We start from the raw sequence: 60,948 nt of genomic DNA, 5'->3' as shown, positions 1-60,948 counted from the left end.
CAATGACCTTGTGACCTTGATTGCGACCTTTATGCTAAAAATAGCTTTTTTTTTAACTTTCACCATAACTTTTGAATCATAGGAGATAGAGACTTTATATTTGGTTTGAATACTCCACTAATTAAGCTCTTTCAAGTGACACCAAGGTCAATGACCTTGTGACCTTTATTGTGACCTATATGCTAAAAATAGCTTTTTTGAACTTTAACCATTACTTTTGAACCCTGAGAGATACAGACTTCATATTTGGTATACAAACTTCACTAATCAAGGTCTTTCAAATGAAACTAAGGTCAATGACCTTGAGACATTGACTGTGACCTATATGCTAATAATAGCGTTTTTCGAACTTTGCTGCCGCCGGGCGCATAGTGTTTCACAAACACATCTTGTTTTTTCGGTATTTATCAATATATTTTAGAAGCTTGTAGCAGAAAGCTTGCACTTACTATCTCATTAATACAGAATTTGAAAAAAAAAATACTGAGGGTATATATATTATAATATTGCCTTTCTTCCTAAGTATACATGTACACGTACATCACATCAGCGTTACGTTCATTGACTCTTGGAACATATAAAAAAAATTTTCGATCGTTATTTGAAAAAATACCAAATTATCATATCTTTAGAAAATTAACCGTTTGTTACAAATCCGTAATTCAAATTAAAGAAACCTTAGGAAAAAAAAATGAAGTGTGAAGAGAAATTGAAGTGTGAGGCATTAGAAAGATGTATATATTGGATGAAACACACTGCACAAAATGCACCCCTACATGTAATTTAATAGAGGGAAAGACCAGGTTTTATCTGACGACACTACAAATGTTATAACCTTTTACATCGGCACAAAATCTAACAACAATGAAAGATTTAAATATAAATATTAGTATGTAACAAAAAATCGAATGAAAAAGGGCGTTTTTTTAAATGGGTTATCGTTCATCTCACTAGAGGACGAGAATTTTTTAAACAATGCAGTCTGGACTGTACAAAGTACACTTGTCTAACACTGATATGGTGTTTTATATCCAGCAGCGATAATATTGACGTTAAACTGACTTTCTACTTTTCTTCTTAAACTTTCTTGCGAATTTTTTTTTCATACACAGAGTGGGGTTTTATATCACAATTCAACCGTATTTGTTGTAGCACTAAATTTTGCATAATCATATATGCACATGATATGAAATAATCATTTACTTGAATGTAATAAGCTAATTATTTATAAGCTTTAATGGATTGATTATTATCTCTATAAAAATAAAGTTTTAAGAATGAAAAAGAGTGAATCCTTCATTACGTAGTATACGATCTATTCACAAATGCCATTGTGTGCGTTTATATATATTAAATAATTTGACGAATTTCTAATGAATAATTTCAAATATAACTCGAAAGTTAAGCAGAAAAAAAGGAATTAAACCTGACAAATTAAAAAAAAAATGCTTATATTTGTTCGGTCTCTTGCATTTAAAAGGGGGCTTTTAGGTGTCACTTCATCATAAAACGTAATATACTTCGAACACACGCTAATGTATTTATACAATTCGCACGCTTGATAGACGCCCCGCCTTCTCATTCAAATGCTATAGTACTACAATGGTCTATAATATAGCCGTAATGGCAGAGTTTTACAGTGTAATATGCGACTTTATTTAACCGATATCATGTATATATTGAAAGTCTCTTTCCTAAAAAAAATCCTTTATTAGTATCTATACAGACAAAACTTGAAGACTTTAGCTATAAAATGTCAATGTTCTTATTTAAAAGGGGTAAAATTCGGCATTTAAAAAGGGGCGAGATTGCAGTGTTACGAGGATTCATTCTGTGGGCATGCTCCAATGATATTTGACAGTTTCATGTATCCGCATTGAACCTGGAAGACATTTTAAATTCACATTTTCAAATCATTTCTCCGGCTACAAAGAAATTAACATTTTCTATTTAAGTTATATATGCACATTCTGTGTAAGACACTTGAAATTTTGGCCGCCTTTAATCATAATAATTTGTATCAAACAATGGGAAAAATACAATTTTCAGTAAGAAACGTCAAAAAGTACCAAAAAAAAAATTATGGGATACTTCTTCGTGGAAGGATACATGTTTCATGAATCCATACATTTGTTATCTTTGATATATTGAAATATAGATCCACATACTTTTGCTTAAAGAATATTATCCGTTATTATTCGTTCATTTTTTGTTCAAGGGGAATGACTTGCATTTGATCTTTTAACAAAAATGCATATAGTTTGACCTGTGAGTTTGAGCATAGAGTAAATGAAATGAAATTTAGAATATTTCCGAGCATATCTTTTTCTTATCGAAGTTTTTTTTTTTCAGTGAATATTTTTAATGTTTTAAAGCTGATTTGAGTAATTTTCAATTGTGTATAATTTGTATGTATATAAAGAAAACGAGATACCAATTCAAATATTTCTTGTACATTTATTTACACCAAATGAATACATATTATAGTTATTGCGGCCTTGGGCAACATTTCACCTTCAGGTCAAACAAATTACATGTCCCCCGAATTTCATTTCTATGACTGTATTGTTACACCATTCGCTAAAAATTTAATACACACTGTACCACCAATTACTTTATATGATAAATTTTGGCTTACATAATAAAAGTAACACAAAAGCTGAAAAAGAATAATCAATTATAAAATTATTATATACAAAAAGTACTTATTACAAAACATACTCTTCAAGTATCTCTGTCTTGCAAATACAAGTAGAAACAAAAAATCTTGAAGCTCTTCTATTGTAACTTGGGTTAATAATTAATTATTTGTGACTTTTGACGTTCAACACTGAAATTGTTCGACAAATCTGATAAACATTTTTGTTGGACTATTCATAAGCATATGTTAATATCCACCTTTCAGTATTATGCCAAAATAAAGTACGTAAATGTAAAAGGCATTGAAATGAATTTAGCGTCGTCCTTATTTTCTAATAATAGGCCAAGAAAGTGATTTATGTTTCACTTGTCTCATCTGGTTCAAATTTACATGAAGGTTCCGTTCTGTTCATAAACAATTTCTTTTGTAAGTAATATGCTCCTCCCATTGCAAAAACCTGAACATTTTTTGGTACTATTATTGTGATAGATTTGCCTTTAAACCACTCTTTTTCAGCTTCATCCCAAATCATTTCCAGGTTTGAGTAGGTACCAGTCATAACTACACAATTGACATCCTTGAATGATCCTTCTTCTAAGGTAATCCATTTTTTTATCTCATCTTTCATTTCCTTAAAACATTTTCGTAAGAATTCATGCGTGATGATTAGTTTATTGTTTTTAAGATCAATATCTTTTGTTTCCTTGATTGGCTTTGGCAAGTTTTTCGGCAAGTCTAAGGTATAGGCTGCATTGTCTTTGCTATACTTACTTCTACTTTTGAGGAGTTTGTCAAACTCATACAAGATCTTAATATATTCCCTTCTGTGATCTTGTTTCCAGTCAACTACTGCAGGATTTCCATATAAAGAAATAAGTAAATCTGTAAATCTTTCTTGTGGTGTTTTCTTCCATTCCTGGCGTTTATCTTTTACGTTTTTTTCTGATCCACTATACTTTTTAACTTTTCGAAACATTAACTCGCTGCATGCTATATTAAAAAAAACAAAAAGAATAAAAAATCGTTATACATGTGTAATTAATGATGAAGTTTTACATTTTTTCCCCTCCAGTATATCAAATAATTATCAATATCTATTAACTCTCAAGAAAAATAGCGTATCGAATGTATGAAACGAAAGATATTCACATTTATAATAATGTTTAATACCAGTCAATGTCTTATTTTTTACTTTGTGACAATAAAAACCCTGAACAAAATTCCCCAGAATTTATCCAACATTCTTATCCATCTAATCATTGATTATTAATGACAATAAACTATGGATGCATATACGAGGCATCATAAATGGTCTATTACATACCGGGTACCTGTAAATAATACACTTTTTTCAATAATAAAATACATTTCTCTCTAAAAATAACTTGATACAACAATTAAATGCATTGAGTATTTACGACATGTCAACAAGTGCAGTGGAATCAGTGACTGCTTTATATCTTGTTGTATGAGATCTTATTGCCGACATAAATGAATGCAGTCATAACTCTTGACGTAAATTAATATTATAATTTAAGTTTGAAATCGCAACCAAATAGCAGGGGGTATACATGTACCAACGAAAAAGACAGGTGTTTGATTCACTATTAGTTTACTCTATTATTTATTTTCTGGTATTATAATGAATTGTTATTTTTGCATTAGGCCATGGTGAACATTTCACCTAAAAGGTAAGGCAAAGCCTCTTTTATGAAGCTTTAACAATGCTGCAATTGCCCTCATTTTAATGTGTATCATACAGTACCTTAAAATTCAAGTGGATGCATTAGGGTAAGCTAACTTAAAGTAATTTCTTAAATAAAAACAGATATGTGAACAGGGCATGTAATATTAACACTTTGAATTTTCAGAGATGGGATGTGATTCCATAAGTTACGAACTTAAACACAATGTAAAGGTGATATCGGGAATAAGACATTTTCGGTTGGGTGAGCTTTACTATATAGTAACTTCTAAATTTCAGAAAGGAGCGCACTATTTATATATAATAAAAAAAATGTTAAGATTCATTTAGTGTATGCCCTTACGACAGAACGATTTAATGAGTCACCTTGATGTAAAATATACCTAGCCTGAACATAAAAACACAGATGAAATTATTTAAATACATTCTCGAGATAGTTTATGAATAATCGCACTATACAAAGGATACATGTCGTATTCATAGCCTGTACATAATATTCTGTTTTATAATAAAACGCATTTTTCATTGTACGAAAAAATCCTCAATCTGTCTCTCACAGCACATTAAATACGTCAATTTTACCAAAACGACGTCATGATTGACAAGCTCATTAAGATCAGTGATTTGTTTATAAACAGTTGTATGTGATTTAATTAGCATTTTTTTAAAATGCATCGATAAGTTTAATTGTTGTTTATTTTGTTTATACAGATTAAAGTTGCAAATTATTTCATTTTCTGGTATTAGGAGGAATACCGGTACATAAAATTGATATTTTGTGTGACGTCACAGTAAAATTTTCCCGTACTTTTTTTCCCTTTTTCAGCCTTAAATATGCTGCGTAGCAATGTTAGTTTGAGGTTGCGCAGCACTGTTAAGGCCTACTATGAGAAATCAATGGAAAATAGACATGCTTAAAAGGGGAACCTTTTTAAAACTGAATTTATTTTAATCAAGCTGTTTTATTATCACAGAACACAAATACTTATGGAAATAGCATAGTATAACCCACTCTGTACTGTATGAAGTTTGGTCCCACCGATGGACAGTCACGTGATGAATGCATATTTCGTGTACTGAATGTAGGCCAGGAACAAATTTCAATATTGCAAGGGCATACCATAGTTAAAATTAAAAATTCAAGTTATTTATTGTTTCTGCATACTTTGTAGTTTCTGAAAGTGCTGCTGCTTTGAACAGAATTCGCGTTAAATAGTTAAATTTTCAGGTAAATAAGTCAATGTCGAAATATGTTTGACTTTTACTAAATAGTGTGTGTACTTATAAAATCACGCCTTCGATTTAAAGAAAGCAGGAGCATTTTTCAAGTTAAGAAAAATATAATTTATCTATATTCAAAAATTGGTTAAGATCTATTAAGTGTATGCCCTTGCGAAAGTACGATTTTATGAGGCATCTCGATGTGAAATGTACGTAACATGTACACGACATAATTAACAAGAAAACATTGATGTAGCCATGTAATTGTCGCCGGGAAATATATATAGTAAACAATGAAAATGAGTCGTGATCAACAAACCGCTTCAATATGTGTAAAGAAGGCATGCGTCTAATTGATGGAGACGATTGTCGCAAATATTTTTTAAAAACTTGTAGTCGGATAAAAATCAATTAAAAACGATACCATTTTAAACTTGATCAATTCCTGAAGTAAATGTTGGCTGCATAAAGTATAAATTGAAGTTAGACACATGCATCATATTTGTATTTAAAATTGTATAAAATTTCAATTTTAGAATATAAATCACGAACTGTGCAGAGTACGTTTAATCCGAGAAGTAAAATTCGATGTTCTAAAAAAGGGACCTGTCGTTGTTTCGATAGTTAATGATAAGTAACTTTATATATCAAATATGAAAAACTATACACTTTTTGAAGTAAATAAATTACATGTATGTATCTCGTAATTTGTAAACGGGAAGAACATTCTGATTAACAATCTTTTCAATATTTAGAAATTCTTTAATTCTGCATAACTACTCCCACGCCAATCCACATACACCAACACTTAAACTTATATGTATAGAGCAGCCCGGTCCTCCGGGCTGCAATAAAATACATTCTCTTGATAAGTAATCTATAATCACACTAAACAAAGGATATTCATTGGTATTAATCGACAATTTAAAACCTATAAATAATATTCAGTTTAATAATAAAACGCATTTTTCATTGCTAAAAAAGTCCTCAATCTGTCTCTCAAAGCACATGAAATACGTCATTTTTACCAAAATGACGTCATGTTTACAAGTTCATCGCGATCAGTGCTTTGTCTATAACCAGCTACATGGGATTTATCTAGCAAGATTTTTAAATGCATTGATAAGTTTTATTGTTGTTTAATATGCTTATACATTTAAAAGTTGCAAACTATTTTATTTTCAGGTAAAATAAGAAATACATAACAGTAATATTTTTGTGTGACGTCACAGTAAACTTTTCCCGTAGTAATTAGGCCTGTGGTAATTAGGCCCCACCCCCTTATTCAAGCCTTAACAATGCTGCGTAGTTGGTCTAAAATAATGTTGTTTAATGTAAGTTATTGATGTTAATTATTGAGTTGGGTTATGGAAATCTAAAATGATCAAAGATTCTAGAAGTAGGCTAAGAAGTATTTCAGTTTAAGACCCCACCAAACGTACTAGGCAAACACCACCAAGTTTTAATAGGAAAAAACGGCATCGTTTTTAATGAAGGATGGATGGGGTTAGAGAAAAAAGCAATGGATGGGGTTAGAGAAAAAAGCAATTAGCCGAGAAAAAAAAAGACAAGCAAAATTAGTTTCAATTTCTTTGTTACTTAATTTAGTCAAAATTCATTACAAATACATGTAATTGATTAAACTTGTTCTGGCATTGTTCAGCCAACCTTTTCAACTGTTGTGTTTAGAAAAAAGTTGTAAAAGTACCCACGGTGCCACAGTGTACGTTTTTGTTCCTTCAAAAGCCAAAAGAACACTAGACTTTTTTATGGGTCGGGGCACAAATCCATAACATTGACTTAAATTTCTGTAGTTTATTAGATAGTGCCAAATTCAAAGGGGGTTCTACTACCCCGTTTTAGGTTCATACAATCATGAATTTATGCATCATTGTTAGTAACTCATTCCTAACATTCTTTACCCGAAACTGGTTCTATCTCTGACATTTAGCGGAATGCTCTCTAGTATCTTATTTTTCGGAGAACAGTTTACTTCAGCTTTAAGCTTTAGTTGCGTTTTTAACTTGCAAGTTTCAAAACCAAAATTTTGAGCATGTGCACTACTTCCAATGTCTTAGTCAGAATTTAAGGCCAAGTTTTATAACAATTAATTATATTGAACAATACTCTACTATTGTCTCTAAACTAGAGTTCAGCCTGGGGCCTGAGCCAATATTGATAATTTGGAAGATAAATCATATTATTTTCAAGGGGTCAGAAATAATTCATACAATACAGAACGTACATCGTTTAGTATTGTTACAGTATTGATGTTTGATATTTTGAGCAAATGTACCATGATGCATTATGGTATAAAGTATGGTAATGCAGTATCGAATGTATCCATTAACCATTTGGTTGATACTATTATAACATTTTATTGTATTATTTATTTTATTTTTGCACAATTTGGCTTTCACATTTCGTTGCCCATAGTCGCTGATATCTGTTCACCCAACCGTAAATGCAGATAACTGCGTGAATAGAGACATTTAACAATTGGAAAGATTAAGTGATCTCGGAGACACATAAATGAATCTTTTTAGTCTATAAAAATAACATATGATACAGATGAGGCAGTGTTGAAGATATGAATCAATGTTTCATAAGGGACATCCTACATGTACTTGTTCATTTTGGAGGACGTTTTCCATACAGAAAGAGTGAATGAATTGAACCTTTCAATCATGCCTAATTATTTATACGAATTGTGAGAAGCATAAACACTTACCTGAGCCAATTTGAAGAACAACATAAGTGTTTTTTCCTTGATTAAAGTTTAAGTTCTCTACGTTGAAATTAAGGCATAACACTCTTGCTTTAACTTCATATATGAATGGCAATAATGTAACTTCGCTAGGTTCAATGAACAAGCGTTGACTGTCAATGGTTTGTTGCTAAAGTAAAATAAAGAAAAGGTCAGCAATGTATGGAGAGAGAGAGAGAGAGAGAGAGAGAGAGAGAGTTTTATAAAAAAAGGTAAAAAAAAATATTAACATCATCAATTTCATTTTGAGAAAGAACGCTAATTCTACCCTTACTCTTACTTTATCGGTAGAGCATACAGTAAAATGGAAAGCTGTCACTGTACTATATCAAAACACTACTATTGCACTGCGTCAACCTTCCATTACATTATGTCAACACTTTGTGACATGTACTTACACTACTATAATTGCTTTGTGTTAATTTTTTCTTCACATATTGTCAACTGTTTACTATATTTGCACACACTACTACTGTACAAGGTATACAGGGAAGGAAAGAGGGCGTACAAGGCGTGGACAATCACCCACTTTGAGACAAGATTTTTCTCATGTAGTGGGTACATTATGTATAACAAGCTAGGCGGCTCTGTAAAATCGGCAAAAATTAAACGCACGAAAAAATATTTTGAACTGTGTCAATTTATTGCTACATGTTAGGTTCTCTTTTGTGAGAAATTGGTATCAATTTTCCTCCACTCACGTGCCCTATTGTGTATATAAAGTTCAAAACCGATTTAATATACCGGAATTCACCTATTTTGGACGTTTTCCTCCTCATCAAGTCTAAATATTGATGTGGCCGCAATCGAGTATGTATGCGAGACTTCGCAGAAAAAAACAAGTATGATTTGGTTTCTAATATGAAAGAGAACAGATTACTGTACAATAGTGCAGCCACGTCCGTTTTTACGAAAAATTACATTTAAAAATATTTCGTTTTTGGATAGGTGTGATTTTTCATCCATAATAAAATCTAAACACTTAAAGAAAATAATTGTTTAAGTTTGAATCTACAAGTTTTATTATCTACTTTAATCTGTACTTTTACAGAAATTGATTGTTTAAATTTGTATCTGAATGTTATGAAAACCACATAAACTTTTCTCCATAAAATTTATCAAGGGACATTACATGTAAATTTATGACGCAATACATTGAAAAACATGACGTCATAATGAGCCAACATATATTGAACATCCAAATTTTTCAGTCTTCCATAATATTTTAACTTATTAAATGAATCCTTTATTTTAAGAAATAAAAACACGCATACTCATGCATTAATTTGGACAAGATATTCCCCTTCTGCTTGATACATTCGATGTATTTAGCTCGATTAGGACTTTTTCAGAAATTAATTAAGACATTTATAAGACATTAAATTGTTTTCTAAAAATTATTTTTGTTAAAACGAATGTATCAGACAAAACATTGTTAAGCTCTAAAAGAACTTCCACCAAATTATCCATAAATAATACATTAAATATGTCATGGGAAATAAATTTTGATAAAATTTGACATTAATCAAGGCTGGGAAGGTGGGTGGGGTATCCAGTCCAATATCACCTCATTGAAAACGGTACACATCCGATCTGAATTCTAAAGATGTAAACGTCCGTCTACGATGATTATTTGTTCCAGAAAATTATTATTGTCACTAAAACTTATCAAAAATATCTAAACATTTATATTTAGGATGTATTGTAAGGCAAAATAATTTTCTTTGCTTTATCAGTTTTGGTCTAAGTAGAGATGTATAGTCAAGTAATGCATGCCATCTGTTACGTATATTTTTAAAGATTTTTTCATTAAAACAGCGCGGGTATGTTAATGCAGCACATGGACCAGAATTCGGCGAATTAAGACTTTTTTACAATTATGTAACACTAATAAATCGGAAAAGTCCAGCATAAAACTTTTGTTATAATTATGCATTCTATAGACTTCAATGAGACTTATACTACATGAAGCACTTCACCACGACGTCACCACGTGACGTCTATAATTAGAAAATATGCCTTAATGAAAAAGTGAAAAGTTCAACACTACCCCGGGGATAATTAATTTCAATTTGTAATAATAATTATGTAAAAACATCTCTGTACCATGAAAAGTGCTGCTAGAATCCTACTGTCCTATCACAGAAATAATTATTCAACACTTTCTGACGGAACCTTCCCAAAATTTTTACATTTTGTTCATAACATCGAAAAAAATGCATTAATTCCCGTAAACCATACGATTCTAGCAGCACTTTCCAAAAACAATAGAATAAGAACTTTAGATAGAAACAAAAATTAAGTTTCAAAGTATGCGGCGTAGTGTTGAACTTTTGCATCTTATTTGTTACGAACGACAGAGGAATGGCTAATCGGCAAGTATACACCTTCCCTGCTTTAATTTTACGAAGACATTGTTGAAGTATATTACCATACCTTATTCATAAGCTTTATTCCCACATAAAGCACACATGATATTAATTCTAAATGCTTTTAAACTCCGATTTCTTGTGTTTGTTTACATGAATTCTCGTTACGTTTCACTTTCACTCTGCTACTGCATGATCAACAGTTATGACGTCACGGGTTTGGTATTTAACCCCGGTGATAACTACAGAGACCCAGAAACGACAAAATTCTGTTTGTATTATGCCTCTGCATATTTTGATTAATTTTTACGACCTCAAATCAATCTTACTTATCGATTATAAGAAATTGTTATCTCTAAACTTCACGTCATATAGCTATGACGTCATATCATATAGGCAAGTAGAATATTTGGTTGTAACCTTAACCTACCTGCGAACTTTCTAAAAAAACTAATCTACTTATAAACACAATCTCGCCTTGAATACTAATCCGGGAATGGCAAACCTTAATCTGTGAAAAAAAAAGGCAGGCCGTAGTGACGGTGCCCACAAGTCACAAATAACATCATTTAAATGAAGACAAATTGCAAATAATCACCATGCAGAATAACAAAACTTTTTTTTTTTTGTTTTTGTTGAATAACTTTATAAACCTTTAATTATAAGCGACATATTGAGACACTTTCGCAGTTCTGGTATTAATAGAAAAAAATGATGTTATTTGTGACTTTTTCACTATGTAATCGATATAGCCCCGCCCTAGCTCAATAATTCTTGACCCTGGGGCCATGAACTTCAGAATCTTTGTAAAGGACTCAAATCTCATTACAATCATGCAATGCTTGATGTCCGGGAGTAAAGATTGCATTAATTTTAGTCGCTTTTGTAACGACAGTCCCACCTCATGGGGTCAAGAATCATGAAATTCACTATTTGTCCTCTTCTCCCATATATGCTTTATATCAATACTAGTTAAAATTGGTTGAACGGTTGCAGAGAGGATGCTGAAAACAATATATTCCCCATATGTATATAATCAAAAAAATAACAGAAATGCTTATTTTTTCATCCATTTCAAAGCTATTTACAACTGAAACATATATCTTATCAATGTAATTATTTATGTTTCATTTATTTGTCTGAAACATAAGAAAAGATATGAGACATTTGATCATATCGAACACTATTTCAAAATATGATGATACTTGGAAGTCCGATTTCAATGGAAAAAAAACATTGTCTAATCTCCTTCTTTTCAACAGCCTTGAGCTTTGACATTGAATCTTTTGTAGAGGTTAGAGAGCAATTTCATTTTAATGTCTATTTTTTTAATCAATTTTAAGCACCATCATCAATCTTTCAAAATAGTAGTTTGTTAAAAAGGAAAGTGTGACAAGAGTACAATAATTTACCCTAACCTTCCTAAGAAAGTGTAGTCTTAAAAACAAACACATTTTTCCAAAAAAGTATAGAGTTATCTTTATTAGTTATCCGATATACTTTATGTTTTGAAAAAAAAAATGTATATAAATCTGAAAAATAATTGAAATACGTTGCCTTCTAAAACATCACACCGTTTTTAATGTATTACAGATCATAAGGCACAGATCTAAGTGCTGTATTTAATATATGTTCATTTATTTTTTAAAGTTATATGTTGAATGCAAAATATATATTGAATAATAGTCAGTCCTTTTTCCATATTATTCATACTTTCAAAGTGTCATACTTACTTAATTGAAAAAAAAAAAAACAATGCTTTTGTAATGCTGAATAAACATAGGTAACAGACTTTGCTTATCCCTTTTCTGAACCCATACTTATTTCCTAACTATTTTTTGAACTATTTTGTTTGTAGAATCTCACCTTTTCCTCTTTTTCTCTGTTCAAGATTTCATCTCTTAAACGGGTCTTAGCTTCCTCACTCCAATACGTTGGAACAACAAACACAAAATGCAACCGGGATCGCATGTCACTTGAGAGCTTTTTGCAAGTATTTAATGCATTATGCAGTCGTTTGAGAATATGTCTAATGGCTTCTTTATAATTTTCTGAATCCGTATCTCCCTGTAGAAAAGATATATTTTAGTTTATTCATTTCTCGTTCCAATTTCTTTTCTCTTGTGTTCGAGATCTAGAGGGCAGGACAGCACTTACTTTTTTTTTATAAGTATCACATTAATTTTAATTTTTTTTATTTTAAATATCTTTTTTACTAGATATTAGCATCTTCAAGGAAATAAAATCAGTTATACCAGATTCCTTTCAGGTTCAGTGAAATAAGAAGACACGTTTTAATGCTTGAGTACAGAAATCATTCAAAGTGTAAGTATTTCTTATAAAAAAGATTATAATCAGAATGTATATACCGGTTCCATGCTCTTCAAATTCTCACACCTCTAACCATCCCTGAATTCAATCTTGAACACTCTAGTGATATCCCAGTTACGTGTGATTTTAAATAAATCAGGTAATGGCATTAAAGATAATAAGCATGAAAAATTTCAATGCTTTAATCGTAGGGATATGCACATTATACGTTAATTGTTAGATCATCACTTCGCGTAAGCGGGCCGGTAAAACAGATGTTTGCCACCGTTACATGTAAATCAGCATTAATGGTCGCAAATACCAGATTAGAAGATTAGCTATTCTCATTCTAATGTAATCCATGCATTTTGTTTGTTGTTAGTCTTACTTTATACTAATATAAGAGGGTTTAGCAGAAATATTTGGGGGGAAATCTTTATGGAATAAAAATTATGAAATAAAGGATGTTCTAACAAATGTATATTTTTCAAAAAAAAAAACAATGCTTCCCAGCCCGCAATTGCCGGTATAAAGAGTTAACTTGGTTGAATTATGAAGGAATATGAGCATGTTGATCCCAAATATGGTGACCAACGGCAAATAACTCTAACTTGTTAAGGTCTACTGAAAACTTTCTACTGAAGTACAAAACTTAAAAATTACAGCTGAATTTATTTGAAAAATACCTTATTCGGACGTTTTCTCTTTTACTGTAAGCAAGTTAAACACAAAGTAAAAATAGTACATCGGGTTCGTTGCCACGATGCTCTCAGCAAGGAAAATACAATTTTTACCGAAAACTCATTACAAAAACAAATGTTCTACATATGCATTGCAGTCTTTCGATATAAATAAAAGACTTTGTTCGGAGCTTATGCATCATTTCGGACGTCTCCGTAAGCGCAGAACTCGCCAAAATCCATATAAAGTACGCAGATGATTAAACTGCATTGAAAAAAGCACAAGCTGAGATCATCTACAAACAGCAGTTAATCAAGATGGACCTTGAACCTTTAACAGAAATAAGTGCAGTTAAAGAAATGTATGCTAAGGACAGCACTAGTTAAGAGGATTGAACAGATGTTAGTTCGTGGTGTTTGATTGAATACAAGCCGCCATCTGTAATGCTGAAAAGGAGAATATTCAGTCAGTTTATTTATCAGCTGAGACACCAGCATTCGTTCCTAGACACATGGAGCATTAGAGATGAACTAACTTATCACCCTGTAAAGCCATTGGTAGCTAACAGACCCATCTTCGAGAGAACTGTTTCCAGATCGACCAAAAGTTGCTTTGTCAAACTACATACCTTTACAAGCTAACGCACACGATAACAGACATATCGACAATCGGAAAGCACCTTGTCTACCAGAACAAGGATGGAAAGACACCGTTTATTCATGGGATTATTCTCCAGAACCTACGTCGGCATTTGATAGAAATCTGCTTCCTCCTGAAGTAGATCTAATGCCGCATATAGGAGCTCGTCCTGTAATTCAGGGTTCGGACTTTGTGAAATTCCTTCATAAAAATGATCTTGTTCTTACAAGACTCTCTAAATTTGATGACCGACCTGAAAACTACTTAGCCTGGAAACACAGTTTGAAATCAGTGATGAAGGAGCTCCACATTAGCGCATCAGAAGAACAGGACTTGCTTGTGAAATACTTGGGTCCTAGGTCAAGCGAAAAGCGTTAGATCATCGAATTCAACAGATCACCAGAGAAGATTTGTTCGAATATGGACTCGACTAAATGACCGGTTTGGCAGCCCACAAGTGATAGATGCTGCACTTAAGCGGAAACTTGAAAACTGTGCTAAAATCGGTGTAAGAGAAAAGGAGAAACTTTACGTTCTCTCGAATATTCTCTTTGAGATTGAGTCAGCATTGTAAGACCCACAGCTCAGAGACTTGTTATCATTCTTTAACACTTCCTCTGGTACATTAACGACTATTGTCGCAAAGTTACCGCCATCTTTGCAGTCCAAATGGAGAGACAGGGCCGTGAAATATAAAAACAGACACAAGGCGGCTTTTCTTCCCTTTAGAGAGTTCAGTGAATTCAGAAAACAGGGGACTCAGTGTAAATAATAGGAAAACAACTGTGAGAGACTCTATCCAGTCTGTGGAATCAAAGAACCCAATTCATAATGCAGACCATAGCTTACAGGACTGTAAAGGATTTCTAAAGCTCTCTATGGCAGAAAGAAAGAAGTTCTTGCGAGACCGCAATTTGTGTTTCAAGTGTTGTGAGTCTACAAATCACCGTGCAAGGGACTGTAATGTACCGGTTAAGTGTAGAGTATGCTCGAGTGATAAACATACCACAGCACTGCATGTTGGTGTTGCCCATAGAACTCAAGGCAATCCTGAACCTCAGGTCAGTGAAGCAGCCGAGATCCATGGCAGGGAGACACAAACCTCTTTGTGTACGGAAGGATTTTCTGGTAAATCCTGCGGGAAGGGGTTACTTGTGCATAAATACTCTTTTGACACCACTCAGAACTATTACCATACTTACGATCCTACCGATGATCAGAGCAATAGGACACTACCCGTTGGAAGCTTTTTGATGCTCTGTGTAAAACAAAGACAGAATCTGTACAATAAACCTGTCAACATGTGCTGGGTGCTCATCCGTGACAGGAAGACAAATATATGGACTCACTATAGAATCACTAGATGGGACATTTAGAATTGGTCTTCTACCGGTTATCGAATACAATAACATTCCAAATGATCGCCAAGAGATACCAACACCAGATGTGATCACACATTTTGAACACTTGAAAGGTATTCAGATCCCTCCACTTGATGAGAAGCCAAAGATTTTACTTCTTATTCGAAGAGACTTACCAGAAGAACACCGTATTTTGGAACAGAGGACAGGGCTAAGGACTTCTCCATTTGCCCAGCGGTTACCACTTGGTTGGATAGTGATTGGTAACGTTTGTCTAGGAGAAACGCATACACCATCGACTGTAGCTAGCGTCAACAAAACTGCAATCCTGAGTAGTGGACGACCATCTGCATTAGACCCATGTGATAATCACTTAGCTGTTTCAATAAATACTGGAAAAGGTGACAGAATTTGACAGGATGTATTTGTTCGGACAATTGATGATGAAAAACAGGGATACTCTGTCTCTGTCGAGGACTGACAGTTTATGGAAATCATGGATAAGGAGTTTAAGAAGACACCAGATGGTTATTTGGAAGCACCATTACCCTTTAAGGAGTCACTTTCCGCTTTACCGTATTATAGAGAGGAAGTGCTGAGACGTGCACGAATCTTACAGAAGAATCTCCAACGAGATCCCGTGAAACGGGACCATTTTTGCACTTTCATGACAAAGCTGCTACAGAATGGACATGCAGAAGTGGATGCAGAACACTGGATGCAGAATAGGAATGCTGGTATCTACCATTATTCGGAGTGTACCATCCATGGAAACGGTACCAAGTTGGAGTGGTTTTCGATTTCTCAGCTAACTACAAGGGAATCTCATTAACGCCGTTTTGATGTCAGGACCTCTGCTTATGAACAGTCTAGTTCGTGTCCTACAATGTACAGCACTTGATTTAAACACATTTTATTGAAACATAATTAATGGGATCAGACACAAGTTATTCCAACTTAGAATGTCCTCTCTAACATAAACAAAGAAAAAACAAATTTGTATACACGTAATGAACAACAAACAAATCTACAATGCAAAAAAAAACAAGAAAAGGGTGCAGAGAGATAAGAAAGGAAGGGTATAATGTACATCACTTCCGCTAGGATTCAGTTCCTGTAATGGCGGATATACAGCAGGACTCAAGGCAACACAGTTGCAGTTGTTGGGACACAAGATGACACATTGGTAGTAAAGAGGACACAATAGAACATAGTGGCAGCAGACAAGACACAAAAGAAAATAGTGGCAGTTGAGAGGACACAAGAGAAAATAGTGGCAGTAGAGAGTACACAAGAGAATACAGTGGCAGCAGACAAGACAAAATAGAACACAGTGGCAGCATACAAGACACAATAGAAAACAGTGGCAGCAGACAAGACACAAGAGAACATAGTGGCAGTAAAGAGGACACAAGAGAACATAGTGGCAGTAGATAAGACACAAGAGAACGCAGTGACAGTAGATAAGACACAAGATATTGCTTTAACAAAAGATGGTACTGTCTCTATAGAAAGCTTGAATACTTCGTTATCAGTCGATCAACTAGACCAAATACTTAGTGTCCTTGGTGACATTCCATGTGATGAAGTAATAGTAGAGCTCACATCTATCAATGCAGAAACCAATGAATTAGATTTGAGAAAATCTGATGACAGCAGCTCTGATAAACTCGATGAGTCATCTGATGAGTATGTCCCTCCAAAGAGAAGTAAAAGAAAATGAATTGATTCTGATTTGTCTTCTGACAGTTCTAGTTCTTCGACGGAAAGGAAGTGGAAACTTAAATCTAGAAAGAAGAAGAGCGGTATTGAGGCAGACAGAAATAAACTTGAAGACAACAACAATAACAGTATAAATAAAGCCTCCTCTAGTGTGTCGATTCAGATAAAATCAAGACAAAAAACAAAGAAACCCATCTGCATGGAAACGAAACAGATCCAAACATCTACGAAACAAAGGAAAAACATATAAAAACAATAGAGGCTTTGAAATTCCTGCGAGAAAATCAAGGGAATTAACGTGTAAATGCAAGTACAAATGCGTAAACAAAATAACAGCTAGATGCTGTCATGAGACAGTAATACCCGCACTAAGGTGTCTGCCTCTAAATACACACCTCTAACATATTGAGCTTTCCAAGGAAAAAGTCAAAATATTTCTATAATTTACACAGAAAATGTATTCATCAAATTGAGTATAAAAATGCCCAGATCCGGTGACCATGTAACCTATGACTTAGAGCCTCTTATATGTATTTTTTATGCTAAATTCATTACCAGTCTGAAAAAACAGAATTTAATTGAAGATGTAAATTAGATTTTGATAAATGTTTTGCTCATAATGGAGTTTTATGAAGAGACTTACTTTTACAATTGACGACTGACTTCTACAATTTATACAGATACAAACTCAAATTACTAAGATGTAAAAGTCAGCTGTCGAATGTAAAAGTAAGTCTATTCATAAAACTCCAATAGGAGCTTTTTAAATTTACTAATACCCCCCTCCCCGATACCACAAACACACGGCACGTACGTTTTTTTTTGAAATAGGCTAGGTGGAGAAGTAGTTAAAACATCGTTCATTATAAATTAATTTAAAATATGTTCTTGTACTATACTTGTTTACATGTAAACACCTTTTAGAAAACTTCTACATCACATTGGGTTGGGTCACCCATTATCAAGGTAGTATTTTTAGAATAAGCATCACTCGGCACACCTCGGCCGATTCCCACTTCATCTGATAAGGGATTATAAGCAAACGGTACAGTTTGGTGTGTATTGAAATAATTCATTTTGTGATTTAATTGGATTATATCTCATGAAGTTGACGACCTGTGACAGTTGGTAAGTACAAGTTTAAGTATAAATTGGAGTAAAATAAACCGCAAATGATTAGGTTAAAGTTCAAAAAGGGACAAAGATAATTGCATGCCACAGTAGTCGAATTTTACTTTGTGAAGTTATCTCCCGTTGTCGATGTGACATTTAGCTACTGGAATAAATCCAGATTTCTTTTAGGGAGGTACTCGTTCAAACCTCAGTCAAAAAAAAAAAATACAAGCGCCGGAATTTCCTGACAAGCAAAGAAAGAAAATGAACACATATCAACAAAATAAAAACAATGATAGTGGGGTCGTGGGGTCAATGTTTTCCAAAGTCATTTTATATTTGCTTCAGTATACAGTCTACTCTTATTCAAATAACAATGCAAATTCCATAGGTGTGTGTGTAGGGGGGGGGGGGGGTTACAATCTCCCTAGCCACTCCCTGTCTCTGAAATTACGATTAATCTTGTGACATAAAAATAGTAGATTTTTTTTGATTTGACTATATATACATATTTTATTTCTTGTATAAATATAATGTATGTCTGTTTGTCTGCAGAAATTTTAACCTTGCCCATAAGTTTTAAGTGGGATGGGCTAGACACATGGCTTCCACATTTCATAGGTTAATTCCTTGTGACAAGACCTTTTATTTGGGTACCACGAATTTTGACATCTTGATCTCTTGACTTTGGATTTTTACCCATTTTTACAAGAAAAATACCAAACTTTAAACTTGGCCTAAGTTTTGATCAATAGGTGCTAGAGCTTTCATGCTTTATATGTGTATTCTTTGTGAACTTTCAACATGTATAAATATATTTGACCTTGACCATAGAGTTTGACTCCTTTAAAAAAAAAATAACCTTGGCTATTAACTTTTGAACAGGAAGTACAAGGGATTTCTTATTTCACATGTGTATTCCCGAGAGAGATGTTTTAACAATAAACAAATTACTAAAAAATATAAAACATGAACATGTTGGTCATATCTCTTGTTCTGCCTTGAATCAGAAATGATGATATAAATATTCTAAAAATAATTATAATAAGAGTTGAAAAGGTTGTGCATCTTAAAATTGACTAAGATCTGTGGTTGGATGAGCTATAAAAGTTAACTAGCTTTATTTTGCTACTCATAACACGCTGATTAACTAAAGTGTATATTCAATCATACTGTTTTCTTGAATGTTCATTTTTTTTAACAATGGATACATGTCATACACTTTCAGCTTCTCAAAAAATTGCATAAAAAACTTTTTCAAATACTGTAACCATGGTAACCCTTTCAAAATACTCATTTGAGTTTTTCTTATTTCCTTATCACATCACGTCTTTTGTCCATCTGTTTCTCTGGAAAGTTTTTACATTTTTAACTTCTTCTCTAGAACCACTGGGCCAATTTTAACCAATTAATTCACATAGAAATATGTACATTTGTATGTTAGTAGTCTGTCCATCTGTCTCAATAAATTTAACCTTGGTCATCACGGTCATATCTATTGAATAAGAAGAGACAAGGCATTCATATTTAACATATGTGTTTGTATTTACCTGTGACAATGGCATGATTTTTTTTAACCTTAACCTTGAAGTTTGACCTACTTGCAAAAAAGTTGCATGTTTTTAATTCATCAAATTGAAAGAGAAAAGTTAGGGCATTCATTTTATACATGCATGTATATTATTACCTGTGATAAGACCTTTCCAAATAAATCATGACTTTTGACTCTGTGACCTTGACCTTGAAGCTTAACCTACTTTTCAAAAATGTAGCGTTTGCTTATAGCTTTTGATTAAGAAGAGATGTGACTTTCACATATGACATGTACATTAATTACTCTTAAAAATTCAAGATATTTCCCAGCATGCGATGATTTTTGATCCCTTGATTTTACCTAATTTTCAAAATATTTAATTCTCCTGAAAGACGATTAGGCTGATTTGTAAAATGTACATGTATGAGGAGTTCAGGGAAGACGGACCTTTTGGCATTAAAAACGTCATTTTTCGACCCCCATTTGACCCACCGGGGCAAAATCAAAATTCCGAAACCTTACTGCACATCTACATGACACCACCAATCATCTCCCAAAACATGATTAGGCTACTATGTAAAATGTAGGAGGAGTTCAGGGAAAACGGGGCTTTTTGCATAAAAATCGTCATTTTTCGACCCCCATTTGACCCCCCGAGGCAAAATCAAAATTCCGAAACCTTACTGCACATCTACATGACACCACCTACCATCTCCCTAAAGATGATTAGGCTACTCTGTAAAATGTAGGAGGAGTTCAAGGAAGACGGGGCTTTTTGCAAAAAAAAAAACGTCATTTTTCGACCCCCATTTGACCCCCCGAGGCAAAATCAAAATTCCGATACCTTACTGCACATCTACATGACACCATCAACCATCTCCCCAAAAATGATAAGGCTACTATATCAAATGTAGGAGGAGTTCAGGGAAGAAAAGTTTGACAGACGGACGGATGGACGGACGGACATGAGTAACAACAATATACCCGAACTTTCTTTAGAAAGTGCAGGTATAAATAGCAAAATGTCAGAAATATTTCAAAATTACTGGAGCCTATCATACGATCGCCAAAGAGATTTCATAAGATCCAATGCAATAATGATTGAAAAGTGAAGAAAGACAAAGAATCCAGAAGAAGATCGAGACAAGAAGAAAACACACAATTCACTACTATTTGCCTATTGATGAATGAAAGGTGGAGGTGTGCAAAAAGACATTTTTAGGAACACTAGATATTGGTGAAAAAACTGTAACCTACGCATTAATTTCAGATGAAAGAAACATTTTTTTTTCAATGAAAAAGATTTAATATCATGTCACAAGTTTAGAAAAATGGATGGTTCTAAGACTTTTTTTCCCGAAGAACCGGAAACTGAAATAGACTTCGAAAATATTAGAAATATTTCAATAAAAAAAACAAATATAGACAAATCACATTCAGTAAAGGTTAACAGGTGAAAATAAATTTCAGAATATGATATCCTGGCGCTAAAAGTGTAATATGAACTTTAGAAAAATATACCAAGCCAGGTGAATTTTAAAAGGAAGAACAAAATTACAAAATGTAGGCAATATCACATAGGCTGATGTTTACCATTTAGCTTTTCCTAATAAAATTCACCTGGTTTGGTATATTTTTCATAAGTTTAAGTTACACTTTTAGCACCTTGGTAACATATTCCGAAATTTTTTTCAGTTGTAAACCTTTACTGGATGTGATGATTTGTCTTTATTTGTATTTTCATTGAAATATTACTAAAGTTTTTTTTTTCTTATTCCAACGCTTTGGAGAAAAAATTCTAAGAAACATCCACTTTTCTTAACTTGTGACATGATACTAAATCTTTTCTAGAGAAAAAAATTGTTTGTATCATCTGTCCTTAAAGAACAAAGAGAACCCCTTCACTTCCGCAGACAACAGAGGGAAATTTTCCAAAAAATAAAATTTCAGATGAAGACAAACAGCTTATCATGGAGCATATTCGTTCATTTCCAAAAGCAGAATCGCACTTTTGTAGAAAATCAACTCAGCGAGAATATTTGGAGAGTTCTCTCTCCATTAGAAAAATGTATACGTCTGTACGTCGAAAAATGTGAAGCTGATCACAAGGAGGCACAATAGTTCTGTCTGTATGATAAAATTTTTGCTACCGAATTCAACTTAGGGTTCCACAAACCCTAAGTGGATATCTGTTCATTTTGTGATGCATATGGGAAAATGTCAGAAAAAGAAAAACAGGAAAATAAGCATGAATTTGAAAAGCATCAGCAACGAAAGCAGGAAGCAAGAATGAAAAAAAAGGAACAAGAAGATAAACAAAGAGCAACAGAGAGTGAAAAGATCAAAACAATAAACTTTGATTTGCAGAATTTACTTGTTACCCCCAAGGCTCAAATAAATGAACTGTAGTACAGCAGAAAACTTGCTACTTACAACTTCACTATATTTGATGTTGTTCCCAAAGAAACTGTTTGTAACACGTGGTGGGAAACCATAGCAAAGGGGGGAGTTGTGAAATAGCTTTCTGTCTGCTAGAGTACAATAGAAGTGTTGGATCAATTGAAAAACTATTGTACAATTCAGATAGTTGCACTGGCCAGCAAAGAAATTTACCATTTAGTGGAATGTGCCTCTTCTCTATTGTTAATTTTTCCATGCAAAAAAAAAAATAACACACAATTAATTTGAACGGGGATGCTCACAGATGGAGGGGGATTCTGTCCATGCCGTGATTGAAAGATCAAATAAACACTTTGAGATGTTTTCCCTCCAGTGACTGAATGCATAGTGTCCGCAATGCGAAAGTAAACCCACCTAAGTATGAAGTGAAAGAGTTCGAAAATGAGAAAGTTATGGATTTCAAAGAGCTTACGGATGATTGTATAGGCAATAGAAAGCAGGCTGAAGATGGATCGAGAGTAAAATGGAATAATATTCATTCATTCCAGTATCGAAAGGAAGATCCAACCAAGATATTTTTTAAATACGAAATCAGTCAACCAGATTACAAATCCATTGATATTCGAAGTGGACGAACCAGAGGGGCCAAATTTAAAAACATGAAAAAATATCATCTGAAACCATTCTACTCCTCATTAGTTCCAATCTCAGATGCCAAAGTCAAGGACTTAATGAGTCTGTGCAAGAAAAATGTCATAACACGAATCTGCCACAAGCTTTATTCCCAGCTCCCTCATAGGGGAAGTGTTTGCAACATGTTGGAGGAACCTGATGAAAATGACGATTCAGATTCACTCGTATTCCCATAAATATAACAGAGACACTAGTTTGCTGTTCAATTTGCTTACTTTTTGTTTTGTTTTGCCAAGTAGCAATTTAGATTCACCTCAAATGAAGCTTTTTTTTTAATTCGACACAATGTCATTGTTTAAATGTTTACCTACTTAATCTTGATGAACAATTTTCTTGTTCATTATCTCTCCAGATGTTGATGCTTCGAATTGCAGTCTAATGGTCAGCATAGCAAGTTACAATGTAACATTATGTAACAATTCTTAAGAGCAAAAAACCTCATATTTGTAATGTTTCCCTATATAAGCAATCTTTTTAAGTGATCTGATGTACGATAACTCAAATTGTTTTTGATATTATTATTTTTTTATTTTAATTTTTTTTAAGAAACTGCTGATTCAGTTTACAAAAATTAATAGGTTCCTTTACTGTGGAGATTGCTTAGATTAATAAATATAAATATTTCTTGTTTTGATCTAGTAGCAAATACATGAAAACACATTCATGTAATCAACCTTTGTCCAATAGTTGAGTACATGTAACATGATAAACATTGTAGTAAAAACACATTGTCACTTAACCATATAAATTAATGGTAGTGTTCTTATTACTTGTATGCAGAAAGGTAGTATGTTGTAGTTACGATCTTAATCCCCGTAAAAATAGTTTTATATTTCAAAGGCAAAAGGTCACAAGTGTATAAAATTAATAAAAATAATGGTATAAAACACATTTTAATACTTTTTCATCAATGTCTAAAGATATTTAGCTATTCTGCAGAATACTGAAAAGTTTTAACACATTTTGTTTTTCTACGAATGAAACAGTTTTTTTTTCATTTTCTCTCTTATTTGAAATAAAATGATGCACAGACTTACGACGTTTTGCTTCTATGGTGACAATTTTATATACTAGTCACTATTAGTGATGTTGATTGAATTTGCAATGTATGTTGTGATATAAACATATCAGGCTTGGATTGTAATATTATGGTGAATATTTTTTAACGATATATATACAGAATATATTAGGTACGACCTAATAGTTCATGGTAGGAACTAATTTATGATTCTTTTCTGTTTTTTTTTTTTTTTTTTTTGTTGTTTTAACTTTTTATATATGTGTATAGATGTATATACTGTGCATGACGCACTTGAATGCAGCATTTTCAACACAATTGTACTTACTCGGGCTTTACACAACATAAGGACACTTCTTTTATTACATGTAATCATATCTTTTTTTCTTTTGACACTGACTTATTACCAAATTATAAAATATTTTCAAGTTCTCAGACTAGAAAATATCCTCTTGAAACGTAAAATGACGAGCACGAAAGAAAATTTTAAGAAAAAAATTTTTTTTTAATCAATGCATTTGAATGTGTCAAATCATTTCATTTTGGGCTTATTTAATAAATGGAATAAAATAATATTGTGCGACTTCCTTTGTGAAATATATGATTCCTTTCAAATTACCTTTGACAGTCACCTAGGATAGTCAAAATCACAATAACAATAACAACATAAGTAATAATATAAATAGACTTTCTTGGAAGAAAAAATGGTAAAGTATTCCTTACCTTACTTAATTTCAATCTATCCTCATATCTCCAATTTTCTTTTTCTTCTTTCATGTATAGATCATATGCTTCATTGCCAAAAAAAGTATTTTTGCCAGTGAACAATAAAGACATTCTTTCAGATGCACCAAGAATTTTTATATTCTCAGGACGGTCTTCTTTTGACAAAGCCATTGTTAAAACTGTCTCCCCGATGTAAACACATGTTACATTAACACCAGTATGGCGGACTATAAATTAAAGAAAAATAAAAAAAAAATAAAACTATCATTAGTACATCTGATCACTTTTTTTTCCTTTTTTGAGGCTAGGATGTAGGAATTCTTAGTTATAGAAGTTAAATACATTTATGTTTAAAAGCTACGTTCTTTTTTTCATATAAAAATACTCTGTAAAGGTTTCTTATTTTAAATTAATAATATGTGAAAAAACGTCATGGATGTATGGATAATGGATGGATGGTTCGTTTTAAAAGAAATTCTACATTTCAAAAAGGGGGAAACTAGTAAAAAAAACCAAGACAATATTAATTTAATGCAGAGTCTATGAAGACTTTCAACATCACTCTATAACGTTTTATAACCCCAATATCGTTATCTTGCACACAAAGGACATTGCCATTGATTTTGGAAGAAAAAAAATCCGCCCACTCTTTATGCTCAAAGGTTTTTCCCACACATTAAAGTCGCAGGCATTACAATAATACTTCATATTATGAAAGAAAAGTACGACAAATAAATCTTGAAATGAATTTGATATCTCAAATACCGGTAGCCTAGTAGAAGAGTGTTCACTTCGTGTTACTTCGTGTTCGGGAGGTCCAGGTTCGATTCTCATTCGCAGCGCCGCGTCATACCTAAGACATTAACATAGGTAGTGACTGTTCCTTGGCCAAGCGCTCGGCGATAGAAAAAAAAAGCCACGGGTCTTTCGGATTTGACCTTAAAAACGTAGGTCCCGTGTCACGGTAGGCGTTGGCACGATGAAGAACCCTCACTGCTCATTAACCCTAATTGCCGAGTATAGGTCTAAATTGAAGCCCTTCAGAGGCATACAGTGACGTCTCCATATGAGTAAATAATTCTCGAGAAGTACTTTAAACAATATACAATCAATCAATCAATCGATATCTCGTGTGAGGTGTACATGTCTTTAATTTTTTTAAGATTATGTAGTACGAAGTCTCTGCCTCAGGATTTCACATAAGGAATTAATTAATTAATCACATTCCTCTTGATTTTACCCATAACACTACATGTATAATACGCTGGTAATATTGCTACACATGTACTTTAACTTTTTTCTGGAAGAAATTAAATCTATTAAATGAAGGATTTTTTACCTTCGTTTTTGCCTGCTCCAGTGTTACCATTATTAAGGAGGGTTTCTTCCTCTGTACACAAAAAAATTGCTTTATATGTTTTCAAGAAAAGGTATTAAATTGCATAACTCATGATGTTTTCAAGTTTATAATTAAAATAAAAATATTTATTTTAACAAATACAGTTGTATATGTTTAATCCCATAAATACTTGCAAATACATATTGTGTTTGAATTGAAAGGATGTCCGATTACGCAATGAAAAAAAACAACAGCATTGAAATAGGTACGAATTCATAGTGAACCGGAATTCCACATAATTCACTATATTTTCAAAATTAATATTACCTTTGATATTGGAAACAAAATCTGAAAAAAAAAAAATGATTTATCTATTTAAAATCTTAAAAAAAGGCTTATATAAGAATCAGTTTTCTCTTGAGTTATGCTGGAGAAAAGTTTGAAACAGTATGCAATTTTGTCAGCCTAGAGGAGTGTCCGTCTCTTTCTATTAATCTTTAAACTTTTTGTACTTGCTGAAAGTTTGTTAACATTTTTTTTTTTATTTTCAAAACACGAACAATTAAAAGAAAACCAAACCCATATGTTTTCCTTTCTTCTTTCTTATTTTTGAAAGATCATATGTATAAATTATCCAGGCAATTAAAAAAACATTGATTAATATCAAAACAATTGTAGAGATCATCCATTTCTTCTCTGAAGTTTCACTCGAATTTTCCTGGGTACAACTGAAAAGAGAGAGGGAAAGACTTGTTAGGCACAATGGTCACCTGAGTAAATCTCGTCCTTCTTTTCGTAATCGGATTTGAAAAATATATAAATATATATATATATATAGATACAATAAAAATGACTTCATATTAAAGACGAACTTTAACTCTAAAGGGTTCTTGATTCGCACAACATATACAGATGCCTCATTTTCATAATGACTCTCGATTACCTTCGCAGCTAGGATAAGGCTGTCCGTAAAATATCAAACTGTTCAAACTAGTAACTTCTCTGAACTACCTACATATGACGTCATAATAGAATATGACGTCAAGCCACTGCATACTTCAGCTGACGTGACGGGGAAAGTGTCATAATTTTTACATGGCATGTAGATTTATTTTGGGGACTTGTTGTTTAATTCAAGTGTTAGGATTGTTTTTTTTTAGCTCGAGTGTGCAGTTATGGTGTTGAACATTTGAAATTTAAATATACTTATTCTTTTTGCTTGTCCGATATGCACATACTCAAACAATAGCCAAAAAATATGTGTGAAACGCTCCCCTTACACGTCCGTAGACAGAGTTAGAATTTATGAATCGTGTTTATATTGGACTGGCACAAGTGATAAACAAGGACAAATTGAACATATTCTGTGTGAATCTACAAGAGATGTATGTCCTCTAACTGAATATTGCTGTGGGATTGTGTGTAGTTTATCCGTTTTTGTATGAATCGCGATGAAGAGTGGAAAATACCCCCTCTTCTGTTGGTAAGTTTAATTTCTCGTAAAATATTTTCTAAACGAGTATAAATTAAGGACAGATGATACAAACAAATTTTTTCTTTGAAAAAGATTAAATATCATGTCACAAGTTTAGAAAAGTGGATGGTTCTTAGAATTTTTTTGCCGAAGAACTGGAATATGAAAAAGTCTTGGAAAATATTAGTAATATTTCAATGAAAACACAAATATAGACAAATCACATTCAGTAAAGGTTTACAGGTGAAAATAAATTTCAGAATATGTCATCCTGGCGCTAAAAGTGTAATATAAACCTTAGAAAAATATACCAAGCCAGGTGAATTTTAAAAGGAAGATCGAAATGACCAAAAATTGGCAATATCACATAGGCTTATTTTTACCATTTAGCTTTTCCTAATAAAATTCACCTGGCTAGGTATATTTTTCTTAAGTTTATATTACACTTTTAGCGCCAAGATAACATATTCTGAAATTTATTTTCACCTGTAAACCTTTACTGAATGTGATTTGTCTCTATTTGTGTTTTCATTGAAATATTACTAATATTTTCCAAGTCTTTTTCATATTCCAGTTCTTCGGAGAAAAAATTCTAAGAACCATCCACTTTTCTAAACTTGTGACATGATATCTAATCTTTTTCAAAGAAAAAAAAATTGTTTGTATCATCTGTCCTTAAACCTGCCCCCAGCACGTTCTATTTACTAGTAAACACGATGAATTGATTTATGTAACAAACTTTGCACAATATTTTTGTTTTGTACGGCGCCGCTGAAGGGCCAGGTAAAAAAAATATTTTTATTTGTTCGGACAAATTAGAAATTCGTTCGGACGAATTAGTTATTTGTTCGGACGAATTAGATATTCGTTCGGACAAATTAGAAATTCGTTCGGACGAATTAGATATTCGTTCGGACAAATAAGTTATTTGTTCGGACAAATTAGAAATTCGTACGGACGAATTCGTTATTTGTTCGGACAAATTAAATATTCGTTCGGACAAATTAGAAATTTGTTCGGACAAATTAGAAATTCGTTCGGACAAATAAGTTATTTGTTCGGACAAATCAGATATTTGTTCGGACAAATTAAAAATTCGTTCGAACAAATTAGTTATTTGTTCGGACAAATTAGAGAAAATGTGAACAACTGTCAGGACACCGCGATAAATGTGCGATTTGCACCAAGATCAAGACGGTTCATTTTATTTTGATTCTTTGCAAAATAACTTTAATGAACAACATTATCAATAAATATTTTGAAGATAAGTCGTTTTAATTTTGATCTCTTTCTTATAATTTTATGTACATATTCACTACCCTGCAATTTAGTAATCATGACATGTAAATGATTTTTGAAATACATTTCTGATACATATATCGCCGATATGTGGCTGAAATATTGCCGATTCGGCGTAAAACATTCAATCAATCAATCTGGTACATATGCGGTGTATAAAATGAAAAAAGGTCCTCATTGAGTTTTTAATTAAATATTCCTGTTTGTGAATTAAGAAAACTTCACAAAAATGAACCTGTTCGTATTGATCTCAGGTTGTTCCTATGACTCGCGAGCCCGTGTCCATTGATTTACAGAGCATAATTATAGCCCCCTCCCCTTATTGGAGAGGTACATGTAGTCGAACAAACTATTTAATCTCACTTTCAGCATTTCTTAATTTGTTTATACGCTTTTACAGTTGAATACCAGTTCGAAGGTTTGATAGGCCAATGACTCAATAGAAAGAGGAATTATGAAACCAACCCCTTTTATGGGGAAAATAAATCATGAATGAATGAATGTCAAAATATTTTCAAGTAACACCCCCCCTCCTCTATTTAAAAACGATCAATTGTCTTAATCATTGAGAAGCTTAACTTGCATTAAATTATGATGTGTTTTTAATTTTTACTACACTTTCTAGGAACGTAAATGTATTCATAAATTTTTTTTTATCCTTTTCCCGGAAAGGGGCGTGTGTTTAATTTGGTCAATATTATACCTGCATGTTTTAATTCATGCGCTTTTCTGATACTTAAATATAAAATAAAATTTGTATAGATACTTAATGATAGTTTTTAACGATCTTCGAAAGAATCCATTGGAGATGGACTTATGAGATTCCCTCTTTTTGTTCCTTTATCTCAAAATACTTAAATGTGGGAACAGCGGTATAGAAGCCAAACCACAAATGTTCTAGCTAGTAAGCCCCGCCTTAAAAAATTAAGACCCATCGAATGAGAGGCTTCATATTTTGAGTCCGAAGTTTATTTAATATAATACAATACAGCCACGTAGCAGTGGGGGGGGGGGGAGGCTGAAAAAAAAATACTTACCTGAAAAGTTGACTAGCAAAAAAAAAGGGGGGGGGGACACGGGAAAAGTTGCCTAAAGTTGACAGTCCTATTTCGTGGTGGTGGGGGGGGGGGGGGGCTTACTTGTTCAATGCCAATTTTTTCCCGTACCAATTGCATGCGGTATGAATAAAACCTTAAGGAGTGGATCTCATCTTTTCAAAGAAGCGGTAATTGACCACTGTCACCCCTGTGTTACGAATTTAACACCACCAGCAAAAGTTGGTCTGGTAGAACCAGATGATGTTTATTTATGACAAATCTTATAAGTGTGTCAGGGATGGGAGTGAAAAGATGTTTGATAAGAAGTAACTGACCCTTTGAATTTACTAGTGGGCTCTCAGATAATATACTTTCAGAATGGCAGACTTTAGGCCTATAATATACACCGGTATAGAACCATTATTTCAGAATATTTACAATCAACATACCCGACTTTAATAGCACATGCCTAGTTGCAACGTGTGTATGTCATGGTCCAAAGAGCTATTTATGTATTAAAAAGGGATGGACAAATTGTATATCTCTCTTTACAAGATAATTTGTGCAAACATCTAATTTGTCCGAACAAATATTTAATCTGTCCGAACAAATAACTAATTCGTCCGAACAAATAACTAATTCGTCCGAACGATTTTCTAATTTGTCCGAACAAATATCTAATTTGTCCGAACAAATAACTTATTTGTCCGAACGAATTTCTAATTTGTCCGAACAAATATCTAATTTGTCCGAACGAATATCTAATTCGTCCGAACAAATAATTAATTCGTCCGAACGAATTTCTAATTTGTCCGAACGAATTTCTAATTCGTCCGAACAAATAACTAATTCGTCCGAACGAATTTCTAATTTGTCCGAACGAATTTCTAATTCGTCCGAACAAATAACTAATTCGTCCGAACGAATATCTAATTCGTCCGAACGAATATCTAATTCGTCCGAACAAATAACTAATTCGTCCGAACGAATTTCTAATTTGTCCGAACGAATATCTAATTCGTCCGAACGAATTTCTAATTTGTCCGAACAAATAAAAATATTTTTTTGCCTGGCCCTCCAGCGGCGCCGTAGTTTTGCACTTGTGCCGAAGCGATTTTTATGCAACAATAAGGAATATCGTAAATATCTGTCACGTGATCAACACAGTCATTTGACATCACATAAATGCTTTAAATAAAACCTGATTAAATTATCTTCTCAAGTTGTCTGCTATTTCAAACAAGGAATACATATTAAAATTTAAATCTAGCTCAGAATAAGATGTATATTTTCAAGGCATTTTAAGCATTCGGACAGCCGTATCATTACTACATTGTGATAATTGAGAAGCAAATTCTTCTCCTTCATACTTGAATTATGTGTTATCTGATCCCAGTTTTAGCAAACTCTTATCCACTGTGCATTATTTAAAAAAGCATTGAATTCACGAAAGGAACTGGGTTCGTTATGTTTAACAAGGCGGCCCTGACTCTGATTTGATTTTAGAATTTTTTTTTTACAAAATTGTGTAAGATGTGTCCTTTCAAAATTTTTTTTTTGATTATCTCAAATCTTTTTTTTTTCGTCAAAGGTCTCGGAAAATGGTGCAGTCTCTTTAAAATTGTATCTTTTGACGTAATAATGTTATTGCGGCGTTACTGATTTCATATTACGTTAAAAGAAATTTGTAAGTCATTTCAACCTTAAACTTTTCGCAGCACAGTTAAGGTTAAAGTAAGGAGGTGGGACCCAATTTGTACAGGAAATGTTTACTATGGCGTCACACATAATATAAGGTCTTCAAAATACCACAAAATTAAAATTATTTGCTATTTCAAACAGACCCTTCCCTCTTTATCCATAATGTGTATAATTTAGAGTTAATAGTACCCAACGAAGCTGTTGTACTTGCTTTATATCTTCCAGACAGGTCACTGGTTCTTTCAATGATTTTTAAAGATAAAAAAAAAACAACATACATGTATGTCATTAAAACCCCGTTGAATAGGACTTGACCTTTTATTGGACGATTTATATTCCCTCTTACATGTATAAAAGGCTGTTTTCTGATATCTTTGGTTAAACTTAGACCAGTGGTTTTCGAGAAATAAAAATGTTTTATTTTGTATTTCTTTTGTCCAGCTTGTTGAAGTGGTGAATTAAGTTACAAGTTAACCAATTTAGAAGTACAAAATAAGGAGTTGATCCTTACTTCACGGATTTGATTCCCGGTTTGGGACATATAGAATGGTCCTTCGGATGAGACTGTATAAAATGAAGTCCCGTGTCGCAGTATATATAAACACGTCAGAAATACATTTGACGTCATAGCTCAGATGAGATAAACATAATTATATTAATTCGTTTTACTTCTGCCGAAGTTAAAAATAATACAAAGATTTTTTTTCAAACCAAATGCTAGATGGGCTGAAATTTAACATGTAAGTAATCTTACAAAAAAGATATGGTGCATTGTGGATGTTGAAATCCCCTTTTCTGAATATGGAATTGTTTTTAGAGGACTCTTTTTGCTGCAGGGGTTGTAATATCTACATTTTCTTCATTCATGATATCGTACAAAAGGTTGGAAACCACCTCCTATTCAGAAGAATTATGAAATAATTTAAATACCTGGAAATGTTTGAGTTGATGTCGTCCCTTCCTTTTACTGGCATTGTGTCAGTCCTGTTTTTACTGGCAATTTTTCTAAAACAATTTTGGTCTGTTGTAATAAAAGAAAAAAATGATAATAGAATAAAAAAAAATTAACTCATTATAGAATATATTTATTCACTTTATATATATTTATGACCCTGTAAACGAAGTTTCGGGGGTATATAGTTTTCGTCGTGTCCGTCCGTCCGTCTGTCTGTCTCTCTGTCTGCCCGTCCGTTTGTTTGTCGGCAAAAACTTTAACCTTACACCTAACTTTTGATTACGTGGAGCCATGACTTTTATATTTAATATGTGTTTTCCTTGTGACAAGACAATTCTTTGGGTACCTCAAAATTTGACCTTTTAACATTGACCTTGGAGTTTGACCCACTTTTGCATGAAAATTTTAAACTTTTACTTTGGCCATATCTTTTGAACAGTATATACCAGGTCTTTTATACTTCACATATGTATTATTTGTTAAAAGACCATTCAGTGGTTACCAATATTAACCTTGATTATTTTACCTTTATCTTGTAGATTTCCTTACTTGTGGAAAAACTCTAACCTTGGCCATATTTTTTCAACGGTTAGAGATAGGGCTTTCATACTTCATATATGTTATCTTGTGAAAAGACTTTTTATGGGATAGAACATTGACCTTTATCCTTTGAGTTTGACCTACTTTAAAAAAGCTAAGCTTTACCATAGTTTTTAAAGGGTTAAGGCTAGAGCTTTCTTACTTTACATATTTAATCCTTCCATAAGACCTTTTATTTGATAAAAAGAACTTTAACCCTTTGAACTTGACGTTGGAGTTTGACCTACTTTAAAAAAAAATTAACCTTGGTCATCATTTCTGAACGGTTAGGGCTAAGACTTCCATAATTAGCAGCATTTTTAAGGTTGAAATAAGGAGGCGGGGACTTATTTATACGGAAAAAATTTACTATGACGTCATAATAAAATATTACTATTATGTATTCCTAATAATACCAGAATTTAAAATAATTAGCAACTTTAAACTGCATCAGCATAATAATCAACAAAAAATCTAATCAACGCATTAAAAAAAAGTTGCTTATGAAGCCCCATTCAGCTGGTTATAAACAGATCACTGATTTAGATGATCTTGTCAATGATGACGTCATTTTTGTGAAAATAATGTATTTCATGAGCTGTGAGAGGCAGATTGAGGAAATTTTCTTAACAATGAAAAATACGTTTTTTTATTAAACGGAATGTTATTTACAGATGTTAAATATGCTATTAATACTAATGTATATCCTTTGTTTAGTGCAATAATTTATTAACTATTGAGAGAGTGTATTTAAATAATTTTGTCGTGTTTTTATGTTCAGGTTAGGTATATATTACATCGAGGTGCCTTATTAAATCGTTATTTCGGAAGGACATGCACTAAATTAATCTTAACCACTTTTTGTATATAAATAAAGGTTGTGTTTCATAACTTGAAAAGTGCTGCTGCTTTCTTTAAATCGAGAGGGTGACTTTATAAGTACACAAAATGTCTGGTAAAAATCAAACATATTTCGACATGGGTCCTTTACTTGAAATTTTAAGTATTAAAAGGCAAATTCTAATCAAAGCAGCAGCACTTTCCATATAGTACATAGTAAGTGAAACAATTAATATCTTTCATTTTTAATTTCAAAGGTATGCCCTTGCGATATTGAAATTGTTTAATGACCTACATTCAGTAAACGTACTATGCATTCATCACGTGACTGTGCATCGATTTGGACAAACTTCATACAGTACAGAGTAGGTTATAATATGCTATTTCCATAAGTATTTAAGTTCTGTGATAATAAAACGGCTGAATAAAAATGAATTCAGATTTAAAAACAATACCCGCTTTTGCATTTCTTTTTTCTGTCGATTTCTCATAGTAAGCCTTAACAGTGCTGCGTTGGCCTACTTTCAAATTTCACAATTGTTTTCCAGTGAGAATACATATACCCTACTTTTGGTACCAATTTATTAAATTTGCTTTTAAAAAAAGTTTAGAATTTGCTATGTTGCCATACGGTTAAGTGTTTCACAAACACATTTTTTTTAATTTGAATTTTTAATAAGGAAAAGTCAATCTTTCTTGCTTTTTCGTCGATTGGCATTGTATGAAAAGTGCCAAGTGTTTTTAGAGATATCTGTATCTTCAGTAGGTTAACTGTGTCTTTTTAAACCATGACAATTAAAAATATTTGCAAAGAAACAGATAAGTGACAGATTCATATATATGAAGATCCCTCGATATTATAGCTAAAATAATTACGAGAGTGATAGCATTAGATAAAAAAAAATAGACAAATAAACGTACTGTGAGCACTTAGCTCTGATTAATTCATATTCCTGCTCCTTTATGATTATAATGACGAAGCCCATACAATAAGCAATAAAAGAAAAAAGGGCTATCCTTAGGTAATATCTATCATCTGTATGTCATGCAATTTATTTAATAATTAATAATTGCATGTTTATGTTAAATTAAATCTTCTTTAAGTAGCATAGTGCTGAGATAATGTGTGCGTTTTTTTCCTAGTAGTGTGCTAGTCTGTAATGTTTTAATATGTGAATCATGACATTCTGTGATATTTTTACCTGAATAAAATGAAATGAATAAAAAAGAAAAACAAAGACATTATGTAGTAAAGTATCTGTGAAGGTATCAATCATTTTTATTCAATTGTAATGTGAGGGGTCCTTTTAAAAATGAAAAAGAATGGCAGTCTCCTTAATTTTTCTGCCAATATATATCCAAATTATGTGTCCGACCAGAAACTCAAATAAGGGGTGCACAGTGACACTACATTATAACGATTCTGTAATAGTCTCATTTAATTTCATACAGTTGTATAAGAGGAGGTGTTGATAAGAGATTGGTACCCAGAAGCGTAAAAGACCGACAGACATACAGATGGGCGAACACAATTACATCACTGTGTCTCTCTGCATAAAAATTTATCTAGCTAGTATATTTTTACAGTAGGTACAGAGAGTATGCTTCAGGGTATGTTTCTTTGGACAACAAGTAGTTCAATCCTGATTCAAAAAAAAAAAAAAAAAAAAAAAAAGATATTGACTTGATTGGAGTGTTTGGCGAAAAATAATTCAATTACCTTACATGTATTTTTTTTTTCAAAACCTCTATTTCAGTATGTGATAATAATATTTCGTCTCTCTCTCCCTCACACATACATAGTGTCACCCTTACATTTATAAACATCTGTGGATGTGTATGCAAATGGGCATGTATCTTCACACTTTGCATATTGGCTTTCTTGTATGATAGCTCCCAGCACGTTGTACTCAGCACATACCTGTCCTGTAAAACCCCATGGTCAGACAAATGGAAATTAACTTTAAGAACACTGGTTGAAAATTTATAAGTCTGGACATCAGAACCAGATGGGTTTCTGTTTTAATGATTAACAATAACATTTATTATCTATCCATGTTATATTGCAAGCAAGTTAAATTAATCTGCCGTCTAGAAAATGCTTTATAGCTAAGGATAATTTATTCGAATACATTTGATGTTTACCTCAAGTTTATCCACAAATAAAAATCAATGTCATTATTTTTTCATATCGCCAAGTAGTGTTTTCTTTAAATTTTATCAAGTTTTACTGTTATGCAGACAACTGTTTTCACTAAATCTAAATATTATATTAGCAAATAATCTTAAAAAATTAGATTTAAAAAAAATCGTATACAATATACATTATATTTTAAGTTACCTAATATTCGAGCTCTTGGGGCGCATACTTCTAATGTATCGTTAGCAAAACTATTCAATACACAGTGGTAAACGGATTCCTCATTATCTCCGCACTGTTTTGATACAAGCGAGCATCCCTTTGCAGCAGCTCTTAGATCCCACTCTTCCTTACTTTTAGGACACGATTTGGTACTTGTCACTGTTATTCTTGATTGTGTACACGACGCACTCTCTAAGAATCTCACACACACCTATGAAAGAAATATACACTGATGTTTTTTTTTTCTTGCTTGAAACCTCCTTATATTCAATAATCGATAATATTAAGATATACTATAATGCTATTACAAACGTACCACAGATAAAACAAAGACCATCTCCACTAAACTTTGTTGAATCATTTCTGTAAAAGATTTTACACACCTGTAAAACACAGTTGAAATGTTTTTAATTTGACAACAAAAGTAACGTATCTATTTCGACAAGATAGGAATATGAATAAAATTTGCGATAAAAGGAAATGTATAATAAGTAGTTAGTTTCGTTTTCATACAATGATAAATCTGAGAGGAATGAGGCAAACAGGTGCCTACAGACACGAATTATTTTAAACACAAATTTCTATGGCACTCATTTAAACATCTAGATAAATTAGGTCATGATTGCATTTTTCTTCTTCACCTGTTCAGGTTTTATTTTTTTTTTAAAGTTAAGCAATCATAATACAGGTACATGTACTATGTTTTCCAGTAAAGGAAAACCAGATATTCCGTGATATTGTGTCAGAATGATTTGTTTGACACAATATTACCCTGCATTCTCATTTTGATTCTAGGGTGTTTCCAATATTAATCTATCTGTTTTGATTCTTTTGTCCATACACAAAAAACTGTCATTTTCTTGTGGAATAATGGTTTAAATATGGAGTACCATGTAAGAAGAATAACCAATTTAGCAAAGACCTACCTTGAAGTAATTAACTTTACGTTTTTAGAATCTCCGTTGAAAATTTAGAACAATATACTCAGTTTTCTACCATTATGTACTTGTTCACCTGGGCATTTAAATGGATGGAAAACCCTGAAAACTACGTTGTTTTTTTATCTACTAAAATACCTGTGCATAACAAAAGCATAAAACCTATCGATAGAAGGTTATTGAGATAACGAACAGTATCTCTTATGTTCTTTAATTTTAAATAAAATATATAAGGCCAAACCAATACAATTTTTTGTTCGTCGGACACGCGCGCTCGTATTTTAACAAAACTTAAAAAATAATATTAATTTAAAATCCCCGCATCACGGGAATTCTGTGCTGTTTTCTGTACCATTTCCGCTCTATTTATCGTACTTTTAATCTACTTACTCTGCAAATTAGAAAAACATAATTCTCCGCTGAATTTTTTTTCACGCCCCACCTTAGAATTTTGCCTTCAATAAAGTAATAATATTATTATTTAACCGCTAGCCCGCTCGTACTTTTTTCATCAAATGTCCGACGAACAGGAATTTAAATTAGTGTGGCCTTAAAGGACAATTGTCTATAGCAAATATATTGAAACTGAACAATTTCTTGTCAATTAACGTTGTCAGATGCAGTTAAGGAAAAGATTGCAAGACTCCGTGAAAAATATCCGCTCAATAAATTTTTCTCATTTTTACTTATAAAGGTTATGGTTGCCATGGTAACCACCATTTTTTTTTAAATTTATTAGATGAATTTATTATTATGCAATAAACACAACAAAATTGAAATAAATTAAATAATTTCCTGTAGATATTTAAAAATAAGCTTTATATTTATTGAAAATAAAAATTGTTTCGGAAACTATAGATAGATATAGTAATGCCGATGTTTTTGGGGAAGTATTAATTTGAATTTTACGGTAATATTTTCACCACAATAGCAGTTTTAAATGTCTAGACAAAAAATATCTGATCAATTTTCCCAAAATTATTATGTGCTGTACTACATGTAGTCATTATAAGTGACTTATGATTAAAATATGAAGTAAGGTAATCTGATTCATTTTAAAGCTACAGGCATTTCAGTAACCCCCCCCCCCCTAGAATATTAAAAGATTTCACAGATTTTCATATGATGGTTTGTTGTTGGTCTTTATGTATACATTATCTGTTTGATATGGTGGCATATTTCTGCCCCTTGTGTGCAAGTTATTTTTCTATCAAATATGTCGACATGCAAGATAAATATGTTGACATGCAAGATAGTTATGTCAACATGCAATATAAATATGCTGACATGCAAGAAAATTGCAATCAAATAAAAATTATAAAAAATCTTCAAAAATCTCAAATATCGCCCACTTGTGACATCCAACATGCTAGATGCTACTAATTTATGTTAACAAGCAACTTATTTATGTTAACATGCAAGATAAATATGTTGACATGCAACTTATTTTTGTTGACATGCGAGATAAATATGTTGACATGCAACTTAGTTATGTTGACATGCAACTTATTTATGTCGACATGCAACTTATTTATGTCGACATGCAACTTATTTATGTTGACATGCAACTTAGGTATGTTGACATGCGAGATAAATATGTTGACATGCAACTTATTTATGCTGACATGCAACTTATCTATGTTGACATGCAACTTATTTATGTTGACATGCAACTTATTTATGTTGACATGCAAGATTAATATGTTGACATGCAACTTATTTATATAAACATGCAACATATTTATGTCGACAAGCAACGTATTACTTTTTTCCATTTTATTGAAAGTGAATACATGTATTATTAATAAATTCATTTTCCCCCATATATAATATCTTCATTGAAACCTGGTGAGTTCAATGTAAAAAGGGTTTTAAAACACAACTTGCTTTATCAGAGAAAAATAACATGGTGTTTTAATGAACCAAATGATTCACTTGAAAAATATTATTATACACACAAGTTGAGAGGGTTTTTTTTTTGTTTTTTATTTCAGTAAGTCTTTGATTTATGAAAGTTAAGCAACATTTAATTTTCTTTTAAGAAATCTTAACAACCCTCCTTTGGATTTTTTTTTTAGTTTTTCAATTTTGCTTCCAAACCATCAAAATGTTGTCAACCGCATTGAAGCAGTAATATCCAAAAATGAAATCATGCACAAATCGATGTAAGTGCCTGAAGACCCAGGAATGGCGACAAAGTTTTCAGTGAATATGATCGATTTGTCATTTCATTTGGGATATATACTTTTTTAAATATGATCGATTTTCAAAATGATAAGATTTTGAATTAAATGATTAAATTTAAATGCAAAAGAAATTATGTGATACATAACTATGAACATTTGTGCATGCGTGCAGATTCGTTACTAGTACTACCCAAGACATGTGCAATGAGGCACGGTTCTGGGTTTTTTTTTCTGTCGGTAAAATTGAAGTTGATTTTAAGGATCGAAAATTTATTCAAGCAGATATTGCAGTTTAAGTTATTTTCTATAATATGAGGTGGACAACAAAGCACAAATTGTATTTCGTTTAATAAATTGTCCTTGCGATTCAGAAACGTGACCGTAGACTACAAAATTTTTAAGGGCCCCTCTCTGCGGCGACCTATAGAAATAAGTGTGTCCGTCCGAAATCTCTTTTAAAGGATGTGCAATGACCTTGAACTATGTTTCAAGGTCTAAGGTTAAGGTCATAGCAGAATTGTATATTAAAATCTTTGTCTGCAGCACATCTTTTCTCCCCTTGGTCTAGTCTGGTTCATACTTCCACAGAGTGTATGTTGTCATACGGTGTGCAGTGACCTTGAAATTTTTTCATTTGCTTAATCTTGTTCAGAACAAAAAATAAATGGCTTTAGGTAAGGGGTGATGAGACTGAAATAAAAGTTTTATGCCAAGTGGACAATTTATAAATTATAGGTCAAGGTCAAAGCAAAATTTTCTGAAATGCTTTTCATCCTATTGTCCATTACTTGAGTGGGGCCCTATGTGATGGTAGACATCTGAATGATTCATGAATTCAGTGAAGTTCTACATGCAACAGTTTAAGAATAAAAGGTATGAAGTGCAGTTAACTAATTTAATATTTTAAACAATAAAAATTGGAATATAAGGTGTGTGAAAAATCGTAAGAATGAGTTTTTTAATGTCAAGTAGGTATGCTCTGAATGAGGGAGAAGACATCTAGAGCTTTTATTTACAGGTGCATTACCTATGACAACTTCATTAAGGAGGCTGGGGAGTCAACAAATTAACCATCAGATATAACTTATTTTTTTAGATACGATATCTTTAGCTTTCAACTATCATTTGGCAATCAAAAATTTCATACATTTTAGTTTAAAAATTTAAACATTTTTGTATATATTGAGCTCTTCTTCTAAAGAAGATCAATATAGTCCGGAAATGGCCACAACCACCCAGCCCTCTTAAAAAGGAACAATTCATTTTTACCATGAATTAAAACTTTGGCCTAGTTATAAAAAAACAAAAAACATGCTGACAAACTGCATTCTTTATTCCATAGGAAAATAAACTTTTGTACTCTCAGTTCAACACTCAACAGTAATCAAAACAATTTTCTGAATTTATTATGATTTTTGACCTTTTGACAGTTAAAGCAGATAAAAAAAAAACAATTACATATATTATGTACTATTTATATATATACTCTACTAGTAATATACATTTGCAATTAAATACACAAAGCTTTGCCGGAACATAGAGAAAAATGTACCTCCTTAAAACGATAAGAGTCAAATAAATGTATGTAGATACATGTAATTTATAAGCAATCTACATAGTCTGTTATTTGGATAAAGAGTTCTGTTGCTTCTTCTACTGTGTTTGGTGGGTAATTCAACCCGTTTTCCATTCTTATTTGAGTACCGATAACTTCAAATTCCATTGAAACACCATTTGCAGGAGGGTAGGCACAATATTCTTGTTCTATGCCATTCAGATTATCAGGTACAGGCATTTTGAAATCTCTTGTTTGGAAAATTTCGGGCTGAAAATACATTACATCTGGTTTTCCAGACGGACAATCTGCATTGCGGTTTCTTCTAATTGTGTGTTCATTTCAATGCTCTATAACTCTGTTCAGTTCTCTGGTGATAATTGGTAAGAAACAATACCTAGCACACTCCAGGTGGACTATGTCGGAGGTGTCAAAAACACCTAAATTATCCATATCCTTAAAGTAATTTATCCAAAAAATGCCACACATTTCTCGTAAACACCGCCAAAATCGCTCTATTCTTGTATTTATATATGATGATCCATACCTAAAACTTGATAGTCCTTGTAAGGGATCCTGGTGATTCCATCGCAAAGCATATTGCAAATCTCGAACTATGGAGTTCTCAGTACCCCTGTCTGCGTATACGACTACAGGAACCCCGTTTATTTCTTTGATATAATCTATAAAAATCTGGATATATACTCAGGGTTTTTGTTAGAATTGCAAGCTCTGAGCCAGAGAATACGTCTTGAAAAGCCATCTTCACAGCAATGAATGGAAATTCCGAATGGTTTTAACTTGTCCCAGCCATCTAGATGAACACAAAAATTCGGCCCTTCGTTAATGTACCTTCTACGCTGAAGACGACGTTGTCTACGCCTTATTACACCTTCTGCGTCCAAAACAGTTAATGCAAGGCGCACCAATTCACAAGACACATTGAGGTTATGGTCGATTAGCAGACGCATCCTCATTCCTCTATAGCCTATGTCACCGCCCGAGCCTGAAAGTTCATGTAGAATAGCCGTTACAATGTCCTCCAAACGTGGCTGGTTGTTTCGTCTCTTCAGATCCATTTCCCTTAAAACTTGATGAATTCGTCTCACATTAAGAGTAATGTTATGTCTGGTTGCAAGAAATCCAATGATTTCCTGAATGGTATAACCAGAGTGGTAATAAACAGCAATCATTTCCTTCCTGCTGAGAGGTAGTCCGTCCACAACCAAACGTTGAGCCAGAGCAGGTGTATAGATATTTTCAACCATTGTATTTTTGTCGCTGAAAAAAATGGGGAAAATATTTTATACACAATGAATTTTTGTTTTGCTTTCTACGTTTGTAAATTTACATCAAACTAAATCAATCTATAAATACACCACGATTTGGCTTGTAAGAGTTTATCATATAAAAAAAAATGCAGTTCATTTAAACTTATGTTAGATAGCACTGAGGGGTTTAGAGGGAGCAGGGGGCCCGGGCTCCCCCTTTTGTGTCCGAAATACACATAAGATTTAATAAATCAATTTTTTTGGTGTGGTCGTGGACCCATACCCCGACCAAAACTGGTTGGGGCCCCCTTTTTACAAGATTCCTGGATTCACCACTGAAGATAGTGAAAAACTAAAAGTATTATGTTTGATCAAATAATAGCAACATAAAGTACACATATTATTTAAGAAATGGGCTCTCTGACCAAAAGAGATATTGATATCAAGAATTACTATCAGTAAGGATTATACAAATTACCAGATTATTCAACCAAAAGATCTTCATTACATCCAATATCAGTTTTATATCAGATTTAAAACAAAGTTTTACCTTGTCAGTTGTGAAGAGACCAGATGAACGTTCAGAGGTTAGCTTCTCATTCACTGCAACCACAGATTTTGATTAAACTGCACCCTCTTTCAAACAAACAGCATGCCATCATAAATAAGTTGCATGTCGACATAAATATGTTGCATGTTTACATGAATATGTTGCATGTCAACATAAATAAGTTGCATGTCAACATAGATAAGTTGCATGTCAGCATTAATAAGTTGCATGTCAACATATTTATCTCGCATGTCAACATACCTAAGTTGCATGTCAACATAAATAAGTTACATGTCAACATAAATAAATTGCATGTCGACATAAATAAGTTGCATGTCAACATATTTATCTCGCATGTCAACATAACTAAGTTGCATGTCAATTTAACCACGTTGCATGTCGACATAAATAAGTTGCATGTCAAAATATTTATCTCGCATGTCAACAAAAATAAGTTGCATGTCAACATATTTATCTCGCATGTCAACATAACCAAGTTGCATGTCGACATAAATAAGTTGCATGTCAACATATTTATCTTGCATGTTTACATAAATAAGTTGCATGTTAACATAAATAAGTAGCATCTAGCATGTTGGATGTCACAAGTAGCCGATATTTGAGAATTTTGAAGATTTTTTATAATTTTTATTTGATTGCAATTTTCTTGCATGTCATCATATTTATATTGCATGTTGACATAACTATCTTGCATGTCAACATATTTATCTTGCATGTCGACATATTTGATAGAAAAATAACTTGCACACAAGGGGCAGAAATATGCCACCATAGTTTAAGGACAATAAAGGCAATATGTTTAGATACATAAATACTCTTTCTCTGAACTTCTTGCAGCTGATGCTCATTTCATATGTGAAGCATGATTTAAATATCACCAACAGTGGTCACGAAAATAACTTTCATTTTTTTTTTCAAACTCCGTTTCTTATCTCCAAAATATTTATTTTGTTACAATAATATCAGTAAAAATACTTTCTATAAATCAGTGCACAGTCCTCAAAGGCTTAATCCCTCATAATTTGAACACTCAGAGATGTATCTCCCTAGTCACCTAAATCGGAGGGGGGGGGGGGGGGGGGAGTCAGACATTTGAACTCGTTGAATAGAAAGAAGTTATTTCACAGAACTTGTATCTGTATTATATATTTTTTTTAGATTAATACCTTCATCCATGAATAATAAGATTTGGCATATTAGAGTAATTAATTTTAAATATTTACATTTACAATTGTTTTTCCTTCCGATTCTTGGCAAGTGCAGAAAAAAAAACACTTCATTTTCTCCTGTACACGGATGAGCGCTTTCTCCATTGTGATGTCATAATGATACACTTGACGTCAAGACAATAGATTCAAAAATAATCCTTGATTGAAATAGCTTTTGCGTCGCTTCATAACATAAGCTGGAGTTAAACATATATGTTCATGTACTTGTGATTTTTCAAAAATTAAGTTCAAATATATTCAAATTAGCATGATGAGATCAAATGTTTTTTTGTTTTTTTTTTATCTGCATATCACCCCTCTGTGGAAATGTGTTGTGTTTCAATACGACGCATAAAACATTTTACAACAATCTTTACGCTACATATGCGACGATGATTTATTATGATTACATGGCTGTGTAACTGCTGAAAATGCTTAAGATCTTACAGGACAAAACAAAAACCTTTGAAAAAATGTGTCTACTAGGCATAAGTGGTCTTCACCTTAATACGTATATCAAAATCGCTTCCGTCCATCAATACCAAGTATTTATACATCTATCTAGTAAATCACGCTGTCTGAATCTCTTAATGGAAATTATCTATGCATTTACATAGAAGTAGATCCTATTATAAAAACAATCTTAAATAAAATTCTAATTTTAAAATGAGGGCATAAACCTCAAGATATAAATTAAATTTATTTTTAACATTCTTTGTGCTGCGGGCCTATTTTGGGCCTACCGTTTCCTCATTTACGTCACTAGTAAAACTTATTATGACGTTACGCCATTTTGACCTCTTGCTACAGGAAAATTTTATTTTGCCTTTTGCCTTTCTTCTACGAAAACTTTATGTTGGAAGGAATGTTAACTAGATATATTTGTGTTGGTCATAAGAAAATGAAAATAGTACATTCTTATCTAAATAATACAACTTTGTCAGTATTTTCAATCTTCGTTTAAACGATTCAAGCAATCAAAATTCATTGGGAGAAAAAAAAATATTCAGCGTATCTTAAAAAAAATGGGAATAATTTACCATTACTAATAAAAACGTAATGTTTTGATCGTGAAAATAGTAGTTATGCTATATCATTTGTAATTTCTCAAAAAAAAAAAAAGAATGACGTCGTATGTAGGTTACATTTCAAAAAAAAAAAAGACAAAAAAAAGCCTTAACTACGAAAGACGAATAGGGCCACATAAAAAAATATTTTTATCTCGTAATTACGAGATAATTATCTCGTTATTACGAGAAAAGATCTCGTAATTACGAGAAAGGATCTCTTAGTTACGAGTTAATTATCTCGTTATTACGAGAAAAGATCTCGTTATTACGAGATAATTATCTCGTTATTACGAGAAAAGATCTCGTAATTACGAGAAAAGATCTCGTTATTACGAGATAATTATCTTGTTATTACGAGAAAAGATCTCGTAATAACGAGAAAAGATCTCGTTAAAACGAGTTAATTATCTCGTTATTACGAGAAAAGATCTCGTAATAACGAGAAAAGATCTCGTTATAGCGAGTTATTTATCTCGTAATTACGAGAAAAGATCTCGTTATTACGAGTTAATCATCTCGTTATTACGAGAAAAGATCTCGTTATAACATATATTTTCATATGATTTTCCATTTTCTCTGAAAATATACTTTTGTAAAGTAATTGAAAGCATGTATCCGCTTTTGAACACTAAAATGTTAATACTATAACAACTCATGAAGCAAAAATGTGGTGTCGCATACCTTCTCAATCTTAATACATTGGTAACTTTTTCGTTTACAAAGTTCTTTTGAAAAAACACAGTCCAAAGTCGTGCAAATATTACGAATGTTCTACACACTTTTAATTTGACGTCTAACAAACAAAGATCTGATTGATGTTTTTAATATTTACTCGAAATAAATCATTTACTGATATAAAGCATGCACTGTAAACAATGTAATAAGCAAAACAAGTAGCTTATCAACAATAATAAACGAAACAAAATAAGGTCAGGTGTTAACAATAGAAATGTGCGTGCATTATTGTAACATCCTCCTCCCTAAGGATACGATAAAGAAAAAAAAACAAGAATGAAAATAACAAATCATAGGCCATGCATAATGATTATTATATCTCCGACTACATTTACTCAAAAAACGACACCACATAGATTGTTGCAGCAGGGAAAAAAAACAAGCAAGCTAACAAACAAAAAGGTGATAAGGTCATGGTGATATCGCACTATGTATTTAAATCATCCGTTCGATTTAGATAAAATCCATCTCCCAATAGTCTGATTCCAAGAAAGCGTTAAATTCCGATAAAGATCTCGTTATTACGAGAAAATTAACCAGATCTTTTCTCGTAATTACGAGATAATTAACTCGTAATAACGAGATCTTTTCTCGTAATAACGAGATTATTAACTCGTAATAACGAGATCTTTTCTCGTAATTACGAGATCTTTTCTCGTAATTACGAGATAACTAACTCGTAATAACGAGGTCTTTTCTCGTAATTACGAGATCTTTTCTCGTAATAACGAGATCATTAACTCGTAATAACGAGATCTTTTCTCGTAATTACGAGATAATTAACCCGTAAAAACGAGATCTTTTCTCGTTTTTTCCTAGATCTTTTCTGGTAATAACGAGATAATTAACTTGTAATAACGAGATAATTAACTTGTAATAACGAGATCTTTTCTCGTAAATACGAGATAAAAATATTTTTAGGTGGCCCTATTCGTCTTTCGTACTGAACAGTGCCGAAAGTAAATGAAGAACTTTTTGCTTACTATTTATCTTCAATGTGTATCCATTAAATCAGATCATGTCTACTTTTAGTTGAACTTTTGCTGCTATTCTCGCGAGAACGTAGTTTTAACAAGTGATGCATTGTGGTCCAAATTACTGCATCAAAAAAATTCTATCGAATGAATATGCAGCAGTCCGAATTTCCTCTTCGCAAAGGCGTTGCTTTAAGAGCTGAAAGTTGCGCTAGCTATAAAGTTTAATATTGTTACAAAATTCATTGAACGGTTTTTTAACGGACTAAAACAATGTTTGAAAGTTTCATCCTCAGGAGCACAACAAAGTAAAAGGGTTTATTTTATACGTGTCACATAATTTAAAAAAAAGTCCACGAGACAAGGAACTTTACAGAGAAACCTTCAATTTTGGAATACATGTAGTCATGCAGTACACGATATCGCCAATTGCCGTAAAAGATCGCTTATGTATGTCCTGTCCATTGAACAATTATGGCTCTTTTTTCTGCAAGAAACGACTACGACATAAAACCTCTGCATGCATGTTTATACGTATGTTCCCATCGAATTCTTTCCATTCTGTTTAAATTGTTTAAAAGACCAACAGAGATTTAATTTCTTTTCGGTGCGAATTATCAATTTTAATTGCCAGCAGGGGGGGGGGGGTAGCCGGGGGTCAGATTTTTTTCGCTGGCTTCTCCTGTTAGATCATATCTCACTATTAAATTAATGAAAGAATTATGGTAGGTATTTACAATCAAAGGGCAGGAAAGATATTATGTCTGTCGAAATTTGGACAAGTACCCCTACCCACTACCCCCGGGCAAATACCTCTGAAATCTTGATTTTCGCGAGATCTCAGCTTTACTAAAACTTGTAGTAGTATATTATTTATTTTCTAACAGCTATGCGAGCGATTTTTTTAGTGATGTATTTTTTAAAATCAATATTTAAAAAAAAATCATTACTATACTATGGGATAAAATTATTACATAAGCAAATGACCATGATTTAATTAATTAATTCTGTAGATAAATGCTGAAATAAGTTTTTTTTTTAAATGCACCTAAACGTTTATACCTCTTTATTTGATTGAATCAAATAATCTACAGATTAACAGATTTACAGATAATCTACAGACTACCGAGTTTCTGGTCAAGGGTGAAAAGACGACGAAAATATACGAAGTAACTTACATATTAGTCTTAATGTATTCCAGGTTATATTTTTAGGAACACGATTAGAAAAAGTGACAGTATTAAAAGTTCAACGTAAACGTGTGAACAAATTAAAAAAAAACATAATTTATAACAATATAAGTGGTTTAGGGAAAAGAAGAGTGAGTCTGCAAAAGAAGGTGCACTTTTTCTGAGTTTAGTTTGTTTACAGAAAATTTTATATTTTGATACCGGTTGCCCCCACCCCCTACACACCCATAAACACTTCTGCAATGTTCTAGGTTTTTTTTATCGGAAAAGTAAACCAAGTTACTCCACCCCAATCACACATATACGCACGAAATTAGATTTTTGAGAACTATTTAGGGTGTTTTTTTAAAGAGGGTTGGGTCCGATCGACCTGTAAACCATTTCTACAGGGCGCGTTAGTTGCAGAACTGTAGCTCTCAGAAACAAGATGTGTTTGTGAAACATTGATGTCCCCGTATGGCAACATAGCAAGGATTAATCTTTTCTTAAATGCAAATTAAATAATTGGTACCAAAAGTAGGGTATCCTCACTTGAAAACTATTGTGAAATTTGAAAGTAAGCCAATGTTTAGGTTTTTTTTTAATAAGTACAAAAATCTCCAAAGTAAAGGTCAAAATGTCAATGTAATTAGTATCAAATGAAAGGTATTGTCACATAGAATACTTATGTAGAGCATGAAAGCCCTAGCTCTAACCATTCCGAAGTTAAGGCCAACGATCATTTTTTTTTAAAGTAGGTCAAACTTCAAGGTCAAGGTCAAAGGGTCAAAGTTCTTGTTATCAAATGGAAGGTCTTGTCTTAAGAATCAAATATGTGAAGATTGAAAGCACTAGCCCTAACTCTATTAAAGTTACGGTCAAGGTTTGCTTTTTTAAAGTAGGTCAATCTCAGAGGTCAAGGTCATAGGGTCAAGTTCTTGATGTCCAATGAAGGGACTTTTCACAAGAATTACATATATGAAGTATGAAATCAATATCACTTACCGTTCAAAAGTTTTGGCCAAGGTTAAAGTTTTTTTGCACAAGTACCGAAATCTACAAGGTAAAGGTCAAAGGGTCTAGGTTGTTGGTATCCAATAAAAGGACTTTTAACAAACATTACATATGTGAAGTATAAATGTCCTGGTATCTACTGTTCAAAAGATATGGCCAAAGTAAAAGTTTAAAATTTTCATGGAAAAGTGGGTCAAACTCCAAGGTCAAGGTCAAAAGGTAAAATTTGGTGGTACCCAAAGAAAGGTCTTATCACAAGAAATATACATATGAAATATGAAAGTCATAGCTCCACTAAATCAAAAGTTATGGGCAAGGTTAAAGTTTTTGCGGACAAACAGAGAGACAGAGAAACAGAGAGACAGACAGACAGACAGACACAACAAAAACTATATACTCCCTAAACTTCGTTTACGGGGGCATAAAAAATGTGTTGAGAGACTGGTATATCAATATATGTATTTTCGGAGAGCTACATGCAGTTCTGCATATACGGGATGGGTACATTTGACAATTGTATTAATTATGTAAGGTCTTTATGTAAGGTCTACGATAAAAAAAAATAAATAGAAATGAACGAATGAAGAAGTACGATAGAATTTACAGCGGTAAATCAGGAAAACTTATGAATAGTTAATTACATGTATTAATAACAGTGTTTCAATTACACTGCATTTGTATATATTATATTTTACTCGTCTTCTGTTCATTATTTTGCAATCTATATATATTTGACCCACACCATTTTAATTTGGGGCATTCTGCAATTTATAATACCTGCGATGTTTAAAGTAGCTGTGACAGTGCCTCTGGTGAGATTTAGCAAGACAACGGGTTAAGGTTGATTATTCACGAAAATGTGGCTAGGAAGTGACTAGCACGTGGAGACATATTTTAAAAAAATGTTTTGCTGCGCTTCAGTTTTCATTACCCCATATATTATCTTTAGAAATATACTTCAATCTCCCCTATATTCATTTAAACTTTGATAATTTCTGTATGGCATTATTTTCTGCAGTCAGAAAATCTATACTAATGTTACCAGGGTTATGCATTATTTAAGACTGTGTGTAAGACTTTGTGTGAATGAGGTAGTTGTTATTTTTAGACACAGGACAGACGGTCACATGACTTTATCCTATTCACCAAATTCCCGCTTGCACGAACTAACATCGAGCACTGAGCATAGCCGTTGAATTGGTTACAGAAGTGTAGATGCGTACTCTATAACTCCATTTATTCTATATAGTAATATTTGTGAATTTCTGTGTGTGTCACGATAAGAAATCTATTCTAAAGTAGAGTCTATTATGTTTTAATTATCTGTCTAAATGTCTGTCTATGTGTCGTCTATATGTTGTGTGTGTTTGTAATATTTCAGGTTTTTTTGAGATTTTATGTCTACATTTAATAAAATATTAACCCTGTACCATGAGTTATAATTTTCTGATATTCTACCACTAGCTACACTAAAAAATAAATAAATTTGCAAAGAAAGTCCTAAACGCCAAAAAATAAGAAAAGTGTACATATGTAGTCTTTAACAAATAGTTCTAAAAATATAATCACACCAATTTAGTAGCTAACTCGAAGTTTCCAAGATTTATACAAATTTGTTTTTCTCATCCTTACATGTAAGATGGTTGTCTCATAAAATCGTGGACAAGTTGTCTAGTGTGAAATATAAACATTACTGCATTCTGAAATTTTCACTATTATTTAGTATATATTTTAGTAATATACAAAGCAAATTTCAGATAAATATATGCATGAATAAACAAATTAGGAGATTTTATGTCATGTATTGTATCACCTTACGGCGCATGGATTATAACATCAAAGTGTCTAAAATAGCGTCACGTTTTATCTTTGCTGAAAATGAAGTTGGATGAGTCCGACTTAAATTTAGGAATTTCATTGATACACATTCTTTAGTCGCCATAAATAGTCGAAGAACCAATTGGCACCCTCATGCGATCTTCTGTACATTTATTAGTACGTTACGGACAAAATACTCATCATTATTCAACTAATAGAAAATCTCATATCGGCGGTCAACTGTGACATTAGGAAGCGTATTAGTGCCACTTGGACACTTCACTTTTTTTTATTTCTACACTTTAAAGTGTAAATTTTACACTTTAAAGTGTAAATTTTACACATTAATCTGTAAATTTTACACTTTAAAGTGTAAATTTTACACTTTAATCTGTAAATTTTACACATTAATCTGTCAATTTTACACTTTAAAGTGTAAATTTTACACTTTAATCTGTAAATTTTACACTTTAATCTGTAAATTTTACACATTAATCTGTAAATTTTGTCTTTAAAAAGTGAATTTTACACTTTAATCTGTAAGTTTTACACTTTAATCTGTAAATTTTATACTTTAATCTGTAAAATTTACACTTTAATCCGTAAATTTTAAACTTTATTTGTTTATTCACATAGTCAATTTAGCAACTTCACACATTCCCAGTAACGCATTTTAAAGCCAACAGAACGTTTATCATGCAAGATAATTACGGAAGCGTAATATCAATCTGAACTGCAAATAAAAAAATCTTTGATGTATATATTTTTACTTTTCGTTACACTATAGTAAAACTAAAGAAACACATGTATATATACTGAAACAAAAGCAGATCCCTGATTTCTTATGCTGGGGAAAATTACGAGACCCATGAGGAAATACTCCATCCTTGTTTATGATATACGAATAAACAAGTACGAGTACATGTAAAATAAAAATATACAAATAATTGTAAATATCTCAATTTAATACCTTTTCTCAAGTTTCAGAGGTAAAACAGCACAAATCGACCGTTCGATCATAACCTATTGCAGTTTAAGTTGTTCAAAATAAAGTGTAAAATTTACACTTTAAAGTGTAAAATTTACACTTTAAAGTGTAAAATTTACAGATTATTGTGTAAAATTTACAGTTTAAAGTGTAAAATTTACAGAGTAATGTGTAAAATTTACAGTTTAAAGTGTAAAATTTACATATTTAAGTGTAGAATTTACAGATTAAAGTGTAAAATTTACAGATTAATGTGTAAATTTTACAGATTAAAGTGTAAAATTTACAGATTAAAGTGTAAATTTTACGGATTAAAGTGTAAAATTTACACTTTAAAGTGTAAATTTTACAGATTAATGTGTAAAATTTACAGATTAAAGTGTAAAATTTACAGATTAATGTGTAAAATTTACAGATTAAAGTGTAAAATTTACACTTTAAAGTGTAAAATTTACAGATTAATGTGTAAAATTTACACTTTAAAGTGTAGAAATTAAGAAAAAGTGAAGTGTCCAAGTGACACTAATACGCTTCCGTAGTGACAGCGGTTTTTGCTATTACATGTACATTAGGATGTTGTCCTTGTGTTCTGTACACCCAGGGAATCGATCAAAAATGACTTCGCTAAGAAAACTCCTATTTTCTTTGTATTCTTAAGATATGGTGATATTTTTGTAACCTTTTTTCTTCTATGGTCATTTCAAGTCTCTAAATCGTTATGTTTTTCTTACAAAAATGGTGTGAACAAACACTTGCAGCATATACCAGTGATAACAATCACGTGATATCTCTGACGTTAGCTAACGACTAATCAACGCAAAACCCAAAGCCCCTATAGAATTAAGAACATATGATAATATAAACGTAAGAAAAATAAACCAAGCAAGGTGAATTTTATTAGGAAAGCTAAATTGTAAAAATCATCCTATGTGATATTGCTAATTTTTTGTCATTTTGATTTTAATTGAATTTATTCATTAATCTGTTTAAGTATTTATACTTGATGTTGATATGTATATACGCGACATTGAACATGCATATTGCTAGGAACAGCAATTTAAACGATGTCTATGCATGAATAAATTAAAGATGCTGCCTATTTGTTTTTGCGTAATTTACAAATGCTTAAATTTGAATCAATGTTCAAGATGTCTTAATATTAAAAGGTATGTTTCATACACATGAATATTTTTTTCAGAGAGAGAGAGAGAGAGAGAGAGAGAGAGAGAGAGAGAGAGAGAGAATGAGCGAGCGAGAGTTCTATGCACACATAGTATTACCATTCTTATTAGCGCTGCGGTTTTTTTTCTGATATATTATACCATGATTTAAAATGTATTAAGCCATTTTGATTTAAATCAATCATACTGATGTTCTCCGATAGCAAGCCTACGGTGAAATGTCTATCTTAAAATGTGTGTTAAAAAAGGGTGGGGGGGGGGGGTAGGAGACAAGCCAAAATATCTCCGAAAAAAAGACAACCGGTTAAGTTCAAGCTAAAAAACATTACCCCTCTTCGATTGGATATAGTTTCTGATAACATGGGAGATCCAACCCTTCTACACCAACAATAAATAAATTAATTCTAAACTAAATTAACAGCTAAGGAAATAAAGGGGAAAATGCGGCGGATGAGGATACAATTAAAATTTTGCCAAAATAAATTTGTTTCAAAAACTAATTTAAATATTCTGATATGAATACATTTAAGAGAATTATTCGTGTTTGCTCTGCTTTTATTTAATATTGTTTTGCGGACTTTGAGATTGAGTACTGTTCGTTATCTCCATATCCTTCCTTATGGTAAAAATTACTATTGTTAAAATTTTCTTAAATTGTTCCGATGAAATAAATGAATGCAATCCAACTCGAACCTGTATTACAATATTTTAAGAAATTAAATATAGCTTTGTAGACTTTTCCCAAAAGCATAATACCCAATGTTGAAGAAATTAACAATATTACATCAACAATGCTAATATGAGCGAGGATATTTATAAACCAGAGGAAATAAAAAAAAATATAGATTAAGTGAAAATACGTACGAATTTCTGGCTGATGTGGCAGCATATTTTGAGAATACTTCACAGATAAAGTAAAAAGTATAAGTGATAAGTGGTTATGGGTGTTATTTCCAAAAGTTATGAAAATGTTTAAAAACTAAAATTGTAATGAGCGTGAAATATATAACATTGATTATTGAATTCATGATATGAAATAAATAAGTCACGTTTTGTGCTGAAATCTTCAACTCTGATACAAGTATCAAAATACCCTGCATATCGCGACATTAATGTCTTAAAGTTCCGTTGAAATCGAGACACTGAAGTTTATATCATACATGTAATCTTAACATGACTTTGAGGAAAGAAAGAAATAAACAAACACAAATGTTTCTGTTTTAAATGAAAAATATTGGTCATTACAGTCGCATGTAAGTAGAATCGAGGGGGGGGGGGGGGGGGGGGGGGTGTTACAAAGTCCGTTTGCCAACCTCCAGCACCCCCCCCCAACACACACACACTTTTTGTTGCAGCATAGTCAATTTAATGCACTATAGAATATAAGAAGACAGTGTATTATGTTTGATTAAGAAAATTTGATACTGAAAGAAGTCTGAACCTCCCTCCTCCTCCCCAAAGGCGAAATCGGATTAGAGTTTCTAGTTTGGACTTCCCCCTTTTTTGGTCTACTAGTTTTTTAAGGTAATTTGTTTTCTTTTCTGGCTGACCCCTGCCCCCTTTTTTTCAAAGAAGTTTTGTGGGGCGGGCGAAAATAGGAGTAACATTTTTTTCATAAGATATATGTTTGGTATGTTGTGAAGAAATAACAAGGGGAAAAATTGTTTGCCTAAATATTTTAAGCTAAAGAGAGTCAAATTAGAGCGGTAGATCATCACTTAATTGTAGAGCCTCATACAAAACGCATAAACGTGTTTTGGACGTGATATTTCATAAATGTGAAAAGCTTATTTTTATCAAGTAAGCCCATGTCACGGAGGAAAATGAATAAATTTCCTTTCATTGCCGTAAAAAAAGTTTTCTTTTGGTTGTCAAGGAAAATTGAGTAGTTGAAAGTGCCCACAAATGAAAAATTATTGCTATGCCCCCCCCCCCCTCCCCAGCTCCAAAAAAACTTCTTACGAGCCTGCTTTTATTGAGTTTAAATATACTAGTATTCATATAGTTTCACTTTCAAATAGATTTTGTCAAAATTGTAATGGAACTGTAATTTCGCACAGAAAAGTTTAGCACCGTTTATTGTGAATATATAATAAAAAGAGACATAAACAACACAATTTACCATCTCCTGCTACAATATACAATCGTTTTAGATCATAGTAGCGGTCCATGAAAACATTAAGCGAATGCTGTGTTCAAGTGAATCAAGGTACAGGTGCCTCAAAATAAAGTTGAATGTGTAGAAACATCTTTTACCGATTTTAATTGCGATTTCAAGTACGGTATAAAAACCATTCATTAGACAATCCTTTGACATGTGTTATTGCCTCTTTATTATGTTTCTCGACGAAAATGAATTGTATAAACAATGAAGACGTAGTGTTTAAAACATGTTAAATAAATATTTAAAAAAGTTAAAATATTAAAAATCTGCTTGCATGGAAGAAGCAAACATTGATTTTTAATGTAAGATATTTTTGTAACAGAATAAACGTTTTTAAAAACAAGTTTACCTATCTTGGCGTATCTGAATTTTTTTCTCATTCGAATTTTCCGGTGATACAGAAAATACATGATGTTTTTATCCTATCGTAGTTGTTATAGAGAATAAAGTTACTTGTGTGTGTGTGTGTGTGTTGGTGAGTGAATTCTGACTTATAAGTAACTTAATTTTATCTTAATATCGGGATCGGTGTGCTTTTTGTGAGGGGATGTCCCGTTTTAGGGGAGGTGTCCTTCTGGGATTCTCTCTCTCTCTCTCTCTTAATGTTTCAGTGTTACAAGTACTTTTTGATATTTTATAAATTGAGTTACATTACTGTAAACCAACTTTTATTCGCGACGACTTTATTTCCCGATTTACCAAGGAAAAATTAGTTCGCGACGATTAATTTTCGCGAAAAAGCCTTTTGGACCAGTTGTTTATAGGCATATAGACCTTAAGAACCGGTTCGCGGCGAAAAATATTCGCGATGACATAGCTCTCGCGAACTTCGCGAAAATTTCTCGCACGCGAATAAAAGTTGGTTTACAGTATTTCATATAAGAAGAATAATTTGTATGGATTTAAACAAGTATTATTTTCCTTTCAAGTTCTATTAAAAACCGTCCCTAAATTCTGTCTAGACTCACATCCCCTTTAAGAAAACAGTATCTAGATCTGCTCTAAAAGTTTATGAAAATAGTAATAACATACGAAATCCCTTAGGAACAGTTAAATACTAATTGCTTGACAGGAAAACAAAAAAAAAATAATATATCAAGTTTAAAATCCTCAAAACGATTGAGTTTACTTAAATAAGATCGGATTAAGATTTTTTGGGGAAATTGAAGTAGACGCAGGCGACGCCAATACTTTTTTAGCAAGTATTGTCGAAGTTGTTTTGGTTCGCTTTACTGAAATGCTCATAAGATACTAAAAAAAGTGATATATTTTCAAATTTTATGTATGTTCGCATGCAGAAAGAGTCCGGTATCAAAATTAACTTAAAAGTAAATCTATGAAAATTTGACCTTAAGGACTTTTTTCTCGTGACGGCATTCAATTATAAATAGATACGGTATATGATTTATTTGAAAAAAAGCGAGATATCCACAATAATTATCATTTACATGAAATTTCGGTACAATAGATGTAATCTATCAATGCATTTGGATTCTAACATAAAATCATTCCTTTGTTTGCTTCACACAAATTTATAAATATATTAAGGGTGTTGAATACAGCCATCATTTAACAGGAGGCCTACAATCCATGCACAATAAGCTTCATCGACATTAAGAGCTTTAAAATCACAAAATTGACCAGAATTAATTAAATTCATACCTATTACTTAAAGTTTACCTAATTTAGTGATTATATCTTCTTCGAAGGGCAGGGGGACCTCCCGCAAATTAAAACAGGCAAAACTGATACATGTACCCACTTATACAATGCGTGTATCTGCATGACCCCTCCCACACCCTCATTAAAATGCCTTTACTAAGAACGAGGGCGCTTTTGATTGGCATTCGGTAGGAATCTGGGCGTAATTGAAAAGTGAAAATTTTTCGACGTGTACTATGTCACATGAAATTTTAACATTTTCTTTTTATTTATCGGGTTCCTGTGCAACAGGAAAGTAAAATATTTTCCCGAAATTGAACTTTGATTTGCTAAAAAATAACTTGAAAATTGGCCAGATCAGACATTTGATACAAAATAATACATTTTTAAACAATTTTTTCTATCTTTGGGTCTCATCTCCATAATTTTTAAAAGTTATTTGTGTGTATTTTAACTCAAAGAAACGAATACACATTTTTAAAAAAATGGAGAGTAGACCCAGAGACAAAGAAAAATGAACTTTTCCTCAAAAATCCAAATCTGTTGTTCTTGTTTCTTTGTTCTTTTAAAATCATCTGTATATGTATAGTGTTGATAGCTCAGTAAGTTGGCCTCCTGTTCAATGCATTCGAAGCAAAAAGATTTTGGTTCGAGCCTTGCATGTGGTGTTTTTTTTTTTCATGCAAACAACTATTTATTTTGTCAGTTTCGTTTCATGTACTGATGTATTGAAATTTTGAATTAGATGAATTTTGGTTCAGTTTAGTTCTCGGGTGAAGTCAATTTCAATCTTCTATTCTATAATGTACATGTACAGGTATCATGCATCTATGCCTTAAATATTTAGGTGTTTATTTTTTTTTTGAAACATACTATGTTATGGTACCCCCTAGGAAAAACGAACATAAATGTTACAATCTCACAGAGACTTGCAAACTAACTGGGAAAAAAAACCAAGGACGTGTTTGTAAAATCTAACCAACTATGTTCAGCCAACAAAATCATGGACATTTAAAACATAAATGTTTCGTACAAATGATTCCTGCAGATCACCCGCCAAATGCGCCCATCGTCTTTATGCATCTGTGTTCAATTCATTAGTTGAAGTTTCGTTCAACATATCTGACACTTTGATTAAAGTAAATGTTAATTATACGATTTTGAAAAAAAGACATCAATCAACCAAGCCTGTCGTAAATTTAGCAGGGCTCGACACTCTATACCATTTATGATTTTTTCAAAAGTTATTATGGAGGCATAGAGTGTTTCGGCGGTTTTTTAAGAGAAATATGACTTTTTGCTCTTAAGGCCCGCCATCATCAGGAGCCCGACCTTGAGTATTAGTCTTAAGCTATTGTAAGCGTGACTTAGTTATCATTTCGCCTATGTTTTTGTGTTTACTGTAGGCGATTATTGGTTCATCGATAAATAACTCTTTGCAAATTGTGTCTGTTTGCAAAATGTTCCAGTGTTTGAAAAGGCGTTTTTTTAAACCCTTGATATATGGATTGTATTTGGTAATCATAACATTTGGTTGACGCTGTTTTGCTTTCATGATTTTTTCGTGCAAGTACTTTTTTCTGTGTGTTTTGCCCATTTCAGTGATAATGGGATCGATTTCCTTATCAGAGTAACCTCTCTTGACTAAGTGTGTCTTAAAGTTTGCTAAAACTGTTGTCAGGATAGATGAATCACTTGTATTTCTTGCATGTCTGATGCATTCACCTTCTATAAGTCCTTTAAATACTGAAGGACTGTGGGTGCTTTCTCTGTGTAAATACTGAAAACTATTTGTTGGTTTTACATATGATTGTATATCGAGGACATTACTCTTTTGGAATCTCAGGCCTTTGTATACCGTGGTGTCAAGAAAGCTGACACTTTCATCTCAGATTTCAAAGGTGAATTTTTAGTGATCGTGACAGGTATTGCCGATATCGAGAATTCTTGTATTTCCTCTTTTGTGCCGTTGAAAGCTATAAACCCGTCATCTCTATATCTACCATGATAGAGGACTTGGTTGACGAATTTGAATTTTCACATAATATGATTTGTGATTTGATACATTCCTGTATCTGAGATTTCAGGGGATGGTATCGCACCCATACTACAGCCTATAATTTGTTTGTAGTATTTTCCATTGAATTCAAAGTAATTGTTTTCAAAGACACACTTTAATAGGAAGATAAGATCTTCAGCATCTGGATAAGGGATGTCTCTTTGTGGCTTGTTAGCGCTTTGATATGCTTAATTGACGGCAGAGAGGAGCTCGTCAAATTCCATGTTAGTGTATATACTTGTTACGTCATATGTAATCATCAGAACGTCTGCTGGTAGTTTGAGGGTTTGTATATTGTTGATAAAATCTGTAGTGTCCTTAATATATGTTGATTGTTTTTGTACGATAGGAATGAGAAAATAATCACAGTAAGCGACTATGTTACGTGTTGGCGTATCGCACTGTGAAATAATTGGGCGAGCAGGTGGTAGCTGTCTGATGCTGCAATGGCCTTTCATGAGGGCATCTCGTACATTGTCTTTGATTTTGTGTATTTTAGGGAGCAAGTAAAGATGACCGCATTTTAATGAGGGTCTGTTATCGCTTAGAAAGCGATATGTTTCCTTATCTATTGTTTCCTCGGAGTGCATTTCAGTGATTTTATTTTGTATCATTTTATGCAAGTTGTGTAAGTTGGGTTTTTCAACTGGCATGTAATGTTTGGATTGCAATTGGCACAATGCTTCTGAGATATATAAGTCTTTATCCATAATAACAATTGTGTTGCTTTTGTCCACTTTTTTTGATAACAATATTGTTATTGTTTCTCAGAAAATTAAGTGCTTCTCTTTCTAGTTTAGAGGTATTGTTGTGTATTTTCCTGATTGGAATAGACGATAATTCTAATTTCGTTTTGTCAATGTATTGTTCTAGAGTATTACAAGCGAGTGGGGGTTTGTGACCCGTTGGTTTTCTGAAAGGATGTATAGGGGAAATTTATCCCTTATCATAATGATACTTGCATCTGAGTTTTCTTGCAAACTCGACAAAGTCATTTAAAATAACTTTTTTGATACTTCTTTTTTTATGGAGTTAGTATGAATTTCAAGCCTTTGGAAAGTGCAGAGTATTCGTGACGATTGATTTTGTACTTGGATGAATTAATTACATATTTCTGCGAGCGACTCTCATATGTTTTGTAAACATTTTTCATCTGCAGTAAAGAGGTTTGAGATCTCTTGTGATTTTTTCTTTTTTTTCCGTCTATTAAAACGTCTAGCTGTTTTAATAGGGAAGAAATCAATGTTAAGAACTTTGCGGAGAGTTCAAGTCTAAAAATCCCGTCTATTAAACGACTGATCATTGTAATAGGGGAACAATATATGCTGCGACAGGTTGTCCTTGGACGATTTAACTGAAGCTAGGAATATCACGTGGTACTAGATACGCCTCATTCTTATGATAAGGCTACATGTAATGAATATTCATGCCTTATTTTTGAAAGGCAAACAGATAAAGAATAAAAACAATGGTATGCAAGTATAATATTATATTCTAGTCTTAAATTGACAATGCAAGTAATATTGATTATTACTTTAACTTAAGTGTCAATAGTGAAAAAGCAGAGTTTTTAGCACTTAGTACCTTTAGAGTAAATTAAAGTTCCAATCACTTTAAATTGTAAGCGTTATTGTAGTAGGCTAGGGTAGACTGATTCAGAGGATTTAGACATTGTCACATTGTCTTGACACTATTAGTGTTCTTACGGTTTCCTCCTGAATTGTCTGCGTCCTGTAGGTCGGCTTCGAAATGGTCTCCCGCATCCCAGCCGGGACTGGTCCCGCGCATTTTGGCTAGTTTGAGTGACGGTAGTCAGTCTATTTCTGAAATTTTGGATTTCAGTAATCTGCTTCTAATGAATTCTGGTTATTTGATCATCAAACCTTTGTTTTTCACTTT

General features: G+C 32.5%; 1 protein-coding gene and 1 pseudogene across 1 annotated transcript; both read right to left on the bottom strand.

Moving 5' to 3' along the window:
- Positions 1-2,437: 2,437 nt before the first annotated feature.
- Positions 2,438-37,486, bottom strand: LOC134266238 (uncharacterized). Its single transcript, XM_062748461.1, has 11 exons — positions 37,413-37,486; positions 36,803-36,849; positions 36,466-36,697; positions 35,940-36,050; positions 32,681-32,771; positions 26,819-26,967; positions 26,240-26,290; positions 24,898-25,127; positions 12,570-12,770; positions 8,299-8,464; positions 2,438-3,631 (listed from the first exon to the last, which is right to left on the bottom strand). Exons 2-11 carry the CDS (start codon positions 36,845-36,847, stop codon positions 2,997-2,999), a joined length of 1,911 nt encoding a protein of 636 aa, XP_062604445.1. The 5' UTR covers positions 36,848-36,849; positions 37,413-37,486; the 3' UTR covers positions 2,438-2,996.
- A 3,724-nt stretch (positions 37,487-41,210) lies between these two features.
- On the bottom strand, positions 41,211-43,191 carry LOC134266237 (uncharacterized; annotated as a pseudogene).
- Between the last annotated feature and the right edge of the window lie 17,757 nt (positions 43,192-60,948).

This window comes from Saccostrea cucullata, unplaced genomic scaffold (genome assembly GCF_032062105.1).
Source record: "Saccostrea cucullata isolate Sc308-1 unplaced genomic scaffold, CSIRO_AGI_Scuc_v1 ctg732, whole genome shotgun sequence".
Lineage (NCBI taxonomy): Eukaryota > Metazoa > Mollusca > Bivalvia > Ostreida > Ostreidae > Saccostrea > Saccostrea cuccullata.
This window is presented reverse-complemented; position numbering and strand designations above follow the sequence as displayed.

What these genes read in the sequence shown, in the direction of transcription:
- LOC134266238 (XM_062748461.1), bottom strand. Translation starts at nt 36,847, where the DNA reads ATGATTCAACAAAGTTTAGTGGAGATGGTCTTTGTTTTATCTGTG. An exon ending in ATAGATTGAAATTAAGTAAG is followed by an intron (nt 12,771 to 24,897) that starts GTAAGGAATACT and finishes TCTTTTCTACAG; the next exon opens with GGAGATACGGATTCAGAAAA. An exon ending in ACAGAGAAAAAGAGGAAAAG is followed by an intron (nt 8,465 to 12,569) that starts GTGAGATTCTAC and finishes ATTTTACTTTAG; the next exon opens with CAACAAACCATTGACAGTCA.